Below are 72,089 nucleotides of genomic sequence, written 5' to 3'. Positions count from 1 at the left end.
TGAACAGACCTTAAATTAGGCAGGACCAATGAGTGAAGTGGCAAAATGTGAAACGAGGGGGAAAAAAGGTCTGCTTCTGCCATGGACAGTCTAGAATTTGATTAAAAGTGGACTTTCCCTTTTCCGATAAGCAGCCTGAGGTGACCTCTAAAAATGGTTCGCTATTCACCTGACCCAGAAAACCCCACAGAACCATGCAAGTCAAGATGTTCAGATCTTCATGTTCACTTTAAGAACACTCGTGAAACTGCTCAGGCCATTAAGGGTATGCATATCCAAAAAGCCACCAAGTATGTGAAGGATGTCACTTCAAAGAAGCAATGTGTGCCATTCCGTCGTTACGATGGTGGAGTTGGTAGGTGTGCCCAGGCCAAACAGTGGGGCTGGACGCAGGGTCGGTGACCCAAAAAGAGTGCTGAATTTTTACTGCACATGCTCAAAAATGCAGAGAGTAATGCTGAACTTAAGGGCTTAGATGTAGATTCTCTGGTCATTGAGCACATCCAGGTGAACAAAGCTGCCAAGATGCAACACTGGACTTACAGAGATCATGGTTGGATCAACCCATACATGAGCTCTCTCTGCCACATTGAGATGATCCATACTGAAAAAGAACAGTTTGTTCCTAAACCAGAAGAGGACGTTGCACAGAAGAAAAAGATATGCCAGAAGAAACTGAAGAAACAAAAACTTATGGCCTTGGGAATAAATGCCACAAAAAATAAATGCAAATAAAAATAAATTTTTTAAAAAGTGGACATTCCATCTCTGTGACCTTCGGCAATATATCTAAGCTCTGTGAGCCTCAGTTTTCACTGGTGGCTATCCCTTTGATATCTATAAATCTGAGGTAATGTTTCCTCCAAAGGGTAGTTGTCAGGTGTAAATGGACTGTATATGGAAAGTGCTTAACACAGTGCTTGGCATATGGTAGCTGCTTACCTGGCCCGTATCCTTTGTCCCTGCTTGTCTCTGAGGTTTATCCTTACATGGAAAAATCGGGAAGGATGAAGGTTTCTTAGGTTAAGTAACCTGAATTAATTGGCTTTTATGTATTTCTCATCTATGATTGATCACACCCCTCCCACCACCCTGCCCCTTGGGAACCGGGTTGGAAACCTGTTTTCCTCCACCCTCAGGGAATGCTTATCAGTGATGAGGGCAAAGGTAATATGACACCTGCAGAGAGGAAGCTAATTTTAGATACTCTTCTTTCAACAGATCTTTCAGTACACACAAGCAAAATTACTATCAAATAGAAAAATGGAATTATTTGACTTCTTTCACCCATGTTTCTTTGTTGGTGGAGTTCCTAACATGCATGTTTCTTGTTTAAATTGTTGTTTTTCATATAGAAAGGAAGAAGCAGGCTCAAAGAGATTGTAATTGTTCCCCCTAATAACTGAACTGTTTGTACTTAGGAGAGAAAAAGGGTTGTTTTTCACCTCATAGTAGAGGTTGATGGTTGAAAGAACAATCATATCCTCAGAGTCTCTCTAAATGTTCTATAATTTGACATAGTTTAGTTCAACAAGCATCAGCTGAGTTCCAACTGCGTGTCAGGCATTATGTTGGCACCGTTCACTCAGAGATGCCAGCTGTGGTACCCAGATCTCCAGTCTGGTAGCCCTTGCAGAAGAGGGTGGCCAGGGAGAGGAGGGGGTGCCAGCTGATCCGAAAGAGCTGGTGAGAGGGGAACCCTCAGGCCGAGGTTCTCCACCACGGCTTCAGACCACAAGTCCATCAGATCATGAGCACCTTCAGGTCAGGATCCAGGTCTGCTCATCCTTACGTCCACAGGGCACCTTCTGTGCTAAGTGATCAGGAGAAGAAGGTAGTGAGGAGGCCAAGTGACCTTTTCTTTCTGCACTCTTAAAAATGAAAATATTCCAAATAAAGTATGGCTCTGTGCCATTGTCAGCCAATTTTCAGCCTCGTCTTAGGAGAGGCAGTGCAGTACATTGGTTAAAAGTCTGGGCTCTGTAGTTAGATTACCTGGGCTTATGTCCCATCTCTACAGCTTACCAGTTGTGTGACCTTGGGCAAGTTGTTCAATCACTCTATGCCCTACTTTCCTTATCTATAAACTGGGGTTATTAATATTATCTACCTCATTGATTGTTAAAGGACTCATTGAGCTAATACACATTGTTCGAGGTCGTCAGGCACAGACAGCATGTCTTATTTAACACCGAAACCCCAGAATCCAGCATAGTGCCTGGTACATTGGAGGACCATACTGAATGAACAAGTCTAATACACAGGGTATAGCAGTAAGTGACTGACAAAGCACTCATAAGGCATATGGGCAGGCTAGGTGTCATCATTTACAAATGAGGAAACCAGCACACTGAAAGGTAGAGTGACTTGCCAGAGAAAGCACAGCTATAAGTGATATAAATGACAGACCTGCTTAATGCTCCTGACTCTATCTCTAGCCCTCTGCTCTTCCCACTATCTGACTCTCGATCCTATACAGATTTTGTGGAACTCAAAGAATATCCACCTGAAAAAAATGAACACACATAACTTGTTTAGCTCTCTGAAAAAAAAAGAATCTTACTGTAAATATCCTCAAATAGTAACTTCAAGTTAAAACTTGAAGTTTGGAAAGTTTCTATTTTGGGGTGTGGGGAGGAAAGCAGAGGATATTTTTTGTGAGAATGCAGAAGTTCTTTCAAAGTGAAAAAGTAACAGAGAATCATAAAGGAAAATTTTGATAGATTGTATTACATAAACATTTAAAATATTTAAAATACTTATGTATAAAAAGTCATAATTAAATTAAAAGGAAAATACACTAAAAAATATTGCAGCAAGTATGCCAGATGGTTAAAAGTTTCAATATCTAAAGAGCTCATAGAATTTAAAACCATGGCTTCAAAAAAATGGGCAAAGGCTATAACACTTTTCAAATGAGGAAAAGCACATGGTTGGTGAACATATACAAATATTTTGACTCGACAAAAGAAGTAAGAATTTTTAGAATGAAATACCAGTTTGTTGATCAAGAATACTAAGACTTTAAAGATAATGAAGGTGGAGTAAGGAAATGGCTACCCTCTTAACATATTGTCTGGAAAACAATTGCCTTAAAATTGTTGATCACCCTTGACCAAGGATTTCAATTTCTGGAACTCTATTCTAAAGAAATATTCAGAAATATGGTTAAAAACTTATACCCAAATATGTTCTTCACAGTGTTTATTAATGAACCTGAAACACTAGAAACAACCGCTGTGCCCAACAGTCAGGGAATGGCTAAGTCATATATGGTGGGGCTGAAGCAGCACAGACTAGCAGCTAGAAGCATAGATCTGGAGTCTCACCGCCTCGCTTCAAATCCTGGCTCTGCCAGTTATTAGCCCTTTAAGCTTAGACACCTCTCCATGTCTCACTTTCCTCATCTATATACTGGAGATGACCAGAGTACCTATCACAATAGGGTAGTTTTGTGACTTAAATGAATTGATGTAGGTTTACAATTCTAAAATCCTCAAAGCTTTAAAAACGTAAAGGTTTTTTAGAACTTTATTATCAGGAGAACATGATTGAATAACATAAACTAACATAACTTTATCCCACTTACTGTGACTATTTTCTACTATTATAATTAAGATTGAATCTTAACTCTTTTTCATAGTTTCACTTTCCTTGTAGAATCTCTAAGGTTCTCCTTATAAATTAATAACCCTCTTGCACATGTGAAAAGATTAATTTTGAGGGCAAAGCTAACTGGAATCAGGTATATCTACTTTGAGCTAATCTCTTGGCCAAGAATCTTTTCCACATCCTCCAGTCCAGGGCTTTCATACTTTAAGATGGGGATATTATTAACATGCAGATTGCTGAGCTCCACCCCCAGAAATTCTGATTAAGTAGGTCTGGAGAGAAGTCTGCCATTTTACAGCTCCCAAGGTGATGCTGGTGATGCTGATCCATGGACTACACATTAGGTAGCCCTGCTGTAATCCACGCTTTAATTTTTTTTATATACTAAAAGAATAAAGATTTTTATTAAGCATTGTAAGTTGCATTCAGTAGCCTTCAGACACACCACACCACAACCCATCTACAATCGGTCAAACCCAACAGCAGTCCATTCTTGCACAATCCATGAGTTAGGGCAAAACTCCCTTCAACTTACAGTAAGATCCTATTCAGGTCTTGTCACGCCTTAATTTTTTTTTTTAATTAATTATTTTTTTTAACATCTTGATTGAAGTATAATTGCTTTACAGTGGTGTGTTAGTTTCTGCTTTATAACAAAGTGAATCAGCTATACATATACATATATCCCCATATCTCCTCCCTCTTGCATCTCCCTCCCACCCTCCCTGTCCCACCCCTCTAGGTGGTCACAAAGCACCGAGCTGATCCTGTGCTATGTGGCTGCTTCCCACAGCTATCTATTTTACATTTATGCCTTAATTTTTAACACCCCTTACGTTGTCCCTTTTTAATGTGAACATTTTCATTTCTGGAAATCTTCAACTTGCTTTTTATATTCTCATTCTCCTGTCCTCTTATTTCTGTGCTGTGCTTTTATGTCCAGGAGTAGTAACATAATAAACTTATCTATCACTTTCCAAAGCACTTGTCATGTACCAGTAACTGTGTTAGTGCTCTATTCATATCATTTTTTCACCCTTTCAACAACCCTGAAAAGAGGGCATTATTACCCTAGTTTTAGAGGTGAGAAAACTGAAGTACTAGGACTCCCAGTAAGTGGGAAGAACAATTTACTTTCCATTTTTCTGTCCTACCTCTTTCACACAGTGGTACATGTCACCAGGTCTCCAGTGACATGCCTTCTCAGTCCTGTCCCAGCTGCTTAGCTCCCCAAAATGGAACACCCTTCACCTCAGAATCTGTCCAGATCCCATCCAGGCCTTCTATGCCAGGAAGCTTTCCTAGCTATACCCCGCCCATAGCCCACACCCCTCTGCATCTTTTGTTATTATCTGGCCATTTATCATATGTGTTTGCATTTTCATACCAAGGGATTTTGTCTTCCTAACTGGACTTGGAACTCCTCAAAGAAAGGGCACATCCCGTGCATCTCTCAGTCACCCTTGGAATAGCCATGGTGGGGACTGATTGCCTCCCTTATCCCCCTTCCTACTCTTCTCCTTTCCTTTCCCCCCAGTCTCTACCTTGTCCTTTCCTAATTTGGTAAAATCAAGCCACCACATTGAGAAGGTGAAAAATAGGCCAGGCTGAACCCTTCTTAATCCCCTTCCCTGCAGTGCAGTTGTGGGTGGTTTGCTGGTGTTTGCCCTGTTGTTCCACAGTATCATGAGAAGGAAGCTTTCCATGCGGCCGTGCACTGGGCAGCAAAGTACCTGCAGTGCCCTTTAACCCTTGGTTCTTCTTGAGGGTTTCCAGACACCCCTCCCCTCCTTTCATATTTCCTCAAATCCCATTTCCTTTGTTTTACTTCCCCGTAAAACAAGAGTTTCACTCTCCATCCTTGTCTTCATTCAAGTATATGTCAAGAAGTTCTCACTTGCCCAATCCTAACTTGTACATCTTCGGAGTTACTTCCCCACTAATGAAACCTCCTAGGTCCAGTACAGTGGGACACATTCACCTGGTCTGTACACTTTGGTTCTTTTCTCCTTTCTCCTCCCCTCCCCTTTCCCCTCCTCTTCCTCCTCTTCTCTCTCCCTTCATTTCTCCCTTCCTCCTTCTGAGGTCATCATTCCTGATATTGCTTGGTTGGTATTATCAACCCACTCTGATAGCTTACACATCTCAGGCCTTGTAAGCTTCCTTTTGTAATTTCCCCAAAACCTGTAAGGGGTCTTCAGAGCAACTGGGCCTCCTAGCAAAAGGGTGAGATTTCCGTGTTGCTTTCATTTCCTCCCTGTCCATTAGATGAAAGTATTGGTTGTGTCCGCCTCGTGGAGCTACACTGATAAACTGACACCTGCACTAGTACATGATTTTAGATTCAATTAGTTTTCTCATTCAGATGGCTTTTTGTGACCCATGGTTATGAGCCAGCTCTGTGGTGATCCTGATACTCTCCTTCAGTGTCTTCTGGGGCCTCAATTCCTTCCCCTTGGGGCCTCATTCCATTTTCTTGGATGCTTTCAGAGTGAAACCCTAGGAAAAAAAGTCTTTCTGAGGACTGCCCTTTACTGTTTCTTTGGTGTTTCCAATGTATTAGGCATGGTGCTAAGCATTTTTATACCTTGTTTTGTTTAATCCTGTCAAAAACTTTAGTTAGGTATTATCCCAATATGATGGGGAAACTTAGGTTTAGGAGGTTAACTGACTTGCCTGGGGTCTTATGGCCAGTAAGTGGAACAGGCTAGATACAAACCTATGTCACATAATTCCAAAGCTCATAGTCAAAATTTAGTTTCTGGGGCTTCCCTGGTGGCGCAGTGGTTGAGAGTCCGCCTGCCGATGCAGGGGACACGGGTTCGTGCCTCAGTACGGGAAGATCCCACATGCCGCGGGGCAGCTGAGCCCATGAGCCATGGCCGCTGAGCCTGGGCGTCCGGAGCCTGTGCTCCACAACGGGAGAGGCCACAACAGAGAGAGGCCCGCATACCGCAAAAAAAAAAAAAAAAAAAAAAAGAATGCAATGTATGTTGTGATTATACTAATGTGTTTATTAGGGTTTTATTGGTTTTATTAATATTCTGTTTACGAAGTGGTATAGCATTTTTTTTTCATTTTTTCCATAGGAAAACAGTCCATAATCTGTTACTTTTATTTATTTTTTTAAACATCTTTATTGGAGTATAATTGCTTTACAATGGTGTGTTAGTTTCTGCTTTATAACAAAATGAGTCAGCTATACATATACATATATCCCCATATCTCTTCCCTCTTGCATCTCCCTCCCTCCCACCCTCCCTATCCCAACCCTCTAGTGGTCACAAAGCACCGAGCTGATCTCTCTGTGCTATGCGACTGCTTCCCACTAGCCATTGGTTTTACATTTGGTAGTGTATATATGTACATGCCACTCTCTCACTTTGTCCCATCTTACCCTTACCCTTCCCTGTGTCCTCAAGTCCATTCTCTAGTAGGTCTGTGTCTTTATTTCCGTCCTGCTCCTAGGTTCTTCATGACCTTTTTTTTTTTTTTTGGATTCCATATATATGTGTTAGTATATGGTATTTGTTTTTCTCTTTCTGACTTACTTCACTCTGTATGACAGACTCTGGGTCCATCCACGTCACTACAAATAACTCAATTTCGTTTCTTTTTATGGCTGAGTAATATTCCATTGTATGTATGTGCCACATCTTCTTTATCCATGCATCTGTCGATGGACACTTAGATTGCTTCCATGTCCTGGCTATTGTAAATAGAGCTGCAATGAACATTGTGGTATATGACTCTTTTTGAATTATGGTTTTTCTCAGGGTATATGCCCAGTAGTGGGATTGCTGGGTTGTATGGTAGTTCTATTTTTAGTTTTTTAAGGAACCTCCATACTGTTCTCCATAGTGGCTGTATCAATTTACATTCCCACCAACAGTGCAAGAGGGTTCCCTTTTCTTCACACCCTCTCCAGCATCTATTGTTTGTAGATTTTTTGATGATGGCCATTCTCACTGGTGTGAGGTGATATCTCACTGTAGTTTTGATTTGCATTTCTCTAATGATTAGTGATGTTGAGCATTCTTTCATGTGTTTGTTGGCAATCTGTATATCTTCTTTGGAGAAATGTTTATTTAGGTCTTCTGCCCATTTTTGGATTGGGTTGTTTGGTTTCTTTTTGATATTGAACTGCATAAGCTGCTTGTAAATTTTGGAGAATAATCCTTTGTCAGTTGTTTCATTGGCAAATATTTTCTCCCATTCTGAGGGTTGTCTTTTGGTCTTGTTTATGGTTTCCTTTGCTGTGCAAAAGCTTTAAGTCTGTTACTTTTAATGCATGGTTTTGTAGGATGAGAGAGTTTTCTTTTTTTTAATACATATATTACCTTATATGAGAAACACCTATGTATCCCTAAACAATGCATTGTTTAATTTGCATTGTTTTGAATTTTGTACAAATGGAGTCATGTTCTTTGCATTCTTCTTCAGTGTACAGTTTTTTAAATATTTTATCTGTGAGAGTAATCCATGTTAATGACTATAGCTGTGGCTCATTCATTTTCACTGATGTATAGAATTTCATTGTACAAGCGTTCTAAAATTTATGTATTCTCCTGTCGACCAGCAACTAGTATTTGCAGTTTCCTGCTGCTGTAAAAAAAAAATGTTGTTATAAATATTTTTGTACATGACTCCTTGGCATATGTGCAAAAATCTCTAGTGCATTCTACCTAGGGGAAGAAGGGCTGGGCTTCGAGTATGGACATCTTCATGTTTACGAGATAATGTTAAATGGATTTGCAAAGTGATTTTACGAATTCAAACGTCTGTCATTAGAGTATGCAACTTCTCATTTATTCACGTCATTGCCAAGAGTTGAGTTGTTGCCAGACTGTTGTGATTTTAATTTGTTTACAAATGTGTATATGTTTCTTTCCTTGTCTACTCATTTTTTTCCTCTGTGAAATGTCTGTTGATGTCTTTTGCCCGTTGTTTTTCCATTGGGAGGTTTCTATTTTTCTTACAATAGGAATGCTATATATTCTGGATACCACTCCTTTTTCAGTTATATTGTTACAACTATCCTCTTCCTTTTTGCACCTTATCTTTTCACTTAATAGGGTCTTTTTATGAATGGTAGTTCTTAGTTTAATATAGTTGAATTTATCATCTGTTCTTTTGTTGTTTGTGCTTTTTTTACTTGTTTAAGAAATCTTTCCATATTCAGGGTTATAAAGATGTTCTATATTTTCTCCTAAATTTTAAAAAATTTTGTCTATCACATTTAAACCTTCAAGCCATTTGCAATTGATTTTTGTGTATGATCTGAGTACAGGTCCAATTCATTTCTTTCCCACATGGTTAACCAGTTGTCCCAATACTGTTATTGCATAGTCTGCCCTTTCTCCTACCAGTACAGATGCCATCTGTCAACTGTCACGGTTCCATGTATGCATGAATCTGCTTCTGGGCTCTCTGTTCTGTAATATCTGTCTTCTCTGCCATTATCAACTGTTTTGATTATTCCAGCGTAGTATTGTTTTGGCAGCTGGTAGGGTGAGCCTTCCTTTCATGTTCTTCTTCAGGAGTATTGATTATTCTCAGCCTGTTGCTCATCCATATAATTTTAGAAGAAGTTTGTCAAGTTGTGCACATGCAACACACACACCTGCTGTCAAGTACACACGCGTGCACACACACACACACCTGTTGAGATTTTTATTAGGATTGCAGTGAATTTATAAATCAGTTTGGGGAGAATGACATCATAACAATATTGAGTCTTACTATGCATGAACACAGTAGAGATCTCCATTTATTTCAATTTTTTCAAAAAATTTTTCAATAATGTTTGAAATTTTTCCATACAGTTCTTACACATCTTTAGTTCATTCTATTTTTTACAAACTTACTTTTTTTCTATTATAAATAGTATCTGTTTACAAAGTATATATTTCTGTTATTGATGATTAATAGAAATGCAGTTGACTTATATAGTATATGTCTGGTAACTTTGCTCATTTCTCTTATTTATTCTAATTATTTGAATGTAGATTCTAAGGTTATCATGTTGTCTATAATTAATGATAATTTTATTTTCTTTCTAAACCTTACACTTATGATATCTTTTCACTATGTTACTAAACTGGCTAAAACCTCTGGGGAAATGTTAAAGAGAAGTGGTGATGGGGCATCCTTGTCTTCTTCCTGATTTTGAACGGAAGGCTTTTAACATTTTATCATTACATGTTGTTTTCAGCACCTGTAGCACCAAGTTTCTGTGTATTTTGGAGTACGCTTTTCTCATACTTAATTGGAAAGAGCTCAACTCAAGGTTAGCCTTGGAGAAACGGGCACGATTGCTTGCCTTAGTCTAGATTATTTAGGCTAATGTAGTGGAGAAAGAGGATCCTCCGTGTGGTTCACCCTCAGTTACTAGAGTTTGACATTGGAGTTGGAGAGCAAAGCCCAGATAATATTCTCTGTACTTGCATTTTCCTCTGAAACCTTGAGGGCAGGATTTGAGTAGTTCTGAGTCCCCAGCCAAAACCACCTTATAATGCAGTGAGTGGGTATCAGAATTACACATCGTTGGGTCCCACCCCAGAGTTTATGACTTGAAAGGTCTAAGTTGGGGCCTGAGAATTTGCATTTCTAAGAAGTTCCCGGGTGATGCGGATGCTGCTGGTTTTGGAATCACACTTTGAAAAACACTGTCCTAATACTGTCTCTTTAAAACATCCCAACACTGGGCAGAACAGAGACAAGGAAACAAAATTATTAAAGTGCCTGAGAAGGAAGGAGGAAAACTCAAGAGAGTGACAGCAGCTACCATGAGTAGCACCCCTGGAGGATGACAGACGGCTACTTCCAAACATGGGAGAATGGAAGGAGAGGGAAATGCAGGAGGAAATGGGAGATTTGGGACAATGAACAATGGAAGGAACTCATGGGAAAGTATGAAGGGACACCATAAATAAGCAAATACATCAGGTAGGGCTGATCATTCAGTTTGCATCCCACAAAGGACACTGAGGGGAACGATAAGAGACCTGTGTAACTTTGGGAAGGAGAAGTAACAGGATGGCCATTTAAGCCATGGTTCCTTGTAAAGATCTGTTCCACATCGAGACAAGCCTCTGCCTAGTAAGACAATAAGTGCTGTATAAAACAGAAACCCAAGCCCCAGGAAATGACAGACTTAATGCAAATTTCCTATTAAGCAGATAAACTGGATTTATTCTTTTTTTATTTTTAGAATTTTATTTATTTTTTTATACAGCAGGTTCTTCTTAGTTATCCATTTTATACATATTAGTGTATATATGTCAATCCCAATCTCCCAATTCATCACACAATGAATTGGATTTATTCTTAAAGTGGAAAAGAAAAGGGGAAGTATTATAAGCAAACAAGGCTTAAAATCACGTTCATCACTTGAGGAGCTGCAATTCCTGCCAGAGACGCTTTGACTTGGGCTCAGGGCCTGCGAGGTGGCAGGAGTGGGACAGGGAGAGTCACTCGAAGAAGAAGAGGTTGGGGCTTTGCCCTGCTGGAGGCAAGGCAATACCAAAGGTGCCAGAGAGAGCCAAAGGCTAACTCTACACAGAGAACTGGAATCATATGGTGCTTTTGAATCTGGGTTTTTACTCATCAACAGTGTGAATAAGCAACTGATAAAAATAAGAAGGGCATGAGTTCTCCACTCCCCTTGCATACCTGCTGCCAGCCACCTCCCTGTCAAGGACTAGCTGGCTCTCTGGGGCACCATGTCTTAAAGCTGCCTCTGGCTTTGATAGTGTACAACATGTCAGAGCTGGAAAGATCTGAAGAGGTGATCCTCACTGGTCCAGCAGGGCCCAGACAGCAGGAGTGACTTGCCAAAATTCAACCAGAGTAACTGCATTCATTCATTTATTTTATTTTACAAATTTGTCATTAGGACTGCTTGATTCAATTTATTGACATATTAAAACATAAAAATCAGTATCCCCATATTTACTGTATAAAATCTGAAAAGCTTGCCTTGGATTTATGTAGTATCTTGCCTCTGGGTAAACTCAAGTAGCTTCATAGGTATAAGTGCATAGAAACCACTGAGAATTATATGGAATAGGAAGGGTTTTGGTGTTTTTTGTTTTCAATGTTTTCAACTTAATTTTAATGATAAAACTCAGCTTCTCAGACTGATACATCACATCCCACCGGCTCACTGGGGCCCAGATTCTTCTTGCTATGATCACAGAGTGAATGGCAGTGAGGCCTTATGCCCAACGTCCAAAGAGAAACTGAAATAGTACCTATGTGTTAAAAGGGAACATTTCATACCTTTTATATTTTTAAGACATTAAGGAAAAAAATGCAAGCATTTTTTAAAAGCTATCAAAAAAGCCTTCTTAAACTAAATGTTTTTCAATTATTTAAAAGCTATGCCTTAAAAAATATTTTAAATCACTCTCCTTTAAAAAAAAAAAAAAAAAAAAGATTTATTTATTTATTTATATGGCTGTGCCGGGTCTTCGTTGCGGCGCACGGGATATTCGTTGCAGCATGCGGGATCTTTTAGTAGTGGCATGTGGAATCTTTTTTTTTTTTTTTAGTTGTGGCATTCAGGATCTTTAGTTGTGGTGTGCGGGACCTTTATTTGTGGCATGTGACCTCTTAGTTGCGGCATGTGGGATCTAGTTCCCTGACCAGGGATCAAACCCGGGCTCCCTGCATTGGGAGCTCAGAGTCTTAGCCACTGGACCACCAGGGAAGTCCCTAAATCATTCTCCTTTAATGTTATTTGAAATGTCAAAATAAATGTTATGATTTTTAAATTAAGAATATTAAATCTACTTTTGCAAAGCACCACTTCTCTCATCCCCACTAACAAACAACAACAAAACCCATTGCTTTAACCTGCAGCTCTCTGTGGCCACTAGTGTTTCCTAGAGGCCCAGAGCCTGGTGGCCGCTGATTGACAGGCCCACAGAAGGGCTGTGCTGCCCCTGTGGGCAGCATCACTGCTGGGGCTCATACGAGGCCCGAACTGGGAACTCCTAGGAAGGGTTTTGATCCCAAATTGGTTGCAAACAATTTTTAAGCAAGTTGCTTCATTGTTCTGTGATTCACTGAATCTTGTGAGACTAGAGGTAAAGGCACTTTAAGTTCCAAGAAAGAAAAGTGCAGGGACTTCCCTGAATGTCCAGTGGTTAAGACCTCACCTTCCAATGCAGGAGGTGTGGGTTCTATCCCTGGTCGGGGAGCTAAGATCCCACATGCCTCGGGGCCAAAAAACCAAAACATAAAACAGAAGCAGTATTGTAACAAATTCAATAAAGACTTTTAAAAATGGTCCCCGTCAAAAAATCTTTTAAAAAAAGAGAGAAAAGTGCAATATAAATTCAAGGTTATTCTTAGAATTTCAGGTTCCTCTAGTTGGACGTACACGTCTCATGTCCACACTTACCCTGGCGCGATGTCCTCTCTGCTTCCCTTACACCTGATCATCTAGCCTTTTTCTGAAGATGTTTTCACTTTCACTTTGGGAGGCATTATTTCCATTGTTGACTAGCCCTACTTGTTGTAATGGGAAATTTTTCTTGTGCTGTGTTGGAAGCCTAGTGCATTGCTGTACAATTCTGAGGTTAGAAAATTCTTCCTTACATCACACCAAAATCTATCGCCATGGAATTTCTGCCTGTCTGTCCAGCCCTATTCTCCACACCCACCTAGAAAAAAATCTGAGACTTCTTTTAGCATCTCGAGTATCCAAACTATGTCCCAAGTAAGCGTTCTTTTCTCCAGGCAGACTCTCAGGGTTAGTTCCCACAATTGTTTCCTCCCCATGGCTTCACTTCCAAGCTTTCACTGTCCTGCTCGCCTTCTCTGAACATAGGCCAGCTTGTCTGGTCCCCTTCTCTGAGACTGAAGTACACATACTTGGACACCATACTGCATATGAAGTCTAGGCCAAGGCTGAGATTGATAGGTCCCCCTGGTCCTTGCTAATGATACACTGCTTTTAGTAATCACCTGACCCTGAGGTTCATGTATTGTCTTTATGAGGCATCATAGACTCTTTTGTCTTTTTTTCTAACTATTTACAAATAGTTACTAAGCCAGTTTCATAAACACCTATCTGAATTACTGAAATCACTTATTCCCTGTCTGCCATTTTGACGACCATAGCAAGGAAAGGTCAAGGATAATCTAGGATGACTTGCTCAGGGTGGCTCCTGACTATTTCACCTGTAGTTTCTAAGAGGTGCAAGACCTCCACTTGAAGTTGTCTTTCTCATTTCTCCCACGTGGTTGTTCCTCTTGACCAGATTCTGCCTGTTGTCCAGGACCTATATCAGTGCATTGTCTGCCCACATTTAGCTCCTCAACACTTGATCCTGTGTCATCCCCTCTTCTGGAAAACTCCAAGGTGACTTTTAGAAGTGCCTGCATTTTTGCATTTTTGTTGTTTTGTATACTATTTCCTTATCCCTTTGTCCCTCTGGTCTCTGTGCCAGAGTCTGTCATTTGCTCTTTTAGGTTTGTTGATTCAACTTTATGACTCTGTTCTTTTTTTCTACCTACAATATCCGTTTGAAGATCCTTTAATGGAGAATATCCATTTTACCCATTAAAGTATTTTGTGCTGTCTTCTAAAAAAAGAGAAAAAAGGGAAACAAAGCTTCCTTCTGAACCTCTCTAAAATATGCCTTAGTAGCTTTATGGTATCTTAAGTGGGAGGGGAGTGGTGAACAAGCTGTTTCAGAGCTGGAAGAAAACCCAGTTCTCCAGCTTCTCATTTGTGTATCTCAGACAAGAGCATGGAGACACAACCTTCTTATTCTCTCTTAGTTCAGAATGTTTATAAACCTCCAGGAGATAGTGGGGTGGGTGGGAGGTAGGGGTGCTGAGCTGGGCACATCAGGAGCATCTAATGCCACATCTGATTCCCAGCTCTAGCCCAACAGGGAGAGGTGTACCACTATTCAAGTAAGCTCTGTTGTCATTCACTTTGTACTTGGACTGTATAGGAATGCTTTACGGTCTAGACTCTAATGGCTAAAATTTAGCCAAATAAAATTTTTCTTGGCTGCTAAGGAGTCCTTGGAATGAAAATGACCAAAAAAGACCATTTGCCCTAACAGGACACGTGGCAACGAGGCAGTAAGGCCAATTCCTTATTTGAAAGTGCCCATAGCACAGTATTTTTTCATTGACTGGACTGAGGGTCACACAAAAGCCCATGATAAATGACTTGCTTTTCTTCAGAGTCATTTATTAACCTCAGGAGTGTGGAATGCATCACCAAGAGACTAATCTGTGTCACTGAAAGGACATAAACCAGAGTTTTCTGGACCTGTAAGGGGGAGGGTAGAAGAAAGGAGGAAGTAGGTTTATCCTTGCCTTTGCTACTTTCTCAAATATGGATGCTGCACCATCTAACAAATGGATAAAGAGCCTTGCCTGCACATATGAGTAAGGTGGGCCATATTATGATTGCCTCTGCCTCCAGGTGGGAACAAAGGGCACAACTGGACAGTTGGACTACGAATGAAGCATAAAATAATTTATTTTCCACCAACACATTGGTGTGTGCACAACCAAATGAGTGTGGTCTTCTTTTAAGAAAAGCCTTTTGAAAGGCTTTCCACTTATTCCATGATGCTTCCGTTGCTCAAAAGATTGTTGGGGAACTGGGTAGAGGAAAACACACACATGCACACAAATGACAACCATCTACATCTACAACTCAGAATTAGATACTGTTAATATTTTGGCATATTTGCGTCCAAAATTTTTGTTTATTTAAGAAATCTCTTTCTATTGTTTCTCATTAAAATGAAACATGGTTTATTATAGCAATTTCAAGTAATGTAGAAAAGAACAAATATTAAAAGATTTTTTATAAACACCTGAAAGTTCATCATTAATATTTGGTGAACATTATTACAGGCATTTCTCTGTATTTCCCATTCTTTTGAATATCTTCAGTTTTGGCCAAGTTTCCACCTTTGGAGGAGGATTTGATTTTCAGAAATAGGTCCAAGTTGCCAGGAGCCAGCTAAGTCTGGTGAAGGTAATGATTAAGCTAAGTAACAAGATTGTGTTGCCAAGTCAGGTGTAATTGATTTTCTTGGACAGCTTAGAAATTGGCCCTAAGAGGGGCACTCATATCAGAAGTGTTCTGAGCATCAACAACAAGAGCTGCTCTCTGAGGGGCTGTCTCTGAAGGACATGTACATGGGGTGGCAGAAGCCTAGGGAACCATAAACTCTGGAACCGAGCCAGGCTTGTGCCCTAGCTTGAGGGCGGTGGCTTCGATCAGGTCCTTACCCTCGCAGAGCTTATGTTTGCTCATATTTAATGGGATGTTCCTAATGTCCACTTTTCATGAGCTGTTATGAGAATCAAATTAGGTCATGGACATGAAAGCTCTTTTGCAAACTGTCAAGCCCTATACAAATGTAAGGCACTATTATTTAAGTATGTTTGTCAAATTAATCTTGTTTCTTCATAGGTGCACCTCCTACAAACACAGTCACTCCATGGCCACATCATCAAAGCATAAGTGGGTAGGACCATTCTCTTCCCTTTTGCTCTCCTTGGGCTGCAGGTTTATTATCCCTTCGAGGCTGCTTTGCCCTTGACCTTATGATCATTTTACCTGATTTTTCCAATACCCAAGCGTGGGCAAGGGAAATCAGAGAAGGCCAGTGGGACACAGTTTGACTCATCACCACTGGCATTTCTAGCTTTCAGCAGCCTGGGGTGGGGGGCAGGTGTGAATGATCTCAGTTTGGGGTGTCTATCTTGGAATTTTAAAAGGATCTGATCGATGTACTAATACCTCAAAGTTCTTTTGACATTTGAAACCCATCAAATCATCTTTCACAGAACAAGGGAATCTGAGTTCCCATGATGCATTTAAAAGGGGAAGAAAGATTTAAAACTACAGTTATCTCATCTAGAAAAATGGGAGTAAAACTGTACCATCCTAATAGGTGGTTGGGTGGGCTAAATTTCAGATACTAGTACAGTCTGGCACATAAAGAGTGCTCAATAAATGTTAGCTATTATTTTTGGTGTTATTATTAACATGAAGATTGGAATCTGTTGTCTCTGTAAGTTAGAAAGATGTCAGTGTATATGTTATCAGTGACTTTTGATGCATGAAAGAGTACCTCAGCAATAATGAGCTACTACTACTCATACATAATTTATAGATATAATTTCACCATTTGGAATGTCTGCTTTTTAATTTTTAATCATCATATATTTAGTGAGTGTTTACTACATCTAAGGCATTGTGTGTCCACTGGAGATACAACAGAGAACCAAACAGCCCTCATCCCCATGAAGCTTACTGTATAGCGAAGGAGACAAGCAGTAAACAATTACAGAAATGAATATTCTATTAGAACTTAAGTGCAATGATGGGAAAGTATAATTCTATGATGTCCTGTAGCTGAGTAGACCCAATCTTGTGTGGATGAATGGGGAATGGGTAGGGAAGATTCAGGGGAATTTGCCTTAAGTACATGACAGGTGTGCTGAGATCCAAATAATGAGCAGGACAAATGTAGCAAAGGGTGAGGAGAAGCAGATTCCCAGTGAAAGGAGTGACAGATGCAAAGGCCCAGAGGCTGGAAAGAACAGGACATAGTCACGTCTTGGAGTAGTGAGAATGATGGGTGTGGAGCAGAAAATGAGGTTGGGGGCAGGCGGTGACCGAAAAAGGCAGGGCTCTGTAGACCATGATAACAATTGTGGTCTTGACCCTCACAGCAAAGGAAGCCATTGAAGTGACTTAAGCAAGAACATGAAATGACCAAATTCCTGTATTCAAAGATCACTCCCACTGCAAAAAGAAGCATGGATTGGAGGGGAGCGGAGCCCAAGTGAATGCACGGAGACAGTGTGAGAGGCCATCACAGCATGCCACATGAGGGCTGATGGTAGCTTGACCTAGGTGATAGTGGTGAAGCTGGAAAGAAGTGGGAAGAATCAAGCGTTATTTAAGAAGCAAAAGTCTATAGGATCTCCTGATGAATTGGATGGTAGGAAAGGGGAGGGTGAATAGTCTGTTCATTCAGCAAATATTTATTGCACCCGTATTAAATTCCAACATATGCTAAGTACTGAAGGTTCAGCTACGAACAAGACAGGCAGGTCCCTGCTCTCAGGGGGTTACAACCTAGGTTTGGAGCTTAGAGAGTTGATAATAAGTAAGTAAACAGATAAACAATTACATGCTTGCCTTTGCAAATTACAATTCCGTGTTACCGAGTGTGTGACTACAGATAAGTGCTACGAATTTAAAATATACAGGAATGTCAGAGACTAGGTGAGGGTAACTTTTGATATATTAGGAAAGACATTTGAGGTCAGACCTGAAGGATGAGAAGGAGGCAGACAGAAGAGCATTTCAGGTAGAGGTAACAGCAAGGCCAAAGAGCTTGGTGTGTTCCAGGAACAGGTAAGAGTCTAGGATGGCTGAATATAATGAGCAAAGGGAGAATTGTACAAAATGGAGCTGGAGAAGCAGATCATTTAGATTTAGATCATTTAAGAGAGGCAGATCAGTCGGTATTTAAGATTACCCTAATTGCTATGTGAAAAATGGGGGGGGGGTGGATTATTTAGAAGGAAGCGTGAGAGCAGGGAGACCAGTTAGGAAGCTGTCATTCAGGAGATGGAAGATGATAGCTTGGACTAGGTGGGGTGTTGGTGAATCAGGGAGAGGTAGACAGATATGAGGTGGATAGTTGTGTTTCGTAGATAAATCTAACTAGCTTCACTTAAGATCCAAATGGCCCCTAAAGCAGTGGTGACGTGATTCATTTGCAGATCTGCAGAGGTTGACAGCCTGGTGTAACCTACCTATAGAAACAATATAGGGCTCATTTCCTGAGTCCAGGCAAGGATGGGGCTGCAATAGTCCAAGCTCCAGAAGAGCAGGTTGTTGGCATTAGGGAAACCCAGCCTAGATCAGGGATCAGAGACTCAAAACTGGCACCAGGGTAACTGGGATCAGAGTTCACCAAGACTGGGGTCGCCAAAGTCACAGAGTGAAGGGGAAATCTGTTGAGCTAGGTCTCAACAGGAAGAGCTGCCTTCCTGGCACCAGAAGTGGGAACTGGTTCAAAACCTGGGTCAGGGCTGGGCCAACCATGGAGGTTAGAGTGGCAAAGCCGCCAGTTAAAGGTTAGAAGGATGGAGATGTGCCGCCTATCACACCAGTTTGATGAGACATTTGGAGGATGAGTCAGACATTTGTGATCTATTGTAGAATAGCAGGTAGTGTGATCTCAATGTTCTTTATTTCTTTGTGATTTAGACAGGATGAGTCCCTGCCTCCCAGTCTTGGTTTGATCTAGAGCATAAGGCCTTTTGGAACCCTTGCTGGGAACATAATTGGCTTCATGATTCCATTCTGTTTCTCTGCCATTTCAGCAGCATTTTGCTCATAAGGTAAAATATTCAGAATTCTGTGACAAGTTTCATTCCAGTGCTCCCATGCTGGTATATTTGCACACACATAGGTGTATACACACGTTGTGTCAACCATGATGAACACATGTGGCAGCTGGGGTGTGAGTAATGGCTACACTAAGGTGCATTAATCTGCAGGGTAACAAGCATCGCCATGCTCTGAGTTACATATGAAGTTAAGATAAGCAAAACTAATCTCAAGTAATAGAAATCAGAACAGTAGTTGGGGGTGTAATTGACTAGGAGGGGGGATGAGGGACTCTTCTGGGGTGCTGGGAATGCTCTATGTCTTGATCTGATTGGTGGTTCCATGGATGTTATACATTTGTAAAAGTTCATCAAGTCGTACTTTTATGATTTGTGAACTATGTTGTATGTTAGTTTTACTTCAGTAAAAATGCTTTTATAAAAGAGAGAAAGAAAAGTGACACCTGATTCCAAGGCAGACGACAAATAAGGATGGTCCATTCTGGTGTCAATCACAAGGATCAGCAATTACCTCCTCCCAGAGCTTGCCTGCATCTGACCACTGCTTCCTGTTCTTCTCCCAATCTCAATCCCAGCCAATGCTAAATACCAAACAACACGCAGAAAGTTTGGCAACTTATGACAATAAGCCAGAAGCCAGTGATGTGTCAGATAGTACTGATTATTTCCAACTAATCCAGTGTGACATAGACTGAAAATTTCTAGAGAAACACGGAGCAGCATTCCTGTTCATCATCATCAGGGAACCACAGTTAACCACAAATGAATTAAATAAATCATAGAACATCAAGGACTTACAGCACTTTGAACTTGAGATCCAGGGAAGAGAAAAAATAAGAAGAAAATTAACAAAATGACATTATTTTGTCTTAACTTTCAACTTTTCTTGGAGATTATACGATGCACATTAGACTGTGTATAAATCCTGCAGTAAAGAGACATGTTTACTTTTATTTGACACTGTGTTTCCATATATATTTGACCAAGAACACTTTGTGAAATTCCACCTTAAGGCTATCATTCACTTTCTTTTCCCCTTACTGCCTTCCTTGGAGAATCATCACTCCTTACCATTTGGTGCTAAAGTCTTTCTTGTCCCAGCCCCAGCCCCAGCCTCTCCCTGCCCATAGCAGATCTTCACCTGGATGGTCCATAATGGGGTAGAGTAAGGATCTACAGAGGTTTGGAGGAAGCTGTGAATTTATTAATCTTTCATTCAACAGATATTAAGAATGAACCTAATTGGTATGGAAGAGGCTCTAATTCTGCAGTTTTTATTAAGCCATGTAAACTCAAATATTTTATTAAAGATGTAGGCTCTTGGGCTTCCCTGGTGGCACGGTGGTTGAGAGTCCGCCTGCCGATGCAGGGGACACGGGTTCGTGCCCTGGTCCGGGAAGATCCCACATGCCGCGGTGCGGCTGGGCCCGTGAGCCACGGCCGCTGAGCCTGCGCGTCTGGAGCCGGTGCTCCGCAACGGAAGAGGCCACAACAGTGAGAGGCCCAAGTACCGCAAAAAAAAAAAAAAGATGTAGACTCTTTACAGATCTATTACAGCTAGAAAGACTGTAACAATAAAAAAAACAACAAAAATCTCCAGTACACCAGTGAAGTCTTCTGGGAACAATCCACCCTAAGTTTAAATTCTTTCTCCATCATTTATTACAGTGTGACTTGGCCACATTGCTTCACATATCTGAGTGTCACAAAATTCATCCTGTGAGTGGGAGAACATCTGTGGAGATCGTTGGGAGGGTTTAATGAACAGCTATGGCAGATACCTTTTACCTTTTACTCACGTCTCTCTTATTTGTCTATTAGCTCTCATCTTCTCCTACTTCCTTTGAGATCCCATTAAGCTAGCACATTCTCCACACAAAATACCTGCATCCACATCTATTAAGCCCCTTCCTCCTGACCCAGGCACATCAACTAAGAATTCTACCAGAAAAAGAGAACTTTCTTTCAGGTTTAAGGTGGGGTTGGTCTTCTTCTGGGATAGCCTCTAAAAGACAACAGCATTATTTCCGAGTAGATTCTACAAAGTGAGATAATGGGGACTGGAAGAGGCCCTTAGGAGTGTCCATTCCCAGCTGGGAGTAAAGACAATTCACTTTGTCTTGACCCTTCATTTTCTCATTTGCTAAGTATTTCCCAGGGTCCCCTCCAGCTCTGATAGCCTAGGTGCAGAGAGTGTGTGCATAAAGTGCCTGGCAGCTTGCTCACATGACTTGCTGATGAGAGATTCAGGAAGCAGGGAGGATGTCTTTCTAAAGGCATCTAAATGACCCTGTGGCCATGTCAGTATGGCTATGTTAAAGTAACATGTCCTTCCTGAAATGTTATACCTATGAGGGACACCAGCAATCTGGAGAAGGAGTGGCTTAGAATGGTCCAGTGGAAGAACATTGAATGAGGAATGTGAAATCTGGCTCCAGCTGAGGCTTTGTCAGTTACCAGTTATGTAATATTGGGCAAGTAAGTTGCTTAATCCCCATGAACCTCAAGTAATTTTGTTTTTGCTGTTGTTTGTTTTCAGCATCATGGGACTAACACTAGTAATCTCTTCCCTATTTAGCTCACAGGGATGTTAATACTCCTCCATCTTTTCTTCCTTTGTCTATTCATATTTTCAGAACAAATTAGTTTCACTGTACATTCTGTTCTGTAAATTTGTTTTTTAAATTTATTTAACGGCATATCAAAAGTATTGTCCCATGTCTTTAGGTAGTTTTACCATGTGTTTTTTAGGACTGCACAGTCTTCTGTTGTGAGACTGTACCATCTTTGCATGCCAGTCCTCACTTTTTGGGCATGGAATTCCATTATTTGCTGTTGTGAATAGTGTTGCCAGATGCAGAGAAAAGGAAGGAATCTGAGCTCCTCAGACTGAGGTCACACCTCTTGTGCTGTACTTACATAGACCCATCTGTCTCTGGCTGGAATCAAGACCCTGAAAACCCGAGGGACTGAAGGGCTGGTAACTTTGAAGAGGAGAAGGGTCTGAGTAGAACAGAGCCAGAACTGTGTCTGCTTATTGAGGACTAACACTTTTACGTGTGCTAAAACAACAACACTGTGAGGTAAAGGTTATCCCCTAAGAACAGAACCACCACTGTGCCACCCCCTCCTGTGCTTCCTGTCCCCACCTTCCAGCCCCCAGCACCCCACTCCTTTCAAATACATCCCTCAGATACTCGCTGATTTATCTTTTCCACGATTCTCAACCGCATATTTAGCATTTTATTATGAATGACTTAACCCTCAGATTCTTAGGGTTACCACAATTGATTGACACAGCCCTGCCTGCGTGCAATCACGTCCCTACAAGTTAGACAAACTCCTTGAGCTTAAATTTTCGTGATCCCACAACATTATAAAGATACTCTATACTAAGTGTATATTTTACGGTAAACAGTCTTAAATTTTAAATGTACATTTTTAAGTCTGCTAAACACTTTTTACCAGCCTCCATACTTTTCCCTCCCACTCCACCCTACCCTCAAAATCAGGACACACACTAGAAGCAAAATTTTTTACTTTCTTACTGGATTGTGTGTATGGATTTTATTTGCATTTCTATTAAGATGAGTTTTCTTATTTAATAACAGCTGGAGCAGTGGCAGGGTCTGTGGGAGTCTCTGCTCTTCTCTGCCACTAAGCAGTCCATGACTGAAGTGAGGGAATGAGCCAGAAGACCTCTAATATCCTTTCCAAATTTAAAATTCCGTATCAGTTGGACCTAATATGTAAATGTTCCAGTGGGATGGATCTTTCTGTCGACAAAAACAAATTAGCCAATAGTCAATCTAAGAAAGAAATAGAAAATTTTATTCAAGCCAAACTGAGGATTATAACCTGGGAGTCAGTCTCTCAGAGGGCTCTGAGAACTGTTCTGAAGAAGTAAGGGGGGAGGTCAGAATATATGTGCTTTTGATGAGGAGGGTATGTGCAACCAAGCATACGTCTTGGTAGAAGGTTGCTGCTGGTCATGAGGAACAGACATCTTAGTTAACGGTTTTAGTGCTTTTCTAAGTATGGGAAGATGCAAGATTCCAGGTTCATAAAAAATTTCTCCTGAAAATATCTATCTGAGGGCCAGTTCTGTCAGTTTCCCAGGGCAGAGTCCCTCATCCTGATCTTTTGCTCTGAGTTCCTTTTAGGATGTATTGTAGGTCAGCAACTGCAGTGGCGAATGACTTGATTCATATAGAACAAGAGGTCAGGCAACATTATTTTATAATCCCTTCCCTTTCAGTCTTAATTTCGACCAAGATTTGGGAGGCATTTCATGACCAGTTTGTTCCAGGGCACTAGGAATGCTCATTCCCAGGTCAGGTGAAGATTTTGTTGATAGGCCACTCAATGTGCTGTTATTGGACTAGGCCCTGTTAGCAGTAGCCAAAAGCCTCTGGATTGCCTGTCTTACTAGTCTCTCATGGTCCAGGAAATGCTTCCCTCTCATTGGTTCTTCCCGTATCTGGAGTTACACTGTTAAAATCATTGATCTTATAGGACTATATATTTGGTCAATTGTTTCAAGTCACCTAGTTGTTAATTTTATCGGAGGCTCAGTCACACATTTGGTAATGCGAGAAACAGTAATCTTATAAAATAAGCAGAATACAAGTAACATTAATAAGGTCATAAATAAGTATTTAAGCTAAGAACTTCCATTAGGTGAGGCCCAGTATCTTCCCAGGTCAGCTGACCAGTCTGCACCAACTGATATCTTTAAGGAGATAATATGATGGCATTTGTACATAACGTTCACCAAAGATGTCTGCACATGCAAGTCATTGTGACGTTACATTGTGACCTGTAAGGTCATCCTTACGGGATTGAGAAAGGAATGTTATCTCCTGGAGAGCTACAGGGCTGGCACCAGAAGAAGAAAACTTAACTTTTATAGCTGAGCAGGTATTTCTGCCATTGGGGAGGTCTAGTTAAGACATAATGCACAATAGAGAGGAGGGGGGAGGCCAAAATGGGCAGAGAAAATTTTTATGTTTAAATTTTTCTTGTCATGCCTTAAAATATGAATTATTTCATCATTTCCATTGTTTTATTTTCTTTTGTAAAAAGTTTGTACACTAAAATATTTTTGAAAACCTTCCATTTCTTACCTAAGTAAGCTCTATGGAGGGAGAGACATTCACATCCTACTCCTAGCACTGCTAGAGGCTGGCCATGTGACCTTGGCAAGCTGCTTCCCCTCTCTGAGCCTCAGTTTACCCTTTTGTAAATGGGAGATTTAAGCTAAAATTATTCCGAGATGACTTCTGGCCCAGGCATTACTGGATTCTAATTACGTATGCATTCTGCTTAGAGTATGTCGCTGGTCTTAAGTTATCAATAACCCCTGGAGGAGCTAGGCCCTGGGCCGGGATGCTCCGAGCCCAGCAGAGGCGCGCAGGGGCGTCTCTTCGGAGGAATGGCCCGCCTGGACCAGGAAGGCTCAAAGGCAGCATCCCCGCGCCGTGGAGCTGGCGCCCGAGGCCAGAGGGCCCCTCCTCTAGCCTCATGCATCACAAGTCAAAACAATCTCTCTTCCCTGCTGACGCCACGGCTGGGTTGGGGCTGAAAATCGATCTTCAATCTTTCTGCTCCAGCACAGCCAGTCCCGCGGCGGATGTGGGCATGGACGACGCGCAGGCGGAAAGGCCGGCTGGCTGCTGACGGCAGAGAAAGAAGCCCGCGTCCGAGGAGAGCCCTTCTCTCCCCGCACGGCGCCCCTGGCCGCAGGACGGTGGCTGAGCCCCCAGGAGATGGGCGGTGGGTAGGAAGGAGGAGGGAGACCCTCTCACCCACGAGCCTAGGGGAGGGGACAGGAAGAGTGGCCACTTGTAAGCCCAGCAGTCACTGAGGCTCCGCCTGCATAGACAGGCCCTCGCAGGACCCACGAAACCCGCGCTGCTCAACTCCGGCCCACTTACAGATGAAAAGACCAACGCCCAGAAAAGGACAGCAGCTGGTCCCAAGGGGCAGTGGCAAAGCCGAGCCTAGAACCACAGTCTCCTCCACCAGGTTTCTTCAGCCCGAGGGCTTTCACTTGGTTTCTTCTCTAGCAGGCTTCCAAGTTGTTTCATTGACCTGTCAGATTGTTGGGTTTGCACATTTGGAACCTGAAACCCATCCCTCCCTGTGGAATCTACAGCAGACTTTCCTTGCTTGTTCTGCTTGCCATCAGTTCAGACTTTTTGCAGCTTTCTGAATGTCACCATCTGGCTTGTGTCACCTTAGAGATGTCGGCAAATGTTTTGATCATGATCCCATGTAAGAGTGTGTCACACAGCTAATCTCATCCACCCTGTGGACAGGATGCTAACTGCACCTGGGAGGGTTCCATTTCTCTAATCTAGCTGTCGGGTGACTTGCCTGGCTTTCTGAAGCAGTCCTGTCTCATCATCATACACGTGCTGTTTGAAGGCAGCCATGCTGCAGGTGAACTAAACCAGAGGGAGATGGCAAACTGACAGTTCTGCTCAATTCAAGTGGGGCGTCACTATCCTCATCATATTAAGAACTAAGTTTCTTGAGCATTTACTATGTGCTAGGCTCTATGCCAAGTTCTTACAAGTATTTTAATATAAGCAAACCTGCTATTGTTATTCCTGTATTGTTATACAGATGAGGAAACAAAGTCACAGAAATTAAACAACTTGCCCCAAGTCACCAACTAGTGGTTGTCGAAGCAGAGATTTGAACCCCAGGTTCATCCAGAGCCCATACCTTCAAAGGTTATGCCCTGTTGCCGCTCATGATGGAATTTTGTTGTAAGGGAAAGGATACTACATGAGGAATGAGGAAACAAGCCTTCTATTCTAGCTCTACCTGTGTGGGCAAGTCACATAACCTTGTTTTTCAGGTACATGAAACCCCTGAGACATTTAGAATCATGTGCAGATGTGCATTTTTCTGGGACAAGCCACCATAGTTTTCATCAGCTGAATCTCAGCTAGATTCATATACCCTCTCTGCCTCCCCGACCTGCCCCAGAATACTATATATGTATAAGAACTCTCTGAACTATCTTAGCTTTATACACTTTTTCATGTCAGTCTTCTCTATATTCTCTTCTAACATTTTAGATAATGATGCAATAGCAGCTTCAGACTCCAGGACCTTTCTCTGGTTTAGGGGTGTGAAGGGCTCCTGGCTGCATGCTGTTCTTTCAAGCACACCCGCATGTCCAGATAGCGATCGCAGGAAAGACGACGTTGGAATAAGATCATCAAATTAATCCTCCAGCTCCTTGCAACACCTCAGCATTTTTACTTTAGCCCGTTGTATTCTTTACTTGCAATCACACTGTACGTTTATATAGAGGCCCCAAGATTTCAGAATCCTTTTTTTACTCTATTATAAAAAAAAAATTCTAGTGGTAGAGCCTCCAGCAGGCTTGGGGTAAAGCATCCATTCATTAGTGAGCATCTGCCGTGTCCTGAGTATACATCAGTGAACAAGATAGACCAGACCCCCGACTGCATGGAGACTCAGAGGGACTCTGGCAGGGAAGTGTTAGAAAGATGCACAGAGCACAGGAGAGTGGGGCCTGGGGAATCAGGAGGGGCCTGCTTAAGAACTGGTGTTTGAGCCAGTCCCTAAGGATGAGGAAGAATGGACTGAGCAAGAGGTGGAGATCATAGGGGTGGAAGAGCATTCCAAGCAGAGGGAACAGCTTGTGGGAAGGGCCTAAAACAATAAAGAACCTGACCTGTTGGAGCAACTGAAGGGATGGGCAGGCTGGAGCACAGAAAGAGGGAGAGCAGGGTAGGCTCTCCCTGTACCTATGGATGAGGCTGCTGAGGAGGTAGAGCCAGTGTATGCAGGGCTTTCAGAGTCAAGAAACATGGGTCCCAGTGCCAGCTGTGACATGCCACCTGTGATGCTTACTGGCTGTGTGATATTGGCAAGACAGGTGACATCTCTGAGCTTTCATCTCCTAAACTTAAACATGAGAGCTTTGAACTAGGTGGTTTTTAAAGTCCTCTCTGTTTCCACTATCCTGTGATTTTGTGACTTTGAAAAAAGTGAAGTGGTTAGTGAAAAAGAGAAAAATGGCACCTGATAGCCAGGAGCAGGGCTGTACTGTCAGTGAGGCCCTGGTGTTCTCCTGTTCAACATAAGCAATTTCATAGAACATCACTATCAAACACGGCCACTCTTTAACCATGATAAATAAAGATGAAAATAAGGCCACTCCACAACCACATCCGAACATGGACAAAAGCACATTAACGTTGTCACCACTCCACAGTCACACCTGAACACACACATACACACACACACAAAATTAACACTGTCCAAACCTCAAAAATGACCAAACATCCCCTTATCCTGGCTCAGATGACTGCTGCTTCTTTACCAATTACAGCTTCTGCATCACTCTAGTCTTCCTTCCTTCTAGACAAGATTTACTAAGATACCCAATCATAGAATGACCCCTGCTTCCTGACAGCATGCAAAGCTCTGCTTCCTTAAACCCTCCCCAGAATCACCGTGCACAAGCCCCAATCCCGTAAGTCCTTTCTAACGGTCTACTTCTCTGCAGTGAGTAATGAACCCTCTTGTCCAACCACAGGGTGTTCCTCAAGCAGGGTGGGACCAGGACCATTATAGCAAGCAGCGCCTTTTGCATTTTGCACCCTCGCTGTCTGTTTCTCCTTCCTCACCTTAGTTCCAGCCCTGTCCTAGGGTTCCTTGGCCAAAGGGCATCTGCTGCTGATGTTCACCCAGCTCTGCCCCCAGGGTATTAGGGAGTGGAGCCTTGAAGTGGTGGGGCAGGGGAGTGAGGAAGGGAGATGCAAGATGACGACTTCACACGGGAATTTGCTCCCATCCAGCGATGAGGGAGCAGAATTAAGACTACCTCCAGAGTGAACGTTTCTTCCCTCACTTGAAACCCTGGGCTTTTTCCTTCAGGCCTACACCCCACCCAGATTATGCCTGGGCTACCTGGGAGGTAGCCGTACTTCTGTTGTACTTCTGTACAACCACACCACACCAATCATACCCTCCCTCAGAGTCGTCTTCACAGGAAGGTAACTGGCTCCCAGAGAACTGACTCATTTGCCAGTGTTGAAGGGGCAGAAAGTGCTGCTGCTGGTGACTCAGCTTCTCAGCTTGGACTTCCCATTCTTAGCCAAAATTTTTTCACTGGCGGGAGAGTCTCACCGCACAACCACTCTATTCTGTTCATGTGAACGTATGGTAAACAGACACCACGCCTGGTGCCTTCTGAATCAGATGGCAACCAAGGGGAAGAAGTGACCTGTTTGACCACAAAACAGACTGTTGGACTCACTCTGAGAAAGCTAGTGGAGTCAGCTCCTTCTTACCTGCAGAAACCAGTGCTCTCACCGGCACATAACTATTTCCAAAGCTGTCGGTATACAGTCATGGCAAAAGTAGAGTTTTCTCTGTGTTCAGTTTAATGCAGGGGTCAACAGACTTTGTCTGTAAAGGATCGAACAGTTAACATTTTAGGCTTTGTGGGCCAAACAGTCTCTGTCATCACTACTCAAATCTGCCCTTCTAGCCCGAAAGCAACCATAGATAATATGCAAATGAATAGGCATGCCTGTATTTCAGTAAAACTATTTACAGAAACAGGTGGACCAGATTTGGCCCACTGGCTTGGTTTGCTGACCCCTGGTCAAATGTAATCCACACATGGGCATAGCTGAATAAGAAAGGAATAGTGGGCTTCTCTGGTGGCGCAGTGGTTGAGAGTCTGCCTGCCGATGCAGGGGACATGGGTTCGTGCCCCGGTCCGGGAAGATCCCACATGCCGCGAAGCGGCTGGGCTCGAGAGCCATGGCCGCGGAGCCTGTGCTCCGCAACGGGAGAGGCCACAGCAGTGAGAGGCCCGCGTACCGCATTAAAAAAAAAAAAAAAGAAAGAAAGGAATAGTGTATCCTTACATGTAACTTTTAAAAGAGCCTTATTTTTCATCAGAAAGATTGGAAGAAGACTTTTTTTTTAAGTTTAGAAACTTCCAGAAAACAAAGGAAAGAAAAGAGGGAGAGAAGAGAGAAGAAAGCAAAAATAAGAGAATAGGATTTTATTTCCAAAAAGGAGTGAGGACCTGAGATGGGGAAAGCTCTTTGTAAGGCCTCTGGTGGCTGTTTCTTACCCCAGCCAGCTCTACAGGAGCCCCTCACTGGCTCAGGGGCAGGCAGAGAGGCACTGAGAATGCACTGGATGGCCAGGGATTGCAGAGTATTCAGGACTGTTCCAGCTCCTGAGGCAGAGGCCTTTCTGAGCCCTTGGAAGGACTCCCAGAGAGCAGAAGAGACTGGTGGTGCTGAACAGAGGGGATTCGTTAAGGTGACTTCTAATGGTCCCATGTAAACAGGGTCCCAGACCTTCCCGGGCTTCAGGGGCTAATGCACTGGCTGTGAAGAATATTCCCTCAAATTTTGCAAATCTGAAAATGGTTAATAATGAAAGATTTAAGTTTAAAAGTAGAGGTCCCAAGATTCTGCCAGGGAAAGGTAGAAGAGAATGGTAACCAGATAGGTAAATCCCCTCCATTTCTCTGGGAGAAAAGGCAAGAAGTGGCTGGTCTATGGTAAATGGGCATTTTCTGTAGTTCACAGAACATGCATACTGATTATAGATTCAGAAAGTTACCCTAGCAATGGAGCAATGATTTCTGAACTGTGTTTCCTGGAAAACTAGTGTCATAAAATGTTAGCAATTATTGCATGAGAAAAATTTCAAGGAATCTGAAGAATGAATTGACATTGACAGGAAACTGTTGTGTTCCTGTGCATTTCTGTTTTTCTAGGTTATGCTCAAGGGTGGGGGGGAGGGAGAGTCAGTATTACGGAAAAAAAAAAAAAAAAAACACGTTCATTTTGAAGATCATTTTTAGGAAACACATTTTTCAGGGCCAAGACCAGTCTACTAACCCGAGCTAGTGCAGTGGTTCTCAAAATTGAGTGTACATTAGATTCATCCAGAGGGCTTGTTAAAACACAGGTTGCTTGGTTCCACCCCCAGAATTTCTAATTCAGTAGGTTGGGGTAGGACCAAGAACTCGCATTTCTAACAAAGTTCCCAGGTACTGCTGCTGATCCAGGGACCTCACTTTGCCCTGTACCCAGCCTGACAGATATGAGGCTTTTTATACCATCACATTTCTATCTGAGGAGTACCACATTACAGAAAATCAATTGGTTGGGTTTCCACCATGTGTGAGGGTGTGTTGGATAATCCAGCTTCAAAGTCAGGCTTATAGAAACATACATGTGATTTATTTGGGGAAGGCTTATTACTTTGAGACAGGTTTCCTCCAGAACAGCTGCAGATGTCATTAGCAATGGAGCATCTTCTCATAGGGTCAATGGAAGGTGGCATATTGCAGGATTTATTTTTTAAATGATGGCTCACAATTCTCCTGTGCTAAGCTGGAGACGCCAGTTGATAAATCCTTAAATTTTTTACTGACATTTTCTGACAGGGAGACATGGTCCTTCAAAAATGGGAACAAAATCCAAAATGAATTTAACAGGGGGCTATAGTTCTTCAGGAATAAAATGCAAATTCAACAATTGCACTGTGATATATTTGGGGATTTAAAAAATACAAATATAAGTTCGGATAGGGCTGTTCAAGCAAATGTATATTAGAAAAATGAAGAGGACCCAAATGACCAGAATGTGGATGTGAGTCAGCCAAATTATGGAGTTAGGGCAAAAGGCAACAAAACACAGTCATGGAAGGGCTGGGACATGATGCCTCCCAACCTTAGGTCAGTCTCAAACATGGTACCAATTTTTGTTAGCATACTCTAAAAAATGACATAAAGGAGTTAGAGAAAGTCCATGGGATATTAGCGTATATCTCTAGAAAACATGAAATAGCCCTAAGCAGAAACATTTGAAAGAAATTTGGGTTGTTAAGCCTGGAAAAAAATGAAGACCACTCTATTCTACCTTTAAATGAATGAGAGTTTTCTGCCTCTGGTCTTTCATTGCAGTGGTAAAGTAAGCAAGAGGAAATGGCACTAATTTTTAAAATATTGGGTTGGCCAAAAAGTTCATTCAGGTTTTTCTGTAAGATGTTATGGAAAAACCTGAAAGAACTTTTTGGCCACCCCAATATATATGATTTTCATTAACTTTGAGGAAAAAAATCTTCTTTAAAACAGCATGATTAAAACACTGGGGCATGTCATTTTGACCTTGCAAATGTGCAAGAAGCTAATAGCAGTTATCCATTTTAAGTGCCTTTAGAAGTTCATAGAGCTCTTGCATGATTCCCGAACAGTCCTGGAGCAAACTTGAAGGAAAGAATTGCCATGTCATTGAAACAGGCCAAATGCCCATCAGTGGGAAAGTGCATGCATGAAGTGTGATATACTCACACAGTGGACTATTATACAGCAATCAAATGATGAACTATAGTAAAACAGAGTAACATAGGCAAATCTTATTAATATAATATTAAGTGAAAACAAGTCTCGAAAGATTATAGCATGATACACTTGTATAAAGGTTAACTAAAAATTTTTAAAATACTTTTTAGGAATACAGGTAGATACAATATATCTATATAAAAGGAAAACAAGAGATGACTACAATCAAAAAGACTGGCAATACCAAGGGTGGGCAAGGATGGATTAATGGAAATTCTTATATACTGCTGATGGGAAGATAAACTAGTTACAACCATGTAAAAAATTTTTGGCAGTATCTACTGGAGCTAAACATACACAAACTCTATGACCCAGCATTTCCACTTCGAGGTATGTACTCAACATATTTCACCAAAAGACATGTTCAAGAATGTTCATAGAAGCACCATTCATTAAGACCCCAAACAGTTCAATAACAGGGAAGTGGATAATGTTTGATATAATCATATAAAATTCTATATAACAGTGAGAAAAACAAACTATGGTTACACACAACAATACAGATGAATCTTGCAACATAATGTTGGACAAAAGAAGGCGGACACAAAAAAGTATATATTATGTAATTCCATTTATCCAAAGTTCGAAAACGTGGGACACTGATTCATAATGATAGAGGTCAGGCTGCTGGTTACCTTGGGTGAAGGGTAGTAACTGGGAGGAGTCATGAGTGAGGCCTCAGGAATTCTGGTTCTTTTCTGGATCTTGATGCTGCCTACATGGATGTGTTTACATTGTGAAAATTCTCTTATGGTTTTGCACATGTCTGATGTCTTATATGTCAATTGAAGGTTAATTTTAAGAGAGGGAGAGATAGAAAAGGTGAGGTAAAAATAAGGGGAAAAAAAGGATGGAGGATATGAAGAGGTAAGAAGCATCCATAAGCATATTTTTCAATATATATTTCAGAGTATCTATAGTATGAGTAGACAGTAAAATCTTAGTAAAATCTCTTTTTTTTTTACAATTTTTCCATCTTGTTTAATGTTTATGTCTATTTATATTGCCATCATTTTAAATAACATTTTACAATAACATCTTCTGATTTTAAAATAATACATTTTTTTCAAAGAACAAAACAAAGAAGAAATACATAATTCCATCACTGAGATCTAATCACTCTTATCATTTTGATGTGTATCCTCCGAGTCTTCATTAGAATTAAAAAATTTTCTAAGCAGGTGTTATGGGGGGCGGGGAGGAAAGCAAAGAAATGATGAACACGTGGTTCAGGATGATAGCTTCTTTGGTGGGAGGGAGGCAGGAGAACAGAATGCAAGAGGGGAACATAGGGTACTACTGACGTTCTTTGTTTTGGATGGTAGATTCACAGGTGCTTATTCTTATTAAAAATAACTTAGAAATAGAGAAATAAAAGTGGGCGAAGTTGGTCAAAAGGTACAATCTTCTAGTTATAAAATAAATAAGTCATGGGGTTGTAATGTACAGCATGGTGACTATAGTTAATAATACTGTATTGTATATTTGAAAGTTGCTAAGAAAGTAGATCTTAAAAGTTTCATCACAAGAAAAAAAAGCTTGTGACTATGTACGGTGTTAACTAAACTTATTGTGTGATCATTTCACAATATATACAAATGTCGAATCATTATGTTGTAAACCTGAAACTAATATAATGTTATATGTCAATTGTATCTCAATTAAAAAAGAAATAATATTCCTAGAAAATACTAGAGAATCAATGAACAATAAAGCTAATTTAAATGATAAAAGAACTCAGTAAGGTATCGGGATATATAATTAACATACAAAACTCAATAGCTTTCATAGACACAATGACCAGCTAGAGGAGATAATGGTAAGAAAGCCCCATTTATAATAATAACAAAGGTGATTAAATACTTAGGAATAAACTTGACAAAAATGTGCAAAACCTAAAAGATGAAACACTCCCGAAAGACACAAAATTAGACTTGAACAAAAGGAGAGGCATTTCTGTTCTTAGGAAGATTCCTCATCATAAAGATGTAACACAATTCCAATAAAAATATCTAGGGACCTAGACAAGTCCATGCTCAAATTCATAAGGAAAAAGAAACCTGCAGGAATAGCCAGGAACACACTAAGAAATAAAAGCTACAAAGGTGGACTAGTCCACCAGGTATTAAACCATACTATAAGGTCCCATAATGAAAACGGGGTGCTACTGCCACAAGAATAGATGTACAGACCAGTAGAATAGAATAGAAAGACCTGAACTAGATCTGAGTAAATATGGAAATAATAAACGTGGTGCCTTAAATCATGGAAGCAAAGATGGGCTTTTTAATAAACGTTGCTGGCACAACGAGGCAGCCACTTGGAAAAAAGATAAAATTAGATCCATACCTCACACCATACACAAAAATAAACTCCACACTGGTTAGGAAACTAAATGGAAAAAAAAAAAAGAAAATAATTTAATAAGCTAGAAAATATGGTGAGTTCCTCTATAAACTCAGTGTAAGGAAAAGCCTTCTAACACTGACTCAAAATCCAGTGGCAATAAAAGAAATAATTCATAAATTTGACTACATAATAATGTTTTTAAAAATTGCATAGTAAGGTAAAGTCAAAGAAGAGCTGCTAAATTAGAAGAAAACATTTACAGCATGTATCACAGATAAAGGGTAATCCATAATATATAAAAAACTCTTAAAATTTGAGGGGAAAAGGACCAAAACTCTGATGAAAAAATGGGAAAGATATAAGAACAGAAAAAATTTAAATAATAATAATAATAATAAAGAAATAAAAAGGACCAGGCATGGGCCAATGATAAGGATATGTCACCAACCAAGGATTATGATTAATCCAATTTTGTGCACCTGAGGTCCATTAAAACTACGAGAATTCCCATAATAGATTTTAGGCTATAATTGAAAGTAAGTTTAATCTTCTGAAGACCTAAAATAATACTAAAACACACTAGGGTGCTCTGACAAATCAGAAAAAAAAGAAAAAAGAAAATGACTTCCTTTTCATCACTAAACCTCACACAGTTTTTTCAATGAGTTCTGAGTTCCAATTCCTACTATGATAAAATTGGCCACCACAGTCCAAACATCAATGTGTCAGAAGCCTCCCGTGTGAACCAGATAAACTTCCCAGGTCCCTTTTACCTCTAAACTTCTGTTTTTTGTTTTTTTGTTTTTTTCGGTACGCGGGCCTCTCACTGCTGTGGCCTCTCCCGTTGCGGAGCACAGGCTCCGGACACGCAGGCTCAGGGGCTATGGCTCACAGGCTCAGCCGCTCCGCGGCATGCGGGATCCTCCCGGACCGGGGCACAAACCCACGTCCCCTGCACCGGCAGGTGGACTCTCAACCACTGCGCCCCCAGGGAAGCCCTAAAATTCTGTATTTTAAACTAATGACCTGGTGTCCCAAATGGTCTGTTTGAATCCACCCAGTCAGTTAATGAGGCAAAAGTGACCTTCCCAGGTCCCTTCCTCCTAATTACACAGGGAGTTTCACCTGGGGACACAATTGCCTGCAGCAAAACTCTAGATTTATGCATTTGTTTGTTTGTGTGTTTATATCCCTATCACTGTTTATAAAAATGAAAGATTTAACATGGTGAGGAAATTGGAGTGAAATAAGAGCAGTAAGAAATAAAAAGTAATACTATAAGTAATATTAGAACACAAAAATGCACACTTTTGGTTTCTATCTTAGCTAGAGCTGGGCCACAAATTTGGCTTGCAGCTTCCTAACAGTTGGAGCAGAGATGGAAACAGGAGGAGATAAAAGATTCACAATGCCTATAAAGTAATTTGGGCAGTTTTTCCAAAGACCAGGATTCCATTTCCTTAGAGATGTGTCCCAGTGGTATGCTGCAATAGGTTCTACCGGTTCACAAGAACCAATGGTTAAGTATCAAGGATTTTTGTAATTTGGCTGTTAAACCATTGGTAGCTTGAAATTAACCATAGTGGGAGTATTCAGCAAACACTACAAATCAGGGCATTTGGGGGTTTGTTTGTTTTTGTTTTTTCTTTTTGCCTTCAGAGAGCTGGTTTGCCAGCACTCCACTGCATGTTCCAATGGTCCTTGTAGGGGGACACAATGCAAGGCCAGAAGAGCTACAAGTAGGAGAGAGGGTTCAGTGTGCAAATTTATTGAGTATAGCAGAAACTCCCTCAGGAGAAGAGAGAGGGCATATATGCCTGAGACCAGATAATGATGGCAGAATACATCAGCATTCACCCAAGCCACCTCAGTCCTTCCTTCTTTCTGGTACTACCCTTTGGAATTTCATAGCTGGGGTTACAAAAAATGTTAGGTCCAGTGAGAAGCAGACATACCTCTCCATTCAAAAATGCATCCAGAGAGACTGGGAGAGGCTCAGGTGAAGGGTTTTATGCTTTCCACTAGGTGAGCACTTCCCAAGCCTGTATTTCACAGCATTGTAACAAGTGTCCTGCAGGGAGAAAAGTGTCCCAGGCCAAAATAAATTTGGGAATGAGTGGGTTAAAGTTAAGCAGTTTTTTTTACTGCAGGTCTTACAAGAACCTTTGGGAGGTGAATGTGCCCTTTGGCACAGAGTACACATCAATTCCCAAACTTATCTTACACGAGAATACCTTGTGGTGGCACATCTTGGGCTGAAAAACGCCAGCCTGGGTAGTCAGGGTTCCTTACGATTTTGAAAGGCAATACTGAGGATGTTATTCCACAGAAACATTACTTTCACATAGGACTTGAAGCTCTGGCATCTTTATAAAAACATGACTTGCATGTCTTTGCTTTTCACCTGAACCGTTTCATTAAGTCTGTGGGTATCCACATATCCATCAGCAGAGCTTACTTAAGGGAAATGTTTCAGGCCAAGGAATTTCGTAACTCATGTCCCATGTCCCAAGGAACTCACTCAGTCCTGGACCACCCTGCATTAGTGATGTTAACGCCCAAAGCCAGTGTCCACTTACTTTCAACTCACAAGATTCTGGACCGGAGAAATGAGCATTTCTTGTCATTTTTTTAACCTTAATTGTTCACCCCCTCAACACCCATTCTATTTCTTTTTTCTTCTTCTGTCACTTTCTTTTTTCTTGCAATAGTTTCGTAAACTTCTAAGACAGTGTGTCATGCCATGGGCACTCCACACATATTCAGTCCTTTACAGAGCCCCTCCAGGTCCCAGGCCATGAAAGGGACAGACCAGGTCCTGTGTCAAGGAGCTCATAGTACAACATTAATGAATGTTCATTTCCTCTCCTATTTGTCTTCTTTATTTGCTTTGTCTCGGCTCTTTGCCCCACTTTGCTCAGCGCCCCCCGTGCTGCTCCTCCCCATTTTCGTTCATCCTCTCACCTCCCTTCCCTGATAGCTTTTTCCAATGACTAACGAGGACCCAACTCAGCTGGTTTTTATCGCGCTCCTGTCCTTGCATTTTTCCGACTCAGTTAAGCCATTACCAGAGCTAAATGAGGCATGGACTCTCCAAAAGTCACACCTGTCGTCAGGGAGATGGAGGGTAAGACCCTGTGCAGCTGGCGGGCGGGCAGCAAGCAAGGCTGGAGGGAGGCAGCCGAGTGTGACCTGGCAGTTTGTGCTCCCCCAGTGTTGAAAGAGGGCCCTCATTGTAAAACAAGATGCCCCTTGCTTTAATATAGAAAGAATGAAGTCTGACACAGAACTGAGGACGGTCACGTTTGTGATGACAGATGAGATGTCCCTAATTCTTTGGCAAATGTGTACCGGGTGCATAGAATAACCCACGTTGTGGATGTGTCCTCAGCAAGAGGTAAAGAAAGCTGTAACCAGAGCCAGCTACGCGGGGTTTTGTGATTATTGGTCGAACTTTCCCAGGTTTTTCCCTGTTCACCCTCATTAAAACATACACATTTCACCTTTCTGCAGTGGTGGCTTCACGCCTTACTGTTAGTATTCTTTATAATCAGAGTGACGAAAGAGGGCAAAGATCACAGTACAGTAAACTGGAGACAAATCAGTGTACTCACCCTATGAAGATAAATGATAAATGATCTCTACTGGAAATCAATTTTGGTTTCCACCTTATTTCTAGGCAACCTAGAATTTTTATTTCTGCAGCCTAGGAATTGAGAAATTGTAGCTTCTGAGCTTGCTGTGCTTCTAATTTACAAGAGTGGTTTTATGTTCAGAAGATCTATGCCTTTCTTTTCTCTAGCTGAAATGTGGGCAAAATCATTCTGCTCTAGAGTTATACAATTTCCAGAAATGTTAAAGCCAAGGGGCAAGAGCCAGGGTTTTTACTTTGATGAGCATTGAAGTGTTGCTGTGTTGACCCTAACCTTGCCTTGCTATCCTGTGTTAATTTGTCCTTAACTCTGGAACTTGGATGAGCCATCCAACTTTTTGGACAAATGCAAGGTCAACAGATTTTTTTCAGCATCCATTCAGTACCAGGTTCCTTGTTCCATGCTGGGGATGCAACTGTGATCATGATGAGGCCCCTGCCCTTGGGAACCTTCAGTTTTGTGGGGTGACCCCTTCCCTGTTCTGTCCTAGAATTGCCCAACCAGCCCCTGGTTTTTACTGGTTATGCTTTATTCATTCATTCAGCAAACATCTGTGGAGAATCTACTAAGCTCTAGGCACTGTGCTTGGTACCAGGCTACAATGAGAAAAAGAGACAGGCCCTACCCTCATGAAGCTTCCAGTCCCCACCTTGAGTTAATTCACTCTCCTAGCAGTCACCAGAAAGAATGTCACTCCTCCCTTTGTACTTTCTCAATGCTTAGTTCATGCCTCTTCCTAGGTTTTGTATCACTGTAATTATAATACATCTTCCTGTCTCCTTTTAAACCTTGAGCACATTGAAGTCAACTGTCTCAACTTTCTTTCCTCAGTACCTTATACTCCCTAGTGTCTAGCAAATAGAGGAGCTCAATCAATGTTACTTGAGTGAATAAATAGTTGCATGAATTTAGAAGTTCATGAACCTGTGGAACCATAGACCAGTCTGCTCTGACCTCCCATTCCAAGTCTCTTGGATGAGAAGCTCAATGATCAATCAATCACCTGTCAGTACTGAAACACTCCTCGTGATTTCAAGGACGTTCTAAATGTAAAACCAGCTGTTCCACGGGTCATTTCTTCTTTCAAACATATCTGCCATTGAGATAAAGAACAAATACTAGCTTCAGCTTGTATTTGCAATACTTTTTGCAGGAGGGTAAACATGATTATATATGATTTAAATGAAATGAACTTACAATAAAGAGAACAAATGAGTTTATTTGTGACTCTTGGATAGATACTGTTAATATAGCTGCAGTGAGAAAAATATAACAGTGGCTTAAACAAGCTAGAAGCTTTTTTTTCTCTGTCATGTCAAAGTCCAGGAACAGTCTGATATACAGATTCTGCTCCATGAAATCCTCAGCTCATGGCACCATCATTCCCTGGGATATGCTCATGGTTCAATATGGGCTCCAGCTGTCACACCCACCTCCAGGCAGCAGAATGGAGGAAGGCAGATGAAAGAACAAACGCCAACTGTCTCTTAAGCGAAGTTTCCTAGAAGCTGCCTCAGGGCACTTCAGCTTACATCCTACTGGCCAAAACATAGTCATATAACCACATATAATTATAAAAGAAGTTGGAGAAAGTAGTCTTTATTCTGGACAACCTTGTCCAGCTAAAAACTATTTTACTGTGCCATAAAAGGAGTATGGTACAAGGGATACAATTTAAAATCTCTACCATAGATCCTAAAACTGAAATGTTAGTGATTATTCAAGAACTTTTGTATTCTAATTGTTGCAAGCTGAAGTCACAATGATGAACCCAATAATTAATCCATTGTGCTAGGGTCATGCTTGGTACTGCTGCGATTGTCGATATCTAGTGGGTAGGAGGAGTGAGGTAGAAAGAAAAGAAAGCTTTTGCGGGCTTCCCTGGTGGCGCAGTGGTTGAGAGTCCGCCTGCTGATGCAGGGGACACGGGTTCCGGTCCAGGAAGATCCCATATGCCGCGGAGCGGCGGGGCCCGTGAGCCATGGCCACTGAGCCTGTACGTCCAGAGCCTGTGCTCCACAACGGGAGAGGCCCCAGCAGTGAGAGGCCCGCGTACCGCAAAAAAAAAAGAAAGCTTTTGCGATAAGGAAGTTGGTGGGGGCCATGGGAGTCTGGCAAAGGCAGCGGCGACAAGAATGGAAAAGGGAAGGCAGAGTGGAGAGAGATGGTAGAATTAACAAGACACCATAATCGGAGATGGGAGGAAAGGGGCAGGGAGGATCTAGAATGATTCTCAGCTTTGAAAGCAAATTAGACCCTGGTAATTGTACTAAAAAGGGCGGTTTGGAGACTACATTAGACTCGAGGAGTTAATTGCTACAAATTGACCCGAAATCTCTCCTTCATCTATTACTTCTTGCCATGAATTTTCTCTTGAATGGACTAATGAAGTTAATAAACTTCTCCAAGTAGTTAATCTTTCACAGGAAAAATCTAACAGGTCTCAGTGACTTCCCCTAGCCAGTTATAATGTTCCCTTTCCTAATTCAGTACACCACACAGGACTCCTTAATATTCTGAGTTCTTGAGGCCTTCTTAATTCAAGTGCCAGAATTTCTCCCTTGAGTAATCCAGTCCCCCATCTCAAAAGTGGAGTTTGTATTGCCCTCTTTACCACTGTGAAGTTTAAAATACATTGGATGTTTAAAGGACCTGACACTATGCTTAGTTCAATAAATGCTAGTTTCTGTCTCCTCCCAAAGTATTTTCTTTTCTTGTGCATGCATTCAACCAGCATTTATTCAACAGTTACTATTTCAGACATTGTGCTAAGTACTGGGGAGCAAAGTTGAATTTAGTCATTGGAAACAAAGTTACTATATATATATTTTTCATTTCTGAATGTTGAGGTAAATTCTGCCCACTGGCTGGGGAGCTCCTGAGGGCAGAGAACATGATGTGTGTGGTACCTTTATATTTCCAGTCCTTAGCATGTGTACTTATTAAATGTATGAATGAATATATGACCAAGGTCAAGAAATGAAGCCAAAAATCTAACAGCAGGACTGGAGTCAGAGAACTAGGATGGTCATGGATGTTCAGATGTTATTTCAGACAGTTCTGTGACTGTTGAGTGTCTGCTGGGGTTCTCCTTCCATTTGGGGCCCAGCACCCTCTACTTGTAATGCTGTCGGAGAAAGAGCCCCCTTCCTAAGGGGCAGGGGCAGCATATGACAATGGTTAAGAGCTTGGGGTCTGGAATCAGACATTTATGCATCTAATTATAACAAAGTATGATCAATCTTCCAAGAGGGGAACTCCAAAATCCAAGATATAAAAGACTATAACAGGTGGACCTACCTTAATCTGAGAGTCCAGGGCAGGCCTCCTTAAGGAGTCCTCAAAGTTGCTCACTGCACTACTGAGGGGTTAGTGTGGGTAGAAATCCAACCTGTGCTCCACTCCCCAAGGTGGACATCTTGGTACAATGTTGTATCTGGCCCATAGGAGTTCTTTTCTCCATTCACACAATGACCCCACAGTTGACCAAGCCATGCTCCAACAGTTATGGACGTCTGAAAGCTAAAAGACAAGTAGATGTTTTCCAGAGGGACCAAGGAGGTGGAACAGCATATGTGAGGCCTGAGAATTTTTAAAAAGGCCTAACTTGAGGATCTAAAGGAAATTCAGTGTGCATGCAGTATGGAGTTCAAAGGGAAGACTAGCAAGAGTGAGGCTGGACAGGTATTCATTACAGCTGGCATTTCCTGTGAGTTTACTAGTTACACTGTGCTAATGGCTCTCCATGCATTATTTTATTGAGATCAGAGGTTAAGTGACTTTCCCAAAGTCATATGTTAGGAAATAGTGGAATTGTGATTCAAAGCCAGGTTTAACTCTGGAGCCTGTGCTTCAAAGCACTTGTTCCATGGCATCCAAAGACTTGCAGAGGAGGGTTGCAAAGGGACAAGACTGAAGGCAGGAAGACCAGTTAGGAAATAGTTGCATCAACCCAAATAAGAAATGCCAGGGTACTTAAGATGGCCTTGGAAATGGGAAGGTGTGGATGGATTCCAAAGAGATTTAGGAAGTAAAGTCTACAGGACATGGTGGTTGTTTGAATATGAAGGATGATGATGAGAAGAGGGAGGAGGTAAGGAGGATTCCTTATTTTGTGTCTTTGTGGATGGCATGTCGTTTGCTGAGGAAGAAGACAGTGAAGGAGGAACAAGGTTGGGAGGAAGGTGAGTTTAGAGTCTGTCAAGTTGGAAGCACCTGTGGGACATCCAGGTGGAGATGTCCAGTCGACAGTTCAGTGCTTGGGCCTAAACCTCAGGAGAGGCTGTATAGTTAGTCAACATTGGCATGTAACTGGTAATTAGTAATTGACCCACAGAGTGGGTGAGATAGTGTGTGGAGTGAGAAGAGCAGAGAGTTCCTACTAGGATAATCATGCTGAAGCAGAAGGACCATTCCCTAGATCCAGCTGTAGAGTTTGGTAGAACATAATCCAACCCTTGATTTATCTGCATCCTTTACAAGAACTATTCTTCAAAGGTTTATGGAGTATCATATTATAAATGGAACCAGAAATCTGGGATGAGGAGGCCCCGAAAGGGGGGGGGAGTACAATAATAAATAAAAATAAGTGGCCTTCTCTGACATTTTTGTTTGATTTGGAGTCAGATTTAAACTTAAATATGACTCATTCTGTATTTTCCATACAAACATATATGCTGAATAAAATAGCATTAATAGTATTATAATACAAGGAACTGCTACCACTAGGCCAATTCTGTGCATTATTCACACGGAAGAATGAAGGGATTAAAATCCAGTGGCAACATCAGTGGAGGCCTTAGCTTATCAATGGCCTCTTTAAAATGAACATGGTCCTGCTCTGATATGGGCAATTGAAATTTTCTGTATCTTATGTGAAGTGCTATAAAAATGAGGTGCTAAGCCATGCCCTCCCCACCTGCTACCCCTCAGCCTCTCTAAATGGAAATTCTGAGCCACTTCTGTTTCAGTCATCATAACAACATGGGATTTAGGCTTAGTTGAATTCATTTTGTTTCTCTTTTGTTTTTAGAAAGTACTACAGGCGGTCTCTGCATGATGTGGCTTCTGAAGACTCAGGAACCACCTGCCTCACTAGTCTGCAATGGAGAAGGCAGAAGTGGAAATTCAAACACCACGGTTCCATTCTGTTACTAATTCTGTAGACATGTGCCTCCACCGCAGGGAGTAAGTCACACCAAGGGGGAAAGTTCTCAGGGGCCCCCAGACCACCAGCACCCTTGTCCCTCCCCCTGGAGAGAAAGCAGAACTATGGCATTTTATAGCTGCTGTTGGATCTTCTTGGCTTTTACCTGGTGTACTTCTGCCTATGGGCCTGACCAGCGAGCCCAGAAGAAAGGGGACATTATCCTCGGGGGGCTCTTTCCTATTCATTTTGGAGTAGCAGCCAAAGATCAAGATCTAAAGTCGAGGCCGGAGTCTGTGGAATGTATCAGGTAAGGTCAGGAGCCACCTTGGAGAGTCTTTTCTCCTCCTGGTGGTTGGAGAAAAGCTGTACCAAACCCGAAATAATTTTTTCAAAGTTGGTTCTCTCTTTTCAAAAATGGTGATTGGTAACCATGCTGAAGCTTATTATTCCCCCTCTCATTTTTTTAAAAGAAATTTTTCCAAAAATAAAATGTCAAAGATACTGAATAGAAAAATCCATGGCCTGTTGGAGCCGTGCTTGGTCACTTGGTAACTGAGTCATCATTGTTCACCTGGAGGCTGTGTTACTTAATGGAAGACCAGGTACCTAGAAAGAAATTTATTGTAGGTTTTGCAAACCTGAGTAGTAAAATCTCCTAATGACCTTAAGTGCCGCAGTGGTCATAATACTTGAGTGTTGGCTGCCTCACTCTTATTTTTTTTAAGGATTTTATAGCTGAAAGAAACTTCAGTGGCTGGCATGACCTGGGTGTCTTCAAAATGCAGCCCGTAGCATTTGGAATCACTCCCATTAGAATTCTTATAGAAAGCTGAAATCCCCCTGCTAATACAGAATCCATCTACGTAGATAGAGAAACACAGAATCCATCTTAACTCTCTCACTGGACTCTCTCTTCGGCCATTTGAAGACAGCTAACATGCCCCTTGAATCATTTCTTTTCCAGACCAAATAGTTTTCTAAATAATTGTTTCATGACATGATTTTCAGACCCTCACCATTCTGGATGCCCTCTCTCTGATGTTCCCTAATTTATCATGACTCTTAGAATATGGCATCTAATACTAGGTACAATTCCTTCAAATAGTATCTGACTTCTGCAGAGTACAGAGGGCTGTATATCACCTGCCTTAATCTGGACATCAGAGACCATTACTGCACCTCAAGTCTTGACCCATCTTCTGAGAGAGAAGAGCACTTTCTCTTGAGATTTGCAACTTCCAGAAGGGATCCAGCACTTTCCCTTGGTCTTCCTGATAGCTAGAAAATGAAAATGAAAACTAGAATCATTCCAACAAAACTGGATTTCTGCTCGTGTTCTAATGAGGTCTCACAAATTAGATAACATTTTCACTTTTTTTATGAGTGCAGAAAAACTAAGTGTAGAATTTCACTGATACTGTTTATATCCTTCACGTAACCCATGTGGACAAATATCCTTTTTGTTGTTCCCTTGCTGGACAGAGTTGCGCAGGTGCCACATACATACCTGAGATCAAGCAAGAGCTTGTTCTGAAATAATATATATTTTTTTTAATAGTATTAAAGAAAGATAGGAAAATCAGTTTAGCAGTATAGACGTTTTAGGTAATGAAAAATTCAGTAATAGATCTTCATAACTTTGCAGGTTTAAAAAAAAATGAAGGAAACATGAAGAAAATGACTTAGAGAAAATGTCACATTAAAAGTTAGACCAGGACCTTTAGGAGCCTAACTGATACAATGAAGTATAACAGCTTGTATTTCTTTCCCCCTGCCTTTGAGTTCAAGTCATGAAACCCACGATACAAAGAGAGAACCTGCAGAGTTGTTAGGTTTTCTTCTCTGGGTGCTGATACACTGATTCAGAACATTTATCAAGCTCTCACTATGTGCTGTGTCCTGGAAGAGTGAAAACTATGTCACTGATCCTGTTTCTCTTTGTTAATCTGCTTGATTTTTATTTAAAATAATGTTCTTTGAAAAGCAATGCATGCTCATTTTTTTAAATAGAAAGTATAAAGACAAAAGCACACAATTTTAAAACTCATCATTCTACCACCCAGAAGTGACCACTGTTTGTGAACAGCCTTCCTATGCATAATATTTGTTTGCTTGTTTGTTTATGAAGATGATATCACTCATTTCCCTTTCCTCTTCTACCTCCAGGAATGTCAGTTTAAATTTGTGGCTCTGCAAATCTGAAGTTATTTTTAGCTTCTTATGTATTCAAATCCTAATCTATTTATATTTTCCCTGGTCCTTTTTTTTTTTAATCTCTGTATTACTTTTACTAAAGTACCTCATATCGGTTATTTCAAATTCTTTGTTGGATAAGGCAGATACAAATGATTCATTCTATTACTAACCACAGTCCTTGTTATTATTGGTCCCTAACTCTGTGTGAGGCACCATGCTGAGAATTGTGCATAATTATCTCATGCTCACAGCCACCCTCTGAAGTAGGTGTTATCCCCATTTTACAGAGAGGATTTTGAATCTCAAAAAACACAACATCATGAAACCAGAGTAATGGAACCAGGTTCAAACCAGCTTTGCCCAGTCTGTACTCTAAAGAAGTTGACCAGAAAGCCTCTTGCTTTCTTCCATTTCTTTCTTCCAGGTATAATTTCCGAGGATTTCGCTGGCTACAAGCTATGATATTTGCCATAGAGGAAATAAACAGCAGCCCGGCCCTTCTTCCCAACATGACCCTGGGATACAGGATATTCGACACTTGCAACACTGTTTCTAAAGCCCTGGAAGCCACCCTGAGTTTTGTGGCCCAGAACAAAATCGATTCTTTGAACCTTGATGAGTTCTGCAACTGCTCAGAACACATCCCCTCTACTATCGCGGTGGTGGGAGCAACTGGCTCAGGCATCTCCACAGCGGTGGCAAACCTGCTGGGGCTCTTCTACATCCCCCAGGTACCCGTGCCATCTCAGATGGGGTGATGTGGGCAGGGGCCAGGAAAGCAGCCTGGGAGGATGCTACACCCAGTGTCCATACAGTTTGCTATTTTCCCTTCTCTGACTTTACTTTGGCACAAAAGATCTTTTAATTATCTGTATCATGACCACTGGGGATTTTTGAGACCCCAGAGTCAACAATGTCAACTGGGCCTTCACAATTCTTCCAAAATTCTTTTAAACATACCTTGTATAAAACTTTGTCTTTTTTTCCAAAGGGTTCAGTTATTTATTTTCCACTCCATTCCTTCAGTATACGGCCGTTCTTCTGCCTTTACTAAAAGGAATGAGACCAAATGATGTAAATCCCACCTTTCAAACCCAAAATATCTGCCCCAAATCCTAGTCCCTTAAAAGTCTCTGCCTCTCTCTCCTCTGGTTGAAAGTTTAGCTCGGAGGAAGTCAGAGCATATTTTCTCACAAAATCGGAACTTAATCATTAACTTGCACATTCTAGAAATGGAAACTATTCTATTTCATTCAACAAATACTTGTAGAGTGTATATGAATAAGCAGTTTCCACCCTGCAGGAACTCAGCCTAGACAGGGAAATAGATGTCTGCATTTTCAGATACTAACAATTCACTGAAATAAGTGCTTTAATAAACATTTGTTCAAAGTTGCATATGTTTTTCACCAAAAAAAGACAGTGAACTCTAAATGCCATCTTATAACCTGATTTTTTTCCCATTAACACTGTAGAGCAAACCTTTTTTCACATTAATATTTATAAGGCTGTGACATCATTTTATAATAGTGAAAAATTGGAAACAACCTAAATGTCCATGGGTGGGAGAATCAGCTCAATTGTGTTGCATCTCATATATCAATTTTTAAATTTAATTATATATCACACCTTAAATTATTTTCTTCAGTGTCTAGTATTTAAAATTTGTAAGAATACCTTTGATAGATTCACATTTCTATGCTGGGAGGTCTCTGTTTCCTTGGTGATAGCCATTATCCCTTTTTATACATGTGGCAACCGAAAAAGTCTTGTCATCATTTCCCGAATCCTTACTTCAGGGAATTAAAGGTGTTTCCCATGGGGAAACCCTGGCTCTATAATCTTTGTGCCAGAATGATCTGACAAAGCCCACAAGAGTAAATGTGTTGGGCAAGATGCAAATATGCATCTTTATATTTGGCATATTGCGCAGTAGTATTTTAAATACACAGTTAAAGCAGGTTGTCACAGCCAACAGACATAAGATGTAATTGCCATCGAGTAAATAAAGAACACGAAGGGGAGGGTTTTAATTCATTGTGGTTTGGATGAAATATAAGGTTAAGTTGAACTTGAATTATAAAAATGCTGAGAAGATTATAATGATTATCAGTCAAACCAATGTAAGTGTATCTGCAGCAGTGGTTCTCTGTCATGGCTGCATGTTGGAATCACTTCAAGAGCTTTAAAAATACTGATGCCTGGGACTCATCCCCCAGAGATCCTGGTTTAACTGATATGAGATGCAGCCTGGGCATCAGGAGTTCTGAAAGCTCCCTCCATGAGTCTAATGTGCAGCAGAGCTGGGAACCACGCCCTATTGGGTGAAGGCAGAGGCCCCAGTTGAACTTCTTATGCCACTCATGCCACCAAGTGGATGGAACAAGCAGACCAGCTAGAACAGGTTGTGGTTAGAAATTTTCTGAATCATTCATGAAACTCTCCCCTCTTACAATAAAAAATTTTGTGTGTTTTTAAGGGGTTTTTTGGGGGGGAGTAGGTAATGAATTGGTATTTATCCCCACTTTTATAGCTTGCCTTTTAAAAAGTGGACATATATTATAAATGCATCCTTTAAGAGAAACATATCCATGGAGAATATGTTTATTTGTAATTTTTATATCTTTAAAACCCTTTTTGGCCCATTTTTCAAAAGAGTGTCAAGAAGTAAGCAATAATGAATGAATTTACAAAAGGCCTGGGTAGACTTTTCATTTGCAAAAACCTGATCAAGAAGCCTGTTGTTTGGGTCTGCAAATAGAGCTCTCTAAAAACAGTTACATCTCAACAATTACTTAATCTAACTACCTGCCTCATGAGGTGTCACAGTAGAGCAAGAAGGAGCTTATTTTAATAAAAGGAAAAAAATCACTTTCATATTATAACTCTCAAAATCAAAGCTCTTGTCAGAAAAATAATGCCTGCTCATTAACAAAGTTGGACCAGGTCTTTCATGTATCAATGTCTTTTATGTTTTTGATGTAGAAACTATTCATTAATAAGAAGAAATATATAGAAAGAATTCATTTTAAAGCACTGAACATTGAAAACTAATTGTTTCAATCAGTGAAAAATATTAAAAAAGCATTCCCCCAAATTTCTTCAACATGGTTTTCTTAAGAAGTTTTAAATCTCTCTAGAAAACTGGAGAACAAGAGATATTAAATGTTCCTTCATTACCAAGAAGAAATTCCATTCAGTGTAAAAATGTTTTGTCCTTCATAGAGAACAAACGTATGGACACCAAGGGGGGAAAGTGGCAGGGGGTGGTGGTGGTGGTGTGATGAATTGGGAGATTGGGATTGACATATATACACTAATATGTATAAAATGGCTAACTAATAAGAACCTGCTGTATAAAAAATGAATAAAATTCAAAAATTTTAAAAAAAGAGTTGAAAGACAAGACTGCTAATGGCAAAAATGCTGAACGAATGCAGGGATGAAATATGAATAAACCTCAAATTAAATTAAAATAAAAATACTTTGTCCTTCAGAAGAAATGGTTCAATGACTTGGAACTTCCTAACTGGTGAGCCAAGACACACAGGAGTGCTGCAGATAGGCTGAGATACTGACCCTCTCCAGGTCTGGGATGGTGGGTGGGGTCTAGGGTGGTCAGAACACACCCACAAGGGCTGGTCAGCCTCCTCCATTCACCCCACCTTCTATGTTTGCCACAACTTGAAAAGAAATTGGGAAGCTCTGTACTAACGAATGCTTTACATGATATTTGGATACTTCTTCAGGCAAGAATCTTTTACCACAAAAGGTAAGGCTTTCTGCCCTTGGTGACCCACATCCATGCTCAAATATAGTACTGGCTATGTCCTAGAAAGTGGAAACACATCAAGGCAGATTCTCCAGAGTTCCTTTTCAGCCTCTTTTGGTTTTGGAGACCCACATCAAAAGCCTGTCAAAAGGCCTCAACCACCAGCTGAAATTGCACAGAGGAAAGGGCTGCCGGTGGTGGTTGAACTCACTGAGAAGCCAGGAGAGGAAAGGATGTTTTTCTGACTATATTTAATGATGTACATCATCATGATTGTGATGAAGGGGAATTGAGCCTAATGAACCTAAATGGCTAATTGAGCCTAAATAATAAACAGTTCTTAGAAATGACTGCAATTGAGGGTACTTTTATCTAAAGTACTGCTGGCGTGGAGGAGGTGGGGAGATAGGGGAGGGGAGAGAGGGAATAGCTGGAGACTGGAAGAGAGAAACTAGGCAGAATAAGAAAGGGGAACCCCAGAGGCTTCTCTAAAGAGCCTTAGGTTCATAACCCAAAGGGAACCTGATTCTTTCCAGAAGTAAGTCATGGACAAAGTGTTCATTATAGTAAAGGGGAAGCTAAAATGTTCAAATGAGAACCTGGACCCCACAGGCAGAAGATATGTACATGGATATATTGTAGCCATGAGGCAGCACAGAGGAAGTTAGGAGAAACTATGGAACAGTGCATAAAGGTTAAGTAGATCCTATTGTTGTTGGGTTGACTTTATGATCAGACCCATTTTTGAAGGTAGCACTGTGAAGGATCACCTGCTGGGAATTAGAATGCTCCTTGATAGACTGACAGATGCTTGAGTGCTCACACTGGAGAGGAATAGATTCTGGTTGTCTTTGCTCCTTCATCCTGTCTGCAGTGACCAGCGTTTGATATATTAGATCAGTGAATGTTCAAAAAGCCTCCTCCACACAGTCTGGAGGCTCACCTGGCACCTCAATCACTCACTCATTCTGTGTTCTTTCCAGGTCAGCTATGCCTCTTCCAGCAGACTCCTCAGCAACAAAAATCAGTTCAAGTCCTTCCTCCGTACCATCCCCAATGATGAACACCAGGCCACCGCCATGGCTGACATCATCGAGTACTTCCGCTGGAACTGGGTGGGCACAATTGCAGCTGATGATGACTATGGTCGGCCAGGCATCGAGAAGTTCCGAGAGGAGGCTGAGGAGAGGGACATCTGCATTGACTTCAGCGAACTTATCTCCCAGTACTCTGATGAGGAAGAGATCCAGCAAGTGGTGGAGGTGATACAGAATTCCACAGCCAAAGTCATCGTCGTCTTCTCCAGTGGCCCAGACCTGGAACCCCTCATCAAGGAAATCGTCCGGCGAAATATCACGGGTAGGATCTGGCTGGCCAGCGAGGCCTGGGCCAGCTCTTCCTTGATCGCCATGCCTGAATACTTCCATGTGGTCGGAGGCACCATTGGATTCGCTTTGAAGGCTGGGCAGATCCCAGGTTTCCGGGAATTCCTGCAGAAAGTCCATCCCAGGAAATCTGTCCACAACGGTTTTGCCAAGGAGTTTTGGGAAGAAACATTTAACTGCCACCTCCAAGAAGGTGCTAAAGGACCATTACCCGTGGACACCTTCCTGAGAGGTCACGAAGAAGGTGGTGGCAGGATAAGCAACAGCTCCACTGCCTTCCAACCTCTCTGTACAGGGGATGAGAACATCAGTAGTGTCGAGACCCCTTACATGGATTATACACATTTACGGATATCCTACAATGTCTACTTAGCCGTCTACTCCATTGCTCATGCCCTGCAAGATATATACACCTGCATACCTGGGAGAGGGCTCTTCACCAACGGTTCCTGTGCAGATATCAAGAAGGTTGAAGCTTGGCAGGTACATCCTTCACTTAGATGGCAGTTCACTGTGTAATAAAGCAGAGTTAGACTGATCCAAGAAAGACAGATTAAAGTGGTTACCTCAAAAAGCCAATATTTAAATGAGGTCACTAGATGTAGCCTGGGATTCAACTTGCCTTTTCAAACATCTGAGCAACTGACTTCTGCAAAATTGATAGTAATTTAATTTGATTATCTGTTTGAACCCTTGAGGTCAACTATTCTTTAGTCTAGTGGTTCAAAATATCAGGAGTATGGTCCCTAAATGTTTTTAAATATCCTGGGACAGATTTAGTACTGAGTGGAGTGTTTTTATAGTGCTTAAATTAAATATATTGTTCCCTTGTACGTAACAACTATTTCTTGAGTACCTATTATATTCCATACACCAAGTGTCATAAAACCATAAAATTAGTGTCACTATGTTTAGCCACCACTTTTGCCATTATATTACTCAAAATATAATGTGCTGGACCCCCCCATAAGTCAACTAAGCTTAGGACACAAGCAAATCAAGGGCACAGAAAAAACTCTTCTTAAAAGGATATTGGATATTTCAAAAAGAAACACTGAAGTAGTTGTCATAAAAAATAATCAAAACTTAAGTGGAATCCCTACACTTTAGACTTGTTTTGTATTCTTCAATCATATGCAGGAGAGACATCATAATCTTTTTTATTTCATAGAGTTTCTGAAGATAAAAGTCTGGCCCAACTTATATCCCATGGAGCTGTTCATGTCTTGCATATGTACCTTGATTTTTCAATAAGACCGTGTTTTACGCTCCTTTTGTATTTTCCTCAGTCCCAGACTGAGCTATCAGAAAGTGCATGATGGGGAGTGGGACGTGAGGGGAGGGTGTGAATCCCTGAATATGGGTTGAATGACTCAGCCTCCAGCTTCAGTTATGGCTCCCCCACTTACTGGCTGCATCATCTCAGGAAAGACACTGCTCTGCTCAAGTCAGTCTCCTCATCTGTAAAATCACCCTAATACCCAGCCTACTTTCCAACCAAGTTTCTTTTGAAGAGGAAATAAGATGATATATGTAAAAGCAATTTGTAAATTTTCAAACTCTTAAACAGGTGGTGATTATTTTAAGTAGGATTTCAATATGCCTCAAATTAATCAATCAACTGAGTAAAACATGATAATGAAACCAGCTTTGCATACAGAACCCAACCACCACAAACCCTTGGGAAAAGATGCCAAGAAACAAAGAACGTACATCCTATGTCAGTCACTTTAGAGATTCTCATGGGATGAGGAGTGACTGTCTAGGCTGGTAGAATGAGCCAAAAGGACCTACAAGTTCTTAGCCCTTCTCGTGCGTGGGACGTCTCACTCAGGCATCATTGTTGGCTAAAGTTTCTAATCTTTATGAGGGACTGAAAGTTTCCTTCCTCGCATTGTGCCCCACACACTGCCTGGCAGAGAAAGGGAGCTCTAAAGAAGGTCAAAGACCAAAAAGATTTCAGGAGCCATGATGCTATAGAGTGGAGTTTTAAGAAAGAGGAATAAAGGGACAGTCTTTTAGTAAATACTAGTGTCTTTCTCTCTTCCCTTCCATGTCTCCCTCTCCTTCTTCCTCTCCCTCTTGAAAAGCCTATGGGGGGAAAAAGCCTAAAGAAAAATCCCAGGGTGGGATTGAAGGGAAAAGAGGCTTCCAGTAGGTAGGTTGACAGTTCTGCTCTTCAGAGACTCCTCTCCCAGACAAGGAAGTAAAATCCAGATGGCCAAGGTCAAAGCATGGGCATATGAGAAAAAAAGCCAAGAATTAGGCTATAGTCAAGGGTGGGACTTTCAGCTGCATGAAATAGAAGATTCAAACCAAACTGGCTTAAACAAAAGAAGGAACATTATTAGCTCACAATACTGAAAAATCTCAGAAATACCCCAGGTACAACTAGATGCTCTCATCTTCATCTCTTTGTTCCTTTTCCTTGGGCTTAGCAGTTTTCAGCCTCTGCAGCAGCTTCAGGCTCATAAAATCCTTACTGCTAGGCTCTCCTTACTTCCCAGGATTTCTTGGAAAAGTCCCGGAAACCACGTTGATTAGACAGCCTAAGATCACAAGTCCATCCCTGAAGCTAGGAGTGGAGTTCTCCCAAACTACTTAGACTGAGAGTAAGAGGGGGGTTGGATCCCCAAAGGGCAATCAGAATGCTCTTACTGAAAGGAGGAGGAAAGAGTAGCAAAGTGGCCAAAATAAAAAGTAGCCAGTACACAGACACCTCAGCTGGCCCTCGGACAAGTAAATTCGTGTCCTCCTGGCTCACACACGGTCTGGCACAATTCATCCAGGAGAGGAGAGAGATAGCAAAATAGGGTCAGAGCTCTGGGGAGGAGCAACATGTGGGCATTGCCCAAAGTGTCCTGTGTGCTTGCTGTAAGTCTCCTTTAAGCCTCAGGAACCCAGGCGGTTGGGTGGGCATTCTGGAATTTAAGCTCTTGGCCATGTCTCTGTCTATCAGGAGATGGACCAACAATTCTTCACTCTCATTACTAACACCTCCATGGAAACCTATCACTCATACAAGCTATACAATCTAATCCAAGTATCTCAGCCTGGAATTCCAGCCCCACCTTCTTTCAGTTCTCTTATAAGCCAATCTGCCTGGCACCTCCCCACAAGCACTTATTAGTTTTTGGCACAGTACTTTTACCTGAAGAGCTATCAAGTTTTGTCTCCTCTATCATTGTCCACCATGAACGTTTAACTCTTTTTCAAACTTCACTTTCTCCTGGAAGTCTTTTCAAATCATACTACCCCACACACACTTGCTGACCGTGCTTTCTTCCTCGCTTTTGCTGTTTATGTATATCCAAGTTAATCTTCCACAGCTCTTCAGTTAACCAAAATAGATTCTTATCAACTAAACTTCTGACTAAATAAGGTCAATCACAATCTCTTTCTTTTGTTGATCTTTTCTCCCCCTAAAATTTATCAATCAAGTCATATGCCTTTAAAGTAACACCAACCAACAGGTAACTTAAGAGCACACAACACCCAATTCCCTCCTGACCTCCACAGAGACCCCAAGCCCTTCTCACACCGTTCCTCAGCTCTCTCTTCCCTCTGATTCCTCTGCAATACTCTGAGCTTCATACAAGCAGGAACTATGTCTGTATTGTTCAGCACTGTGTCCAGAACACCTGACACCTGAATATGCATAGAATAAGTGAATGAATGAATGAATGAATGAATGAATGAGTAGCAATCTAGTTGATTTGACCTGACAACATGACATAGAGTCCTTTGCAGAGAATTATCCTACCCAATAACCCAGCCTTGAATCAAATGACTCTGGCCAGGGTATTCTAGACTCTGATTAGATGAGCCTGGGTCACATGCCTAATGATCAAATTTGAATGGAACATCATGTAAATAAGTAGGTAAGGAACCACCTGCTTCCTTCTCTCAGGACAATTGTGCACAAGGCATGCTTCCTACTTTCCCCCACCTTACACCAACCACTCACTAGTCAAAAAATAGGCATGCATGGGAATTCCCTGGTGGTCCACTGGTTAGGACTTGGTTAGGACTTGGCGCTTTCACTGCTGGGGCCCAGGTTCAATTCCTGGTTGGGGAACTATGATCCTGCAAGCTGTGCAGCGTGACCCCCCCCCAAAAAAAAGGCATGCATGGTGAAAGAACCATGGTGATAACAGAAGTCAAATGGAACTGATCTGACCAGGAAGTTTGGGGGAAGGGGATGAATTGAGGTGAGAGCCAGAGGAGATGGAGGGGAGATAAGAAAATATGACTGAGGTTAGAGAAAGCAATTGGTCCTGGACTTCCCTACACTTAGCACAGGAAGTGGCCAAGAAGCAATAGGCTCCTTGTCTCTGTGAACTGTCCCTCATTATCTATGTGAATGGGGTGCTTCGTGCATTCCATCCCATTTTCCCTCTGTGCTAAAAAGTGATACCATATGTAAGCTCTGGAAATTCTAGTTTCTAGTCTTTGGCTTAATTCAATTGACCTTTAGAGTACATACCAAGAGGTGATTCCCATTTATGCTTATAAATGAGCAATAATTTGACTTTAAAACCCTTTAGAGGAAATACCCTAAAAGGCCACAAGATGGAAATATTACCACATAATAGATAATACATGACCATCTAAGTGACGCGTGTTATGCACACCTGTTCCTCTTTTAGTATGTCTTTCTCAGTGTTTGGTTTTCTTTTTGAGCCTGTCAGTCTCTGTCTGTATATTATATTCTATGTTTAAGTCTTTCTTTTAGCTTTTTTCTTTTCTCTTCCCCTTCATTTATTTTTTCTTTCTCCTCATATTTCTCCCCAAATAAAATAACTTAGAAGTGTATTATACAGAATTATAATCTCAAGTATCAACAAAATTGTGTATTTTCTTTTTTAATGGAACTATTAGTTCCTTCTTTTAAAATTCTCAAAAAGCAAAAAAAAAAAAAGGGAGTTCCTTGGCGGTCCAGTGGTTAGGACTCTGCACTTTCACTGCTGAGGCCCCAGGTTCAGTCCCTGGTTGGGGAACTAAGATCCCACAAGCCTCAGAGTGCAGCCAAAAATAAAAAAATAAAAATAAATAAAATTCTAAAAAAAGAGTGTTTTCTCTGGGAGAAATATCTAAATTATTTTTTAGCTTGTGTTGCTTTTTTGTGGTTCAGTGGTTATCAATTTAAAGATTCCCTATAATTGATTTTAAGGGTGAAATTGTTCCCGTCTCCACCTTCCCTGTTATGCAAGGTATGATGCAGAAAATTAGGTGCTCAAGTGCAAAACATGCAAGTCAACACGCCAAAAGAAATATTAAAGATGCCTAAAGAGATGACTTAAAGACATGACTTAATAAACAGGTAATTGATTATTAATGGACAAGGTGCACATTTTGATTAGAAAAATGCAACACTCATGTGATCTTGCTTGCATACCTGCTGTGAGGATGAAACACTACAGTACTATGCAGGTTAGGATTTGAAGTAAGGAAGAAAGTAAAAGATATCATCTGAATAGGCCTTTAAGGATGAATAAGATGTGTGAAAGGGATCTATTCCTTGAAGGAAATGTCAAATGCAAAGGCAATTACACAGAGCAACACAGGTAAATCACAAAAACATCATGCTGAGTGAAAAAATCTGGACTGAAAAAAAAAAGTACAAATAGTATTGTGCAATTTATATGATATTCTATCTCTAATGGTAGAAAGAAAACAAGCAGTGGCCTAGGGCTGCAAATGGGGTGAGGACTGACTTGAAAGGGACATTAGGGAACCTTTTGGGGTGACAGTAGTGGTGGATACACAGGCAAATACATTTGCCAAGACTCAGAGCTACACTCTTAAAATGGGTGCATTTTATCCTATGTAAACTGTACCTCAATAAAACTGATTAAAAATGGAAAACAGTGGAAAGCCCCCAGGGAAGGGGGCTTGCACGGGGATCTGAATGCCATTCAGTTTGGACCACTTTTCCTACTACTGCCTCTTGGGTTGCCACAAGCATTATATATGTCTCTACCATCCCATTTTTAAAGTATGTCTATCTTCTCAACCTAAATTTTACACTGTTCAACCTGTTGTAACTAGAGATAGACAACCTAGTAGATGGGCTATATAATCTAAGTATATAGTGTAATGGTTGAGAGTTTGGACTCCAGAGCCAGACTAACTGGATTTAAATCCCAGTTACTACCTAACATAACAGCTTTATGGCCTTGAGTAGTCACTTAGTGTGCTTGTGCCTCACTTTCCTCACCTGAAGAATAGATATCTCTATCTGAAACTTATGAGGTTTTTATGAGGATGACATTAGTTAATATGCATACAGTGCTTAGGATACTGCCTGTACATAATAAACTATTTTTTAAGTAATATTTTGACCTTTTTTATAAAAAAAAAAAGGAAGCCTCATCCCTCATGCAATTAGTCTGAATTACTTTATCATAGCTAATTGAATAATTCTGGTTCTCTCTATGTTAAGAGACTTCCAGTCCTACATTTTAGGTGTTGGTTGCTCCCTTCATCCTTCAACTGGCATCCTCCTGTCACATTTTTATATGGAACAGTTGTGTTTGGGACTTACCCTTCTCCTCAAGCAACTCCCAGCTGTTACTCCAACATTATTACACTATGGTGATTCCAACTCTCTTTTCCCTCAAGAAAGTGGTGGAGGTTTTATAATCAGTTTATTCCATGTTTTGAATGGTTACTGAGAATTAAATTATGCCTATAGCCAAAAACATGACATGCAAAATATAATATTTAGCTCGAGCTTTCTAAAAAGACCACAAAGGAAATATTTCCTCAGAAAAACCTAAGATGCCTCTTTTTCCTTCGTGAAGAGAAAGTTATTTTATCCTATGAAAACTGTAATTTACTTAAGTGTGATAGGATATATCTATCCTATCACACTTAAGTAAAATCTTCTAGCACATTTTAAAGCAAATTCTAGTATTTCCCTGTTTGCTTGTTTGCCTGCTTGTTTGTTTGCATCTAGAAGTTTGATTTTTCTTTTTAAATCAGAAACCAAGAACTTAGGTTACATTTATAGCTCAAAAGGAGAAATTGTGTTGGCCCTTAATCCCATAGTATAATTGTAAGTATTCTGCTTTTTAATATATAGGTTTAAATTGCAACCAATTATATAAAAGCCTTAATTTTTATGGTCCTTCTGCCTGTGTACTCTTTAACGAACACAGATCTCACGTTGACCTTGTTTTTCTCATCTATGCTCAGACTGGTGAAAACCTCATTCTGGGCACCATTTGACAAACCTAACAGTGTTGATTTAATGTTTACTCTATTAACCAAAACCTTTAACACACATAGTTTGAGTAGTCATTAAAATTCAGGCCCTCTACAAGTCATTAGGAATACAGAAAGGAATAAGAAAGCATCTGCTTTAGAGGAGCTTGGTCTAATAAACTGTAGGTATAAATTTTCTAGCCACAAAGATTCCAGGGTGCTTTCTTTTCTGGATAAGATGTTTGCACTACTAACTCTTACCTTCTGCCTGTCTTCATCTCCTGTCCCATTTGTGGCTAGAGTTACCAGGTCTCATTAGTAAACTCTCAGCACCAAGTATCCTAGAGGTCACCTTGGTATCAAGGTCTCTACCTGCAGCTGAACGTCAGCTCCACCAATGAAGTCATATTTGTATATTTTAAATCCCTTTCTATACTTTCGTTTTTGGAACAGCTTTACTGAGATATAATTCATATACTATATACAGTTCACTCATTAAAATGTACGATACAATGGTTTTTAGTATATTCACAGAGTTGTGCAGCCATAACCACAATCAATTTTAGAACATTTCACCATATCAAAGCTGTCACTCCCTACCACCTCATTCCCCCAATTCTTTTTTTAATTTATTTTATTTTTTTAATTGAAGCATAGTTGCTGTACAATATTATTTAAGTTACATGTGTACAACACAGTGATTCACAATTTTTAAAGGTTATATTCCCATTTATAGTTATTATAAAATATTGACTATATTCCCTGTGCTGTACAATATGTCTTTGTAGCTTATTTTATAGCTAATAGTTGGTACCTCTAACTCCCCTACCCCTGCCACTGCCACTCCCCCCTTCCCTCTCCCCACTGGTAACCACTAGTTCTCTATATCTGTGAATCTGTTTCTTTTTGTTATATTCACTAGTTTGTTGTATATTTTAGATTCCACATATAAGTGATACCATACAGTGTTTGTCTTTCTCTGTCTGACATATTTCACTTAGCATAATGCCCTCCAAGTCCATCCACGTTGCTGCAAATGGCAAAATTTTGTTCTTTTTTATGGCTGTGTAGTATTCCATTGTGTGTGTATACTATATCTTCTTTATCCATTCATCTGGGTTTTTATTAATTTTTGCTGGAGTATAGTTGCTTTACAATGTTGTGTTAGTTTCTACTGTACAGCAAAGTGAATCAGCTATATGTATACATACATCCCCTCTTTTTTTGATTTCCTTCCCATTTAGGTCACCACAGAGCACCAAGTAGAGTTCCCTGTGCTATACAGTAGGTTCTCATTAGTTACCTATTTTATACATAGTAGTGTATATATGTCAATCCCAATCTCCCAGTTCATCCCATCCCCCCTTCTCCCTTGGTATCCATATGTTTGTTCTCTACATCTGTGTCTCTATTTCTGCTTTGCAAATAAGATCATCTATACCATTTGTCTAGATTTCACATATAGTGTGTTAATATACGGTGTTTGTTTTTCTCTTTCTGACTTACTTCACTCTGTATGACAGTCTCTAGGTCCATCCACGTCTCTGCAAATGACCCAGTTTCATTCCTTTTTGTGGCTGAGTAATATTCCATTGTATATATGTACCACATCTTCTTTATCCATTCATCTGTCAATGGGCATTTAGGTTGCTTCCATATCCTGGCTATTGTAAATAGTGCTGCAATGAACATTGGGTTGCATGTGTGTTTTTGAATTATGTTTTTTTCTGGGTATATGCCCAATAGTGGGATTGTTGGGTCATATGGTAGTTCTATTTTTAGTTTTTTAAGGAGCCTCCATACTGTTCTCCATAGTGGCTGTATTGATTTACATTCCCACCAACAGTGCAGGAGGGTTCCCTTTTCTCCACACCCTCTCCAGCATTTATTGTTTGTAGATTTTTTGATGATGGGCATTCTGACTGGTATGACCCAATTCTTAAATAACTACAAATCTACTTTCTGTATCTATATATTTGGACATTTCTGGACATTTCATATAAATGGAATCATAAAGTATGTGGTCTTTTGTGACTGGCTTCTGTCATTTAGCATGTTTTCAAGGCTCATCTGTGTTGTAGAATGTATCAGTACTTCATTTCCTTTTATGGCTGAATAGTGTCCCATTGTATGACACATTTTGTTTATCCATTCATCCAATTGGTGGGCTTTTAAGTTGTTTCCACTTTTTGGACATTATGAATGATGCTGCTATGAACATTCATGTACAGTTGTTGTGTGGATTTATGTTTTCATTTTTCTTGGGTATATACATAAGAGTGGAATTGCTGGGTTGAGTGGAAACTCTATGTTTAACTTTTTGAGAAAGTGCCAGACTATTTTCAAAAATGACTGCACCATTTTACATCTCCACCAGCAGTGTATGTAAGATTCCAATTTCTCTACATTCTTATCAACACTTGCTATTACTTGATCCTATGCCTTTTGATATGAAATCTAGCCTCTTTGCCTTGACTGTTCTTTGCCTCTCAGCTTTATTTTCCCTTGTTCTCTAGCACTTACATAAATTTTGAGAAGTTGGTCTCTTCACTGCCTCCATAATATTGATACTTGTTTTCCCATGTTGTGCCCACTGTCTTTAATATCTTTCTTCCCCTTGTCCTTTGCCACTACAAATTCCTACCATACCTCAAGCCAGTGCTGACCATTTCAGCCCTTTTTAATGTCCATCTCCCCTGAGTTTCTCTGTACTTAGAGTTGATACCCCATAAGTTAGGCATTAACTGTATTTTATCTTGCACTGTTGGCTCTATCATCCAATGTCTTATATCTTATCACCCTAATCCATAGGTAAACTCCATGAGAACTTTATTACTATTACATCCTGTACTACTGCAGCCCAGTTCAGAACACACAGTGGATAACCTATAAATATTTGTTTGTTGATTGATTCTAACAGTATACAAATCTAACCTTGTATTTACAATGAGTTTTTTAAGAGAAAAATTTTAAATGATTTTGATTGGTTCCCTTTTCTTTCAAGGTAGGTTATGGTAGAAATCTCTAGCCTGTGCCAATAGCAATGCAGAAGAATTATAGCCAGTGATGATCTTTGAGTCACTTTTCTGTCCAATCTAATGTGGAAGATGACCATTTAATTATGAAATAATCTTATTCCAGTTCCCCTTCCAATTCACCCACTGTTGTCTGGAGAGTTTCACTGCAGAGAAGCTGTAGACTGAGAAAAGGAGGGAGGGAGTTTGTTGCCTGGAGAATAAGAACCTAGGAATTGAAACCTGGATAGCAGGAAGAAAACTTATGCTAACTACTCTAGCTTTACTGCTACTTGTGCTTTTTAAAGTATTCTTCAAACAAGAATGATGCTTTTTAAAAATATATTTAATGAGGAACTATTACTAACAAATACCTGCCGTCAACACTCTCAACAATTTATATTGGAGGCAGGAGGGTGAAGCAAAAAGCACATGTTTAAATCACAGCTGGAGAACTTTCTAGCTTTTGACTTTGGCAAGTTTCTTGATCTCTCCATGCCTCGGTTTCCTCATCTATAAAATGAAGATATTAATAGTTCCTATCCATAGATTTGTTATGAGGATTAGATGAAATAGTGTGTGCAAAGCATTAGTACAATGTCTGGCACATAGGAAGTGTAAATAAGAGGTAGTCCCCTACCTCTCCACTCTTCTCATCTTTTACACACATCAGGGCAAAGGCAGAGTTAGCATGACATGTGGAAAGGATATGGTGAGGATAAAACATTTGCACTAACAAGTAGTGGTAGTTACATGGGACCGAAGTATGGAAGGCTTGGGAAGCTACCTAGAGAAGGTTGAAGCATATTTCATCTGAACCATGGTAGGTCCCCAGTAGGAAGTAGGAGGGGCATGGTTATGGAATGGAGAAGGGAGGATTATTCATATCAGAAAAGTTCCAGAGTAGGTGGGAAGAATAAGGTTCTGAGTACTACAAGAGGGGTCAGCCTTATAGAGCAGAAGGAACGTGTGTTCCTCTAAGAGAAGGAGATGTATCAGGACAGGAATTTGTTAGGGTAGAGACAAAAGGATGTACCCCACTGCGTAGGAGGAGATCATCCCAAGAGCAAGGGGACAAAGGGAGGAGAGTTGGAGGTATAAGAAAGGAGTATGTCAGTGGCACCACCTCTCTGAGGAATGTTTTTTTTTTTTTTTTTTTTTTTTCTGAGGAATGTTTTAAGGACTCAGTAAAAATGAAGGGAAAAAAGTAAGATTGATGACCACTGAGGAAGGCTTGGGAGAACATGGGTGACATGAATCCTTGGTAGGATTCATTCTCCATCTTTTTTGAGGATGACTCAGCAGCTCTGGTTGCAGAACAGAGGAACAAGGCAGCAGGGAGTAAGGGGTCCCCTTCCCCCAACAGGTCTGGGACGAAAATCAGGGCAGCCAGCATCTGCCAGGGCAGCAGTGAGAGCACTAAAGGAGTAACCACACACACCAGTAATCACACAGGTGCCCAGGGTGCTGTGCCCATGCACACATGTGGCCGGCCACAGACTCTATCCCCAAACTCATCCTAGGGCTGTTTATGAGCAAATTCAGGTGGCTCCTTTTCTTCATTTGATTTTCCTTACAATAAATGCTTACTTTAAAATAAAGTCAATACGGATATAAATTGTTTAAAAGCTGTGTCATCTCTGGAGTGGAGTGGAACATGAAAGGTGCCTCCCTTTGTCACACATGTGGATAATAGGTGCTGGGCCCAAAGTTTTCCCAGTGTCAGATCAGATGCTGTTTTTTTAGGTACCTTAAAAGTTATGCTAGGGGGGTTTCCCTGGTGGCGCAGTGGTTGAGATTCCGCCTGCCAATGCAGGGGACAAGGGTTCGTGCCCCGGTCCGGGAAGATCCCACATGCCGCGGAGCGGCTGGGCCCGTGAGCCATGGCCGCTGAGCCTGCGCGTCCGGAGCCTGTGCTCCGCAACGGGAGAGGCCACAACAGTGAGAGGCCCGCGTACCGCAAAAAAGAAAGAAAGAAAAGTTATGCTAGGGAATTTCCTGGAGGTCCAGTGGTTAGGACTCTGCACTTCCACTGCAGGGGGCACAGGTTCGATCCGTGGTTGGGGAAGTAAGATCCCACGTAGCGTGGCCAAAAAAAACAAAAAGCTATGCTAAAAGGGAGAGGGACCTCTAAATGTACTCCTGGGGTACGCCAAACCATAGAACGGAAAGAAGTTCATACTAGAACCTGGAGATTCCTGCAGCTTCTCTGGCCCAGCCCTCTCATCCTGCAGGTGAGGAAACGCACTCAGAGCCAGAGAGTGAGAAAGCCCCATGAGTCGTGAGGTACAGTGGAAGTGAGCACCCCTACTCTCACAGTCTGGACTGTGTGTGTTTCACTCTCTCTTGGTGCCTCAATGACCCCCTGGCCCTGGGCAGGTCCCGCATGAAAGATAAGCTGCAAAGTGCCCACTGCTCCTTCTTGACCAAAGTCAGGGGCACACAGGAGGCAGAGGCAGGAGCCTAATGATGCTGCAGTGGAGCAGAGCCACTACAAACGCAGGCTTGGCACCACTTGCTAGCTGTGTGACCCTGGACTAGATACTTCTATTTTCTGTGCCTCGGTTTCTCCATCAATAAAGTGGGGGTAATAGTACTATTTGTGGTGAAGATTACATAACGAATATAAAGTATTTAGCATTATGCCTCAAAGGTAATAAAATGACTAGCAGGGTTTAGTAACTATTATCATTACTTTTTTTGTACAAGGGCTTTGTGACCCTTAAAACCCTGCAAAAAGTAAAGGATTGGCCATGATTATTACAACAATGATGGCCAAGACTCCACTCACAGCCTGTTTCTTCCTTCCTTCCACCCTCTCTCTGTGATCTTTGGCAACAAGACACTTCTACAGAAGCAGTAGCATAGGGAAAGATGGTGCAGAGGGTAAGAGTACTTACTCTTTCCAAAGCCCATCTCAGAAGACACCAGGGATGGCTCTGGCTTACAAACCCTGCCCCCCTCCTGGACACCGCCAGGTGATGGTGCACCTGCAAAAGTCTTGATTTGGCCAGTGGCCATGGTGAGACATATTCCTTTTCCTTTCCTGACTTCAAGAAAGTGTTTCCTACCCCAGTTACAATTTGAGTATCAAAGTTGAGTATCAAAGTTCATGGGTTACCAGGGCTGCCATTAACACATATAAGTACCTTAGTGTGAATTGCAAAAAGGCCTCTCTTCTTCAGGTCATGTGCCTTCCACTTTGTTTGAACAAGATAGTTTACTGTCCTGTGTAGCACTCAACCTACATAACCATACATGGCAGCCTGTGGCTTACATTCAGAATATTCATCTCTGTTCTTTAGGTCCTGAAGCACCTACGGCACCTAAACTTTACCAACAATATGGGGGAGCAGGTAACTTTCGATGAATGTGGAGACCTGGCAGGGAACTATTCCATCATCAATTGGCACCTCTCCCCAGAGGATGGCTCCATAGTGTTTAAGGAAGTTGGATATTACAATGTCTATGCCAAGAAAGGAGAAAGGCTCTTCATCAATGAGGAGAAAATCCTGTGGAGTGGATTCTCAAGGGAGGTACGTGTTGTCCATCAGGATACCAGATGCCTCCACCACAGGCAGAAACTGTGCTGGGCTTTGGGAGGGCCTTGGACTTCACCACTGGACTTCCAGAATCATGAGTCCACTTCCCTCAACTCACTAACTGCATTGCCAGGGCTCCCTGTGAAATCCACGAGTGTTTAGTGTACAGAAGAGAATCTTCAGAACCTGAGCCCCATACTTATTATACTGAAACAATTTTATTATTTACAAATCTGACTCCTTGGCTAATAATAGTTTCCTTGGCTAAAACTTTCCCCAACCAGAGCAAAACATCACTCAAGGCAGGGCATGGACAATTCATACAGAGGTAGTTCCCTGTCATCCAGATAGCTCAGGACTGACGTATAAGTCAAAAGGACAATTTATTCTCCTGCTATGGGAGACCTGTAACAAATAGTAGGATGCTTGTGACCATGATCAGGACCCCCTTGCATGAGTATCACTGCATCTAGAAGCTTGATTAATAACCAGAAGCACATTACCCAATGAATATGCACTTAAGGAAAAGACACATAATATGCTGAAATAATAACTATTCCATGATGGTTGCTTCCTAGAATACAGTAGGCTGCTGAGGACCCGGATCCTCTGTAGAAACAGACCCTGGACCGGGCATCCTCTTTAACTCTCCCAAGAAGCCTGGATGAGACCCACTACATTTCTCTTTGCATTTGCCTTTCTATTATCACCTTTGAGTGTCTTGAACCACTTTTTATAACATGACTAAAAATTCAACTTCATCTTTTTACCAAATGCTTCTTAGGTTGATGGGTTTCTGATGAAATACTACAATTTCACTGTTTCCCAATATATAGGATAAGTCACCCACGAGAAGTTCTCCTATAGATAGCGAATATCATCCACAGTGTGCAAGTCTTTTTTAGCTTCTACCTCAGAGGGTGGATTCTCAATTATAAACATGTCATAACCTTTTCCAGACAGAACTTTTGGGGTTCCAGAGGTTATATCCCTCTGTCCACTAATTATACTCTTGTCTAAATTATCACAAGTTTCAACTGACTGAAGTCTAAATTAATCAGCTATATTATCAAGTCTTCCCTGCTGTTGACTCATCCAGGTTATATTTTACCTCCATTGATGCACATAATTGGTGTAGATTGAACCATTTTTATTTTGTTATTTTGAGGTTTTTGCCACTCACAGCCTAACAGAAGCCAAGAGGGAAAGCTACTAAACTCATTTTATGAGGCTGATATAATCTTAACACCAGAAACAGACAATAACAGTACAAGAAAAGACAATTATAGGCCAATTTATAAACATAGATGTGCTCACATCCTAAATAAAATATCAACAAACTTGGACCACCAATGTATAAAATATATACTATATCGTGATCCAGTAGAGTTTGCAGTGAATTTACAGGAACATAATGATACCCAAACATTCCAACGTTGTAATGTTTGTAGATGTAGTTTATCCTTTCCTTTCCTTTCCTTTCCTTCGAACCAGGGTCCTGAGAGTCTTAGCAATCATCAGGTCTGCTACTGCCATTTCTATTCCTCTTTCATTAGAAAACAGTGCCAATCATCTTCTGTTCAAGTGTTTTGAAATTCTTTGTTAAGCCAGTTATTTCTTTTTTGCTGGAAGCAATGGTAATTATTTTATTGCTTTCCATGTGTTTAACTTTGTAAGATGTCTCCAGTTCAAGCAGTCTTGGGGATGAGGACAGTCTTATTAAAGAGATATTTTGGAAATAGTATGAGCCCTACCACGTATCAAGCATTATTCAAGGCTTTGTAACTGGGGCTACAAAAATGAGGAAGACTTGCTCCCTACCTTCAAGATGCTTTTGCAAAGTATACTTCATTCTTATGATACGTCTGTTATCTCTGATACACATAGACTGTTAGGTAGTAAATACCTAATAAATTTCTAGAGTAAGTACTCAGTTACCTGGCATGATCAGAGAATGAGATAGAAGCAGGACTTCTGAAATGGTGAAGCAATGGTAAATTGGGCAAAACTGTCAAAAACAACCCTTTAAGAACCTAGAAATCAACCAATAGCATACATCAAAAGGTGAAGAGTTTTTTTTTAAGAAAAACTAATGAAACTCAGGTAAGAATAGTGGCAGTCTGGGCATTTTAGCCTGGGGCTGCTCTCCAATTGTTTCTAATGTGGACAATCATATCATCCTCAGTTTTATTAAAAATAACAGGTTTATTTAGCCTTTTTCAATATGTTTTCCCTTATTTTTCTTGTTTTATTCCACCAGCTAGGAACTCCAGTGCAATATATAATAATAGTGGTGATACTGAGCACCCTCGTTTTAAAGTAAATGCTTTTAATATTGTGTATTAGAATAGAACAATTTTTAAGAATTTTGGGGGTTTTTTCAAGGTAAAGGTATTTCTTCCTACTCTCTTTCATTGTTTTTATCACTAGTTTGTGTTAAATTTCATCAAATACTTTTCATCCATTGATGATCATATTTTTCTGTGTTAATTTATTATTGCAGTGAATGACACAGATTTTCTAATATGAAACTTGTTTGCATTCCTGGCATAAACTCAGCATGATCATAGTATATTTTCTTTTTCATATCCTTTGAGTTTTAGTAATTTTCATCTATTTTCAAGTAGTAGAAAGTAGTTGTACTCTTTCCAGATCCTTTCAGATTCCTTACACTTTGCATGTATCTCCAGGACTTCTGTACATTTTTACTTCCAATAACCAGAACTTGATGCTCTTTTGCAGAAGACTGCCTGCAGGCTAATGGAACCCATTTTGCTCACAGGCTCAGAGAGGCAAAGGAGAACCTCAGAAGAGCCTAGGAATTTACATTTCCCTTAACCTATGAGTGGTGTGGAAGTGTGAAAGCCCTAGCCCTTTTCTTCAGATCAGGACAGCTCTGGGGTATAACCTACAGTCCAGAGCTCCCCTGGGGGATCAGGCAGAAGCCTGAGGGACTTTGCTCGGGATCACACCCTTGCTTGTTCTCCTCCCTTCTATGTCCTACTTCCTCTAGTCTCTTCCTGGTTCCCTTGGGAGAACTTTCTTTATAAATCACTTGGACACAAATCCTCAACTCAGCTCTGCTTCTGAAGACATAGTAAGATGGGCCTGTAATTTTTTTTTCTTTCTCATGCTGTCCTTGTCTTGTTTTGGAATCAAGGTTATTATACTGGCCTTACACGACTGAGTTGGAGGGTACTCCTTTAAAAAAAATAATTTAGGGCTTCCCTGGTGGCACAGTGGTTGAGAGTCTGCCTGCCGATGCAGGGGACACGGGTTCGTGCCCCGGTCCGGGAGGATCCCACATGCCGCGGAGCGGCTGGGCCCGTGAGCCCTGGCCTCTGAGCCTGCGCATCCGGAGCCTGTGCTCCGCAACGGGAGAGGCCACAGCAGTGAGAGGCCCGCATACCGCAAAAAAAAAAAAAAAAAAAAAAAAAAAAAATTTATTTTTCTGATCTCTGATAGAGTTTGTACAAAATTAGGTTGCTCTATTCCTTGAGAGTTTACTACTTGCCTGTGGTGAACATAGGATGATGGTCATCTCAGGTATGACTATGTGGTGAGGAGGAAGTAAGTGGAAAGGGGAGTGTATAGTCAGATGTAGGTTATTGTCCCAGTCCTAGTTTTTGTCTTGGATGGTAGTCATTAAAAATGACTAACCAAAGTGGTTCAAACATGGACAAGTAATGATGGAAAGAAACAAGGATTAGGATTAATCAAATTCTGTGCACCTGAAGTCCACTACGGAAATAAATAAATTAAATTAAATCCATGTTATCTGAAGTTAATGTAGCTACTGAAGCTTTCTTTTGGTTAGTAATTACCTGATATATTTTTCTGATCCATTTACTTCTGACTCCTCCATGCCTGTCCTGCCTGCCTCACTGAGCTGTTGCAAGGATCTCAGAAATCATCCTATAAACCCTAAAAGAAAATTGCAGGAATTGCAATTCACTACAAAGTTCAAAGTCTCATTTTCAAATAAATTTCCCTTCGTCTCAGCATCTCCCCTTGTGACTCTCCCTCTGTGTGTAGGTCCATGTCCCTGTGTCTTTTAGTTTGTTTCAAACTTTTACTTCTATGGAAAGTAAACAGATATCTCATTATGGGACTTGGAGACAATGGAAGGAAAGACTGTTTAAGGAGGATTTTGTCACTGTTGTAGACTCCCAACAATTAATCTTTCTAGAATCCCACTGAGGTGTGTGTGCGTGTGTGTGACGCCAGCACTTGCCCATAGGCATCCCTCCCTTTCATAGATAACAGGAACAAAGACCTCTGGACCTTCCTATGCCTGGATTGGGCCTGAGTCTGCCGCAGTGGTCCTAGTGCCCATCCCCTCCGTCTTACACGTGTCAGTGGAGCTGGAAGACTGATCCTGCGGCTGCAGCCCCTCACTGTTGTGATCTCTGTCCTCCAGGTGCCTTTCTCCAACTGCAGCCGAGACTGCCTGGCAGGGACCAGGAAAGGAATCATTGAGGGGGAACCCACCTGCTGCTTTGAGTGCGTGGAGTGTCCCGACGGGGAGTATAGTGATGAGACAGGTAAAGGAGCAGCCCCTCGTGGACACCATGCAGAGCTCAGTTCACTTTGGGGCCCTGGGATCAGCGAAGTCCCTGGAAGGGCTGGGCTGCGATGGTGCTTAGCATGGTTTCTCATTTAACAAGGTGTGTCTGAGCATCACGCTGGGCTGGGCACTGAGGGGGTAAGAAGAGGAATGTTAGTCTCTGTAATACCGTAAAAGCTTACAAACACACCTGTTACACATCTTTCTCTTACTTCGATACTGCTCTCCAATATTGTTTTCTTTTTCTTATAGCTCAATGATCCTGAATAGACAAAGTTCTGTCTGTTCCAGTCTCCAGAGTTAATAGGCCATGATGGATTGCCTGCTGAGTGACCGGCACTGTACTTACTGTCTTACTTATGTTTTTCCTGTGCCTCAGTTTCTTCATCTATAAAGTAGGAATAATAATAAACCTATCTTATAGAGTTTGGGGGATTAATTGAGTTAATATTGGTAAAGCACATGGTAAATTATAGATAAATATTTGTTAAATAAAAACCTTGATTAGCATATTGGAAGCACTCTATAAATATTAACTATTATTATTTTATAATTGTTTTTAACTCATTTCATCCTCACCACAATAACGGGGTTATTATTGCCTACATTTCACAGATGATGAAACTGAGGCTCAGAATGTTTAATTAGCCTGACGAAAGTCACACAGCTAATAAATGGCAGGGCCAGGATTCCCATCCAGATCTCTGACTGCAAAACCTATGCTCCTTTCACTCCCCAAAACTGCACACTGCGTGAGACATAGCAGAGACTTAATAAACATTTGTTGGTCAAATGAGTCTGTAGACTCCCTCACTAGAAAGCCATGGATGAGGAAGGCACAGGTCACATGCGTGGAATACTTTGCCTTGATCTAAGAAGAAGTCTGCTCTGGCATGTCTACAAAGCCCATCCTTATGTCCAAAATGAGTCAGGCTGAGCGTGAAGCACTGTGAAATTTGGTGGACAGTGCCAGACCCTTAGCATGCAGGGCAGCCACCTACCCAGCAAGACTAATCATTCTCTGCTACAAACCATCAGCAAGGAGTGTTAAAGGAAACAAGTAGCCCCCTTAGGTACAAAGGAAAAAAATAATAGAACCATCAAAGGCACATGAAATTAAGTATATTATTAAGCATAAGTCAGGGTTCAATACATTATTTGATGATGTAAAAATCACAATTATTTCATCAATAAAGAAAATTTAAAGTGCCCTCACCACCACATTCACACTCACAAATTTCAGTCTTTGTCACACAGTACTAACCCTTTACTGGGACATTTTACAGACGCGAGTGCCTGTGACAAGTGCCCTGATGACTTCTGGTCCAATGAGAACCACACTTCCTGTATTGCCAAGGAGATTGAGTTTCTGTCCTGGACTGAGCCCTTTGGGATCGCACTCACCCTCTTTGCTGTGCTGGGCATTTTCCTCACTGCTTTCGTGCTGGGCGTCTTCATCAAGTTCCGCAACACGCCCATTGTCAAGGCCACCAACCGAGAGCTCTCCTACCTCCTCCTCTTCTCCCTGCTCTGCTGTTTCTCCAGCTCCCTGTTCTTCATTGGGGAGCCCCAGGACTGGACCTGTCGCCTGCGCCAGCCGGCCTTTGGTATCAGCTTCGTGCTCTGCATCTCGTGCATCCTGGTGAAAACCAACCGCGTCCTCCTGGTGTTTGAGGCCAAGATTCCCACCAGCTTCCACCGCAAGTGGTGGGGGCTCAACCTGCAGTTCCTGCTGGTCTTCCTCTGCACCTTCATGCAGATCGTCATCTGTGCCATCTGGCTCAACACCGCGCCCCCCTCGAGCTACCGCAACCACGAGCTGGAGGATGAGATCATCTTCATCACCTGCCACGAGGGCTCGCTCATGGCACTGGGCTTCCTGATCGGCTACACCTGCCTGCTGGCTGCCATCTGCTTCTTCTTCGCCTTCAAGTCCCGGAAGCTGCCGGAGAACTTCAACGAAGCCAAGTTCATCACCTTCAGCATGCTCATCTTCTTCATCGTCTGGATCTCGTTCATTCCCGCCTACGCCAGCACCTACGGCAAGTTTGTCTCTGCCGTGGAGGTGATCGCTATCCTGGCAGCCAGCTTTGGCTTGCTGGCCTGCATCTTCTTCAACAAGGTCTACATCATCCTCTTCAAGCCATCCCGTAACACCATCGAGGAGGTGCGCTGCAGCACCGCGGCTCACGCCTTCAAGGTGGCGGCCCGCGCCACGCTGCGACGCAGCAATGTCTCCCGCCAGCGGTCCAGCAGCCTTGGGGGCTCCACGGGATCCACCCCCTCCTCCTCCATCAGCAGCAAGAGCAACAGCGAGGACCCCTTCCCGCAGCCCGAGAGGCAAAAGCAGCAGCAGCAGCCGCTACCCCTGACCCAGTGCGCACAGCAGCCGCAGCTGCGGCCGCCGTCGACCCTGCAGCCACAGCAGCAATCGCAGCAGCAACCCAGATGCAAGCAGAAGGTCATTTTCGGCAGTGGCACAGTCACCTTCTCGCTGAGCTTTGATGAGCCTCAGAAGAGCGCCATGGCTCACAGGAATTCCACGCACCAGAACTCCCTGGAGGCCCAGAAAAACAACGACGCCCTGACCAGACACCAGGCGTTACTCCCGCTGCAGTGCGGGGAGACAGACTCGGAACTGACCGCCCAGGAGACAGGCCAGCAGGGGCCTGTGGGTGGGGACCACCAGCCAGAGATGGAGGACCCGGAAGAGATGTCCCCAGCACTTGTAGTGTCTAATTCACGGAGCTTTGTCATCAGCGGTGGAGGCAGCACTGTCACAGAAAACATGCTGCGTTCCTAAAACGGAAGGAGAAGGCCAGTCCAGGGGGAATTCCAAAGAGGTTTCCTGGGATGACGGTCTCCGACAGGGATGAGGAATCGCCCCAGACTCCTTTCCTCCAGGAAGGAGGAATAAGACACCCCAAATGCGTGGAACTTAGTTGCACTGCCACAAACGACAGTGAATTGACTAATGTTCCCTTTAAAATTAAAAAGAGGAGAGCTGTGTGCTTCTGTGGTTGGATTTGTCAGAGCGCTGAGATCCCTGTAGTCAGGTTCGCTGTTCATGTCCCTGCCTCTGTTCTCCTCCTCTGTTCTATCCCGCTCAACAGCCCAGAGATGAAACCAAGGCTTTAAACTACCCACCTACTCCCCCTGTTTTTTGGGTTCTGGTTTTTGGTTTTTTGGTTTTAATATTGAAATGTCTGCCCTGAACTTTGCAGACAGCCTGGTCCAGAGGCAAAAGTGTGCAGAGTGACAGAACATCACATTTGACCACCACTAGAGTTGAGTCTGAAAGACAGAATGTCACCAGCACTGCCCAACACCTTGACAACGGAAAGAACTTGAAACGTCCAAAACTGTAAGGTGAATGTGTCCCCTCCTATTTATGAAAACCATAAAATATTTAGACTCTTACTTGCTGCTGCTATCATGTGACATCGAGAAGGTTAGCATCCCTCCTGTACCAGGACATCTGGTTTTGTCCAGAATGTGTTAGTGATGTCATGCTTAGATTCCATGATCACAAGAATCACCTCAGATTGTTGGGAAGGGACTGCATGAATCCAATGAGCTGTATCTGTAATTAATATTGCCATATGTAGCTTTATCCTTAAGAAAATACTTCTGTTGTAATAGTCTGTGGACAATATAAACTGGGAAAAAATGCCCCAGTCTGGTTTATATAAGGCAGTATTATTGAGCTCCATTTTCTTTGCCCATCCCACCACCCACACCCCCATGAGCTAAGCCCTATGTGAGTCCTTTCAGGGCCCCAGAGATCCAGA

At 41.6% G+C, this 72,089-nt stretch overlaps 1 protein-coding gene and 1 pseudogene across 3 annotated transcripts; both read left to right on the top strand.

Moving 5' to 3' along the window:
* Positions 1 to 153: 153 nt before the first annotated feature.
* Positions 154 to 735, top strand: LOC307053776 (large ribosomal subunit protein uL22-like; annotated as a pseudogene). Its single transcript has one exon. The product of its transcript is annotated as a large ribosomal subunit protein uL22-like (transcript).
* Positions 736 to 42,735: 42,000 nt separating this feature from the next.
* On the top strand, positions 42,736 to 71,101 carry CASR (calcium sensing receptor; the record flags this gene model as incomplete). Of its 2 annotated transcripts, none has more annotated exons than XM_079704197.1 (6): positions 42,736 to 42,920; positions 45,234 to 45,540; positions 49,565 to 50,449; positions 63,495 to 63,725; positions 68,152 to 68,275; positions 69,585 to 71,101. In XM_079704197.1, 6 exons carry the CDS (start codon positions 42,736 to 42,738, stop codon positions 71,099 to 71,101), a joined length of 3,249 nt encoding a protein of 1,082 aa, XP_079560323.1. The 2 variants fall into 2 exon arrangements, with proteins under 2 accessions (XP_079560323.1, XP_079560322.1); XM_079704196.1 differs by having other exon boundaries at positions 68,122 to 68,275.
* Between the last annotated feature and the right edge of the window lie 988 nt (positions 71,102 to 72,089).

The sequence above is a fragment of the Hyperoodon ampullatus genome (genome assembly GCF_949752795.1).
Source record: "Hyperoodon ampullatus genome assembly, chromosome: 5".
In the NCBI taxonomy this organism is placed as follows: Eukaryota; Metazoa; Chordata; class Mammalia; order Artiodactyla; family Ziphiidae; genus Hyperoodon; species Hyperoodon ampullatus.
Note: the sequence above shows the minus strand (reverse complement) of the source record. Positions and strands in the feature narration are given on the sequence as shown.